The 72089-nt window shown below is 41.3% G+C and overlaps 2 protein-coding genes across 3 annotated transcripts; both read right to left on the bottom strand.

Moving 5' to 3' along the window:
- Positions 1–46624: 46624 nt before the first annotated feature.
- tbxtb (T-box transcription factor Tb) lies at positions 46625–53547 on the bottom strand. Its single transcript, XM_079635557.1, has 8 exons — positions 52813–53547; positions 52244–52508; positions 51964–52098; positions 51796–51857; positions 50989–51050; positions 50653–50829; positions 48497–48626; positions 46625–47405 (listed from the first exon to the last, which is right to left on the bottom strand). Exons 1-8 carry the CDS (start codon positions 53088–53090, stop codon positions 47135–47137), a joined length of 1380 nt encoding a protein of 459 aa, XP_079491683.1. The 5' UTR covers positions 53091–53547; the 3' UTR covers positions 46625–47134.
- A 26-nt stretch (positions 53548–53573) lies between these two features.
- On the bottom strand, positions 53574–70079 carry LOC307010676 (uncharacterized protein). 2 transcript variants are annotated; one of them, XM_079635558.1, is made up of 12 exons: positions 69846–70079; positions 68856–69011; positions 66445–66534; positions 66187–66322; positions 65775–65893; positions 63183–63284; positions 55821–55907; positions 55571–55671; positions 55420–55483; positions 54784–54917; positions 54576–54696; positions 53574–54183 (listed from the first exon to the last, which is right to left on the bottom strand). In XM_079635558.1, exons 1-12 carry the CDS (start codon positions 69912–69914, stop codon positions 54142–54144), a joined length of 1221 nt encoding a protein of 406 aa, XP_079491684.1. In that variant the 5' UTR covers positions 69915–70079; the 3' UTR covers positions 53574–54141. The 2 variants fall into 2 exon arrangements, with proteins under 2 accessions (XP_079491684.1, XP_079491685.1); XM_079635559.1 differs by lacking the exon at positions 69846–70079 and having other exon boundaries at positions 53574–54696; positions 54784–54920; positions 68856–68987.
- Positions 70080–72089: the final 2010 nt, after the last annotated feature.

Below are 72089 nucleotides of genomic sequence, written 5' to 3'. Positions count from 1 at the left end.
TTAATTGTCACAGTATTTATTCTCCCGAGTCTTTCTGGTAGAAATGTATGTTAGACCCTATACCGACTAAGCTATTGAAAGAGATGCTTCCAGAGGTCATAGATCCTCTTCTTAATATCATTAATTCATCTTTGTCACTAGGATATGTACCGAAAACTTTTAAGCTGGCTATGATTAAACTGCTTGTTAAAAAAACGCAACTTGATCCTAGAGAATTAGTCAAGTCCGATCTCGAATCTATTGTTTCTGTCAAAGATACTAGGAAAGGCAGTATCCTCACAACTATGTTCCTTTTTTAGAAATAAATGGAATCCGCAATTTAGACCATACCACTGAGGCAGCTCTTATTAGATTTCCTCTTATCGTGGTTATATCTCTCTATTAGTGTTACTGGATCTTAGTGCTGCATTTGATACTGTCAGAACACTGTCTAACACTTGATGGCTGGTCTGTCAAGTCTTTGTCGTCGGTTAGGAACCTGGGTGTGCTCTTTGATACCAATCTTTTATTTGAAAGCCACGTTTCTAGCATCTGTAAAACCGCATTCTTCCGTCTTAAAAATATACCTAAATTACGATATATGCTTTCAATTAAAAATGCGGAACAGTTACTACAGCTGGTCCAAAACGCAGCAGCTAGAGTTCTCACTAGGACCAGAAAATATGACCATATTATCCCTGTTCTGTCAACACTGCATTGGCTCCCTATTAAATAAATATCGTATACATTTTAAAATATTGCTGACTACTTACAAATCACACTTAATGGTTTAGCTCCCCAGTACTTGGGCGAGCTCTTAACGCATTATAGTCCTTCACGTCTATTGCGATCTCAAAATTCTGGCCAGTTGATAATACCTAGAATATCAAAATCAACTGCAGACGGTCGATCCTTTTCCTATTTAGCACCAAAACTTTGGAACAGTCTTCCTAACATTGTCCGGGAAGCAGTCACAATCTGTCAGTTTAAATCTAGACTAAAAATACATCTCTTTAACCTGCCATTTATATAGAACATTATACATTTCTGTTATTCAAATCAATTCAATGATTATTAGGCTGCATAGATTAGGTCAGCCGGAACCGGGGACACTTCCTATAACACCCGATGTACTCGTTACATCATAAGAAGAATGGCATCTACGCTAATGTTAGTCTTTCTGTTTATTCAGAGGTTTACTGAAGTAAGCCGGATCAGGGCTGTATCCAGATCAAATGGTGGACCTGCGCCTGGACACATCCACAACGCATCTCTGAAGTGCCAGCCTCATCAGCCCTGCGAAGGCCTCATCGAGACGACAGCCATCGGCACTGATCCTCAACAAACTCTTCTCCATACCGGTGTGATGACTCCGATTTCCAACCAGATGGAAATGGATAAATATTCTGAATGTTCTGATCCAATCTGACTTCTGACCTGTAATGCTGCCTGAATCATAATCAAACACTGTTCATTTGTTGGCCAGAGGAGAACTGGCCCCTGACTGAGCCTGGTATCTCCCAAGGTTTTTTTCTCCATTCTGTCACCTGATGGAGTTTTGGATCCTTGCCACTGTTGCCTTGGCTTTTGGCATGCTTAGTTGGGGACATTTAATATTCAACAATATTATTGATCTGCCTTACTTAAGGTGGACGATGATGCAATTCGCTTCTTAAAACACAGTTGCTCATCTGTTTAAAGCTAGGGTAGGTAATCCTGTTCAGAAACATTTTTTTTATACTGGGTGAAATGGTCCTTCCATTCTGATAGTAGTCAATACATTATGTGTTCAGAAAAAGGAATGGAAAAAATCTGACCTCTGTAGCAGCTGTAGGGCAGTAAAAACTCTGACCAATCACTGCCATTCGGTGCGAATGTAAAGAACCAATCAGATGCCTTCATGTCTCGTGCCCGAGCACCACTGCGTGCACAGCAGTGATGCGTGGGTCAATGTATAAACAACCCGCACCCGACCGACGTTTTCAACTAACCCGCCCGCAACTCGGACCGCAAAAAAAAGAAATAGAATATTGTACCCGACCCGCTTCCTGACCCGCGTTTTTTAAAGTAGCTATAGTAAATGCTCATCGCGTCATGGGCCATAGATGGAGGAACTAGGGGTGCGCATTTTTCAGAATGCTGTATGATATAGCCTAGTGTTTTGTAATAAAGGCTTGATTTATTCATTTATTTCGTTTCATTTTCTTAACAATTAAGATGCTGCATGTGTTTATCCAGTCTAATCGAAGTGTGCTCTCCCCTGACTTTCCCAACAAAAATCCCGCCCCCTCTCAAAAAAATCCCAATGCTAACAGTAGCTTCTCTGTCGGTGTAAGCCAGTTGCGTTACAGGTCGTAGGTACATGCAGCTGACTCCAAATGTGGATGCGCGTTCATGTTTGTGGGGGCGCGTAGCTTTGGACGGAGCACTGACAGGAGGGGGCGGAGCTTAGAAGAGGTGCCACTTTCAAATCTGGCTAGCTCTCCAACATTACCTACCCTAGCTTTAATACAACACATAATATATTAAAGCTTCTTTGGTGTTTCCATGGTTTCTAATAAAACCAGAAATCGAGGGTAAAGGCCATTGCACACTGAGTCCGAAATTTTCGTATGCGTTTTTTCGTGTTCGTGATTCGGTGGCTCTGAATTGTCAAGCACCATTCGAATACCATTCAAACAGCTTGTTACGGATGCGAAAAACGCAGAAAATCAAACCCGTTTAGATTTTTTTGATGACGGACGAAAGTTTCGGAGGCAGTGTGCAAGCGTGATTGACATAACGTGAGGTCTATTTTTTAACACGCGAAAATTTTGGATGCGAATTTCGGACTCAGTGTGCAATGGCCTTAATGCAGGTAACGAGGGTAACCTATCAATGTCATTGATAGGTTAAAATTGCTTATTTATCTGGATTTAAAATATGGTAGTCCATTTTGTGAATAGCACTTATTGAATAATATTCTATTATGCAAAAAATACTTTTTCATGCTATTTTGAACGTGGCAGTTTAGCACTTCGAAAATCTAAATATTAGGATCATGGTGAGTGAAACTTTATTTTATTCTGTCAGATTGCAGAGAAAATAAGTTCTCTTACGTAGAGTTATCTCGTACTGCGTCGAAAGAACGCTACGGGAAAGATATTTCTTTGTCGAGATTGAAGCCTAAAATTAATCCTTAATTTTGTAATATTGTAAAACGCTTTTCTGAAGCATACAACCTAGGCGGAGCAATACAGCTCACCCATTGGCTGCTCTGCCAGAAAAGCACAGCCTATGCGAGGCCAGAGACGCTGACCAATGAGGACGCTTCGCGCCCTTCTGCGTCACCTCCCGCCCAAACAGGCGTGGCCTAGGCCTATAAATACGAGCATAGCTGTCTAACACACTGATTTTCTTTACTTCACGAAGCTACACGCATCGTAGGACCGGATTCGAGCCACCACAGCCGTCTGATACAGCACCTCAGCAGGACGAGCCCTTACCTGAAGCCGCTGGTCATCGCCGCCTTCAGCCGCCGTTCCCTGCTGCGCTTCTCCGGCGTGGAATATCCTTTACATTATGTGTGTGTGTTTTGTGTGTGTGTTCGCCGTCGCGTCACACAGTTTTTCCACACTAAAAGAGCCGAGCGTCTTTTTCAAGATGTCTCGCACCTCCTGTGGCTCGTGTAGAGCCCCGCTCAGCGACGGGGACCACGTGCTTGTGTTTCCTGCCTGTGAGTATCACGCAGCTTCAGCTCTCGTCGATGGCGGCTGCCATCACTGTGATTTGATGCCTACGGTGACTCTGCGGACTCGCCTGGCGTTCATTTACTGAAGCTGCATCTTTTCCGCCCGCTGTAGTGCCGCGCCGTGAAAAGCGCCGTGCTTAGCAGAGCCCGGAACCTCCCTTCACCACGAGGTGCTCGCCGCTGCTGCCGCCAGCTTCTCCGCCCGCTTCGCTGGACTCTATGATCGACGGACAAGGGCCGCTGTGTGCCGCCGCGTCCGTCATGAACGAGGAAGGTGAAGCCGCGTCTGTGGAGGACGACTGCTTTTCTCTCCCGCTTCGGATGGGCGAGCTCCGAGGATCTCCCCTCCCCCGCCGCTCATGAGCGTCGACGGAGAAAGACCAGCATCGATGCGCTTACCGGCTGGATGGCTGTTTTTCTGCAGAGGAACGTACGTTACCGTCCTCACGACCCGCGCCCTTTTCTTCCTGAATTCACGAAGAAAGCGCGGAGTCCCGGAAAGCCCCGTCTTTAGCCAGGATGCGCACTTCTGCTTCGAGGGAAGCTACAGTGTTAAAATCCCGCCGCGGCCGGATTTCACTAAAATGTCTCGCTCGCACAGTCCCAACATACGCGACCGTGCCAGTGTATTTTGCAGTCACCAAATCAGCATCAATGCTCGTTTGCCTGCACACAAACGCCGTTTTCACGACGCCCCAGGTAAATCTGAAAATGTATTTTCTGGTGTCCCGGCCACGGCCGATGATGTGATGTGTGTATCCGTAATGCCCACGACCCAGTGCACATTCGTACACACAAGCACAGCCCTACACAATACAGGGCTTGCACACATAAAATCGACTCGTGTCGATTGTGCAATACATGTAAGTTAGTGAACGTGCCCGCTTTTCAGTGCCCACAATCACTACACACTGCATGTCCCGTGGTTTCTGTAAAAACGAAACGAATGCACGGTCAGTCGGTTCTGATAGACAGTACTCTCTGTGCTACACGGTGTCCCGGCCACAGCCGATGATGTAATGTGTGTAACTGTATGCCCACGACCCAGTGCCCATTCATACACACAAGCACAGCCCCACACAATACAGGGCTTGCACACATAAAATCGACTCAATGTCGATTGTGCATTATATGTAGTGAGCGTGCCCGCTTTCAAGTGCCCACAATCACTACAAGCTACATGTCAACATGGTTTCTACGGAGCTCGCACCGCGTGCTCTCTCTCTCTCAGCTGAGAGAGCTGAGCGCGCGCGCGGGCTGCCCGCTCGATAAGCGCGCCCCCGCATCACGCCATGTTACAGCACACGACTGCTCTCGTGTCGCCGCCATTTCGCGACCAGAGCCCGGTTTTTCAACCCGTGCAAGCACAGCCCCGTACAACACAGGGTCTGCACACATAAAATCGACTCAGGTCGATTGTACTTTACATGTAGTGAGCGTGCCCACTGTCCAGTGCCCACAACCACTACACACTGCACGTTCCGCGTTTTTTCTGTAAAAACGAAACCAACGGACGATCAGTCAGTTCACAAACACAGTATTCCCGGTGTTATAAATGTGCCCGCTACCACGCGCCCACATTTATTCACAAATATACGAGCCCTACGGGCAGCCCCGTTCAACACAGGGTTTGCACACTTAAAATCGACTCAGATCGATTGTGCTTTACATGTAGTAAGCGTGCCCACTGCCAAGTGCCCACAACCACTACACACTGCACGTTCCGCGGTTTCTGTAAAAACGAAACTAACGAACGGTCAGTCAGTACACAAACACAGTGTCCCCGGTGTTATAAATGTGCCCGCCACCAAGCGCCCACGTTTATTCACAAGCATAACGAGCCCTACGGGACTCGTCCCGCGCGCTCTCTCTCGACACAGAGAGCCGAGCGCGCGCGGGATGCATACTGTGTTAAACATGCCCCCCGCCTCACACGCCACGGCGTCCATGTCACAGCACACGGTTGCTCTCGTGTCGCCGCCATTTCGCGTGGTACCGAAAAAAGACGGGGGTCTCAGACCCATTTTAGATCTCAGGCATCTGAACAAAGCGCTGACAAAGCGAAAGTTCAGAATGCTCACGACCAGAAGAATCCTCGCGCAAATTCGCCGAGGAGACTGGTTTATGGCGATAGATCTGAAAGACGCGTATTTCACATACAAATTGCGTCACGTCACAGGCGATTTTTGAGATTCGCCTTCGAGGGCCGGGCATATCAGTACACAGTCCTGCCATTCGGCCTGTCTCTAGCACCTCGTACATTTACAGTGTGCATGGACGCGGCGCTGGCACCCCTGAGACTCCGAGGCGTTCGAATTCTGAACTATTTGGACGATTGGCTAATTCTGGCTCAATCGTCGTCAGAACTCGCTCACCACAAGACACTAATACTCGATCACGTCGAGTGCTTAGGTCTGAGAGTCAATTGGGAGAAAAGTTCACTGTTTCCCAGTCAAAGGATCTCCTTTTTAGGACTGGATCTGAACTCACTGTCTATGACAGCACAGCTGTCATCACAGCGCAGGCGAAATACCCTGCAAATGGCGAAATCCTTCCGCAGCGGCCACATAGTGCCACTCAGGAGATTTCAGAAAATGCTGGGCCTCATGGCCTCAGCCTCAACAGTGCTGCAGTTGGGCCTGCTGCGCATGCGCCCACTACAGTTCTGGTTGAGAGCGCGCGTACCGCGCCGAGCATGGTTACACGGTCGTTATCGCCTCAAGGTCACTCAGGAATGCATTTCAGCCCTGACACCATGGAGAGCGTCAGACTGGTACCGGTCAGGTGTAAGCCTGGGGACTTCCTCGAGCCTGAAGGTGGTGTCCACGGACGCGTCCACCTCAGGCTGGGGAGCACTGCTCGACGGCAGACCGCTCTTTGGCCAGTGGCCAGAACGAGCCAAACTACCGCACATAAACTGCCTGGAAATGATGGCGGTGGACTTTGCGCTGAGGCGCTTCTGTCCCAGGATAAAAGGACACCACGTCCTGGTCCGCTCGGACAACATGTCGGTAGTAGCCTACATAAACCGCCAGGGTGGCGTGAGATCCCGGAACCTATTCAGGTTAGCGGAACGCATACTGGTGTGGGCCCAGCACAACCTGCGCTCGTTAAGAGCAATGCACGTGCCAGGCCACTTGAACGTAGGCCCGGACAGACTCTCACGGAACAACGTTCCTACGGGAGAGTGGTCCCTACACACACAGACAGTGCGTCTGCTGTGGAAAACGTTCGGCAGAGCGGAAATAGACCTGTTTGCAAACCAGGAAAACGCTCACTGCCCAGAATTCTTTTCGAAGAGCACGAACGCGCTGGCCAGAGTCTGGCCCCGCCGTCCGCTCTATGCTTTTCCTCCTGTCTCACTCCTGCCTCAAGTGCTGGAGCGTATCAAGGAGAGCGGATGCTCAGTACTACTGGTTGCTCCATACTGGACGAATCAGACCTGGTTCCCAGCTTTGATGCGACTGAAAAGTACTGCCCCGTGGCTGATTCCAGTGAGGAGAGACCTCCTCTCACAGGCCAAGGGCTCGATTCTGCATCCTCACCCCGAGCTTTGGTCCCTACACGTATGGGCCATAAACGGGTACCCGCTAACCTCCCAAGAGGAGTGTTAGACACGATCGAACAAGCTAGGGCTCCGTCTACTAGACGACTCTACGCTTCCAAATGGTCGGTGTTCTCTGGATGGTGTTCAGATCAAGGTCTGTCACCACTTCAGTGTGGAGAACCGGAGATTCTCTCCTTCTTGCAAGAGCTATTGGATAAGGGAAGAACCCCATCCACGCTCAAAGTCTATGTGGCTGCCATATCAGCGTTCGTTAATCCAACGCTTGGCCATTCACTAGGCAGGAACGACCTGGTGGTCCGCTTCCTTAGAGGCGCCAGGAGGTTAAACCCTCCAAGGCCTCCTTCAGTCCCCGTTTGGGACCTTTCTACAGTGTTGAACGCTATGAAAGGGGCCCCTTTCGAGCCTATTCACTCAGTTGACATGAAACACCTGTCTTTCAAGACCGTGTTTCTTTTGGCTCTCGCTTCAGTGAAGCGTGTGGGAGACTTGCAAGCGCTCTCAGTGAGAGCTTCTTGTATGGAGTTCGGGCCAAACGACTCTGTAGTCGTATTGAAACCGAAGCATGGGTACGTGCCTAAGTCCCTCAACACACCGTTCAGGGCTCAGGTCATCTCCCTGTCGGCCCTGCCGGCCTCAGAGGACGGAAATAGCTCCCTTTGCCCGGTCAGGGCATTAAGAGCTTACGTGTCCCGCTCCGCTGTTTTTCGACAGACGGAGCAGCTCTTTGTTTCGTTCAGCGGGCGCTCCAAAGGGCGAGCCGCAACGAAACAGAGTCTGTCTCGATGGGTAGTGGACGCCATTGCGCTAGCCTACGCATCTAGAGGTTTGGAATGCCCTTTGGGCATCAGAGCACATTCCACGAGAGGCATGGCCTCTTCATGGGCTTGGTATAGCGGAATCTCGTTACAAGATATCTGTATGGCGGCAGGCTGGGCCTCCCCGTCTACATTTATTAGGTTCTATAACCTAGAGGTTCCTGCGTTGCAGGCTAAACTGCTCTCGGTCTAGAAGACTATGTATAAGTGTTCCTGCCCCGCGCTGCGGCCCAGGTCACTTCAATGTTTAATATGTATAAGTGTTCCTGCCCCGCGCTGCGGCCCAGGTCACTTCAATGTTTAATATGTATAAGTGTTCCTGCCCCGCGCTGCGGCCCAGGTCACTTCAATGTTTAAGCATCACTCACTGACAATGTGTCCCATGAGCATGCTATTACCCCTCATATATATCTATATTTACATATATATGCTATTATGCCTTAAGAGGCACTACTATAAAGGGATGATGCCATTTTAGCCGCTCTCCCTATACTTCTTGGGGTAGGCACTTGTATACCAGGGCGCGCGCGCCCTTAGGTGTCTGTGTCGGTCCAAGAGCACGCACGGCGGTTTACATAGGGTTCCCGTAGCGTTCTTTCGACGCAGTACGAGAGAACTCTACGTAAGAGAACGTACTCGGTTACTAACGTAACCTCGGTTCTCTCTAGGAGAGGGAACGAGTACTGCGTCTCATGGCCGTGCGTGCCCACGCTGCGTCGCTTCATTGACGAAAATCAGTGTGTTAGACAGCAATGCTCTATATTTATAGGCCTAGGCCACGCCTGTTTGGGCGGGAGGTGACGCAGAAGGGCGCGAAGCGTCCTCATTGGTCAGCGTCTCTGGCCTCGCATAGGCTGTGCTTTTCTGGCAGAGCAGCCAATGGGTGAGCTGTATTGCTCCGCCTAGGTTGTATGCTTCAGAAAAGCGTTTTACAATATTACAAAATTAAGGATTAATTTTAGGCTTCAATCTCGACAAAGAAATATCTTTCCCGTAGCGTTCGTTCGACGCAGTACTCGTTCCCTCTCCTAGAGAGAACCGAGGTTACGTTAGTAACCGAGTACGTTACTGCTTGCTTATAATCCGAATTCTAAGTAGAATATGAGAAAGTAGATTTATAATCCAAAGAAATTCAAAGAAACTGCTTTAGCTTCTATAATATAGTTTCTATAATAACCACCTGTAGTTTCTATAATATATATATAAAAAATCAGTAAGAATTGCATGTAAAAAAAAAACACAAACACGGTATTATTCAATATTTCAAAAACATTGTTTGAAATGCCACCTATTCTAACCTTAATGATGCGATGACAAAACATTTAAGGACTTAATGATAATTAAATGGATGAACAATACAACACTGTTTTTCCTTATCCTGTCATTTGAATTTAAATTCCAATTCAACATTCTGTTGACAATTTCATTCAAATGCACACTCGAAAGCCTTCTTTACAGATACACCCACATGCACATGTACTTAAAACCCACAAACACAACACATGATTTTGAACTCCTCCTCTATGTACTGCTGTGCAAGGTTACAGGCTTCTACTGCAATCTTTAAACACACACACACACACACACACACACACACACACACACACACACACACACACACACACACACACACACACACACACACACACACACACACACACACACACATTCTCTCTTTCTTTAAATGTCTGCTGTGACAATCCACAGGACAGCCGGGCCATTGACGTCAGAGACAGGCCTATGAAAGAAAATGAGTCCCTAGAGGCTTGAGGAAACTTATACTCATCTTCACAGCTAGTAACTATTTCAACAATGATAAGAGGCAAGCATTTAGCCGTTATTTAGACAGCGCCTGAAAAGAAAACCCCAGAATGCACCCAGACTATAATGACATGCATGACGGTGCTTTCATACACACACCATTTGTGGTTTTCATATTATTATGGTCTAGATCATGACTGTAATTTTTCCCTGGACAATTTTGTCTTTTTTAAATGAGCTGCACGTTGCTGCCTGTGTCGTTCAAGATATTGTTTGTGGGCAATACCAGATAATCAGCAAATACAGATAAAACACAGTTTATTTTAAAATGTGTATTGCCGGTACTGTATGTAATTCTGAAACCAGTCAATCTCAGATCATTGGTTAAATGAAATTCACTGACGTACCGCTGATGCATATTGAGATTAGAGTGACGTCAGGGCAGCGTTATAGTGTTGCCTGAGCAGTGCCGTAAAGAGAATATGAGCGGAAGGTGCCACAGTAGCAGAGCACGGGGGGAGACACCACATTCATCTCTGTCGGCCCACCGTCATTAAACTGATCTAGGACAGGACAAGCTCTAGCACGTGTACACTATGAAATCTTCCATTCCTGAACAAAATTCAGGAATGGAAGTTATTTGATTTTAAATATTGATCACAATCAATATGATTGGTTAATTTTTCTTATTTATCCTTGGGCTTGGGCTCTGCTGACTAGGCCAGTAAGCATCTGCCTAGCAACCACCAAGAATACCCTAGCAACTCCGATGAGCTTTGGAAATAGTGGCAGAGTGAAACTTTGCAACATTGACACTGTTACTGAACTAAACTAAATCAACATTGATCTAAATTGAGCTGTCTGACACAATTGTCTTCAGTATAAATAAATCAATAGAAATAAAAGTTTTTGACCACCATTAGTAGCGTGAAGTCATTTACAGCATATTTTGATGCTGAATGTGGAGGTCCTGGGCTGGTGTGGTTGCACGTCTAAACTTGCGACATCTGTGGCATTGTGCTGTGTGATACAACTGCACATTTTAGAGTGCTTTCTATTGTGTCCAGCCTAAGGCACACCTGTGCAATAAGGATGCTGTCTAATCACCCCCCCCCCCTCTGTTTTCAATAATACTGTAACATCGTGCACACAACATCGTTTTCAAAAAAGGTTGTCATTTACATCAACCCGCATAAATATGCTGTCGAGTGCCATCATAACTATGCCAAACCTAGGTGGCAGTGTAGGGAGAAGGATAAAGCCATGCAAGCCAATCAGAATTCTCAGAATCGACAACAACGAATAACACAAGCAACTTCCTGTTCCTTTCAAAACAACAAATATGGCGCGATATAGTAGAGAAGTTGTATTTGCAAATGCAAACAGGCCAAAAGTGTTTGCACAAAAGTAAAAATTAGTACAGCATCCATGATCAGTAGAAAAATAAACTGTAAACACGACGTTTCACATGACGTTAAGCATTTTCTGGCGCATAATGTGACGTTTGAGAACCTAAAACCCTGTTCCTCCCAGTTGACACGGAAACACACAACGGCGTTATCAGAAATCTCCACTTTGGCCGGAATTTTTTGAAATAATCGTTTTCTGTGATAAAAACGGGATTTTCGTGTAAATGAGAGGCCAAACCGCAGGGAAATATATGCGTCTTCCCTTCGTGTAAACGGGCAATAGACAGATTTGTGAACAATATTTGAGAGAAATGGGCCTTTTGTGTACATAGATCTTTGATCTATGTCTTAGATCTTTGAGTTCAGCTCATGAAAAATGGGGGCAAAAACAAAGGTGTTGCGTTTATAATTTTGTCAAGTTTAGATAGCAAACCTGCGCTTCTCATGGCTCTCTGGAGCAGAAGCAGAACACGTCTGGGCGATAGATCGCTTGTTTTAGGGGGCAGTATCATTTTATCTCTTCTTCTGCTTTAAAGGAACACTCCGACTTTTTGGGACTTTAGCCTATTCACCTTATCCCCCAGAGTTAGATAAGTCCATACATACCTTTTTCATCTCCGTGCGTGCTGTAGGCCTAAGTCTGTTTGACGCACCCACCGCTAGCCTAGCTTAGCACAAAGACTGGATGTAAATGGTCCCAATAAGTCCCAATCATACTGCTCCCAATAAGTGACCAAAATAACGCAAACATTTTCCTATTTACATGTTGTGATTTGTATAGTCACAGAGTGTACAAAAAACAAAGTCACATGAGACACAGACATATATTAACCGTATAAATACTGGAAACTATATTCTCTGAAGGCGAAGCACTGCTACTTGGGCGGAGTGATAACCGAAGCACCTGAGACGCGCTCTGAACGAACTCTCTGCTCCTCACCACGGCGCTTCTCAGGTGCTGCGGTTATCAATCCGCCCAAGTAGCAGTGCTTCGCCTTCAGATAGTATAGTTCCCAGTATTTATACGGTTAAAATATGTCTGTGTCTCATGTGACTTTGTTTTTTGTACACTCTGTGACTATACAAATCACAACATGTAAATAGGAAAATGTTTGCGTTATTTTGTCACTTATTTGGATTAGTATGCTAGCTGCAACCATTTACATCCAGTCTTTGTGCTAAGCTAGGCTAGCGGTGGGTGCGTCAAACAGACTTACAGCTCGCACGGAGATGAAAAAGGTATGTATGGACTTATCTAACTCTGGGGGATAAGGTGAATAGGCTAAAGTCCCAAAAAGTCGGAGTGTTCCTTTAATGGTGAATCTTTTCAAGCTTATTGTATAGCAACAGTATGTTTTCATGCTCACAGCAACATACACAGTTTGGTCGTAGGGTTCGTCATCTCGTTCCAGCTTTGTTGGGGTATTAATATATGGTATTTGTGCAGCAGCAGTATATCTTACATACTCACAGCAGCGTATCGGTGTATGTATTGGCAGTAGCAAGTCCCTGTACTTACTCTGCAGCAGCAGCAGCAATAAACAACAGCAGCAGCAGATCTATTCAGCCAAGACCAAATACATTAATATTGTCCATGCTAAAAATCTTCAGAGAGTTGTCATGATAGAAATATTGCGATCATATTTTTAACCATATCGCCCAGATGGAACTGCACTGCAGTTCTCGTCCTGTGGTTAGAAAAAAATCTTTATTTATAATGTATCTTTTTTTTTCCCCAAAGCACAAAGCCTAAGTGATATTTGCTTGCTAACTTAAAGCCAATGAAAATAAGAAAGGGATTTGTGGCACATTGACTTCATTAGACGAGTCGAGCCTGAGCATCACAGACAGAGGAGGGGCTCTTGCCTCTCCCATTTTATAGAGCTTCTGTGTTTTTCTACAGACTCTCCCAGAACATGGTATCAGTGGTCTGGAGGGCAAAAAGCAGAGGCTGATTTCTTGGATTTCATCTCAGTAACAAGAATTTTGTCACACCAATAAAGAGTTCAGTAGAGACCCGGACCCACACATGTCCGTGATGGCTAAAACGTCAGACGATTCTCAAAATCAATCAGCCCAGAACACCTGACACAGTTTTCCCTAAACATTCCCTTTCTACGTCACTGCGACTCTCTGAAGACAATATGGAGGACGACATACACACTTACTCTCTCGCATGTGACATCCATTGAGACCAGTGACCTGGAATTTCAGAGAGGCCGTCCTGAACCTGAATCATTGCCCTCATTAACTCCGAAAGCTGATTATGATGATAAATATGACCACGTCACTATCTCCTGGGCTCTCGTGAAGAGGGGAAAAAAACATATGAAAAAAAAAAAACAAGCACGGATTTAGGCACTATATATTCCACACTGTGATCTGCTGACGTCAGTGAGGGACGACTAAAAGGGCTCGCTGTGCTGTAACATCAAAGCTCGCACAATTACGGCTCCACACATTCTCTTTCTCTTCACACTTCTTCCTAAGCGTGTGTGACATTAAACCAAGCACACGTAACACACCCCTGTTCGCTGAAACACACAGTATGCACTTTTCATTTATTCCAATCCTCTTAAGAATTCATTAACTGCACATGTAGTTTTGGATCGTACGACAGGCACAGAACTGCACATTTAGATCATTTAATTTGAATAAACGGATATTTTTTACCATATTTATTGATATAATGAATATTACTGATAAATAAAAATATTGATATGAAAACATTATAAAGAGCAGTCTAAAAGTTTAAGACCAGAATTAAAATACTTGTATTAAGCATTTTAAAAAAAAATATATATATATTTATTTATTTAATTTTATTTATTTATATAATTGTACTTATTGGATATACACCCACACACTAAGGATGCACCCATGTATCGGCCAATAAACGGTATCAGATGAGAGGATTCCCTGTGTAGTTTACGGCAGTATATGGGATCATTTTTTTCTCCTTAAAGAAAATCAAACAAATCGGTATCGGCATCAGCAGACATAATTCTGAATCTGTGCTCTACTCTACTCTACACTAATAAACCTAATCTTAATTCATTTAAAATTACTTTTAAATCTTAGTCTCCTAATACAAGCTTTATTATTGTAAGTTTTTATAAGTAATACGTTCGGCAGAAAAAAAATGTCTCAGTGTGTTAGTATAAGCACATTTTTTGCTTCTTCTTTTTTTAATGAGCGAGAAATGTAAATGCATATTACATTACATATTTACAGTACATGTGGTTAATTTAATATAACTTGTTGCCTACTGAACCCGGAACATTCTTTAATTTTAAGTTACTGAAATCAGCTTGACATACAGGTTTACCCTTCACTACCATTACAAAAATTTCTTACATTTCTTACACATTTTCTTAGTCTCATACACTCGCAAGGCTGCATTTATTCAACAAAAGCACAGTCAAATAAAAATACTATGACATATTATTACAATTAAAAGAATTGGTTTTAATACATTATAATACATTTTTGTGATGGCAAAGCTGAATTGTCAGCATCATTTGTTTTTATTTTATTGTTATTGTTAAATGGTTTTTGCTGCTTAATATTTTTGTGGAAATCATGACAGTTTTTTTTCAGGATTCTTTGATGAATAAAAAGTTCACAAGCATTTATTTGAAATACATTTTTTTTGTAACAATGTAAGAGTCTTTACAGTTAATTTAATGCATAAATTATATTTAGTTAATTGTATTACTAAACAAGAGTATTCATTTCTTTCAAAAAAAAAAAATCTTACTGACCCCAAACTTTTGAAAAGGTATAATGTATATGAATGTGTCAGTTTGATTCTTATGAGTGTATCCATGCATCCTTCATGTGCTCAGTGATTTCATCATGTCAGAGGCTTCAAAGGGTGGATGCTAGCATAACCGCTATTCCCCTAATCATTCTCTATCAGCTCTCTTTTTTCCATTTGAAAAATGAAAAAACAAAAACAGTGTGCATGCTCAGATCTTCAAGAGTTTAAGAGTTTGAGGCTGTGAGCACTGTACGTCCTGCACAAAAGCATCCGTTTCAACCCCCACCTGACGTCTGCAGCACCGCTTACACACGAGTGATGTCATACTGCCGTCAGGGTTCCACTATGCCTGCTAGGATATTTTTGTGTATGCATAAGGGCTCTGAACAAAGAAGTAATACGGCCTCCTGTGTCTTTCTAACGCTGGCTCACAAAGCCCTGGAAAGTACATGGCATTCTCGTGGAAGTATGCCGTGCTCTGTGCTTAAAACAAACCTGGGTCTCTGAGCGATCTCAGAATAATGCATTTATTCTGCAGTGGTGAATAGTCTCCATCTAATTTGAATTCCTCATGAAATTACGGCAGCACAATAATTGCAAGGAAAATACACACCATAATGACTGTCCTGTTAATGCCATTAGGTGTTTCTTCAAATACGGGCACTTTTATGTTCCATGGGGTCATCTTGGAAACTTTTTACCATGCCTTCTGCATTTACTTTTAGCTACTTTTCAAATTTTATTTTTCAAATATAGATTATATTATTTTACCACAGACCCAGACATGTAATCTTAAAATATGAAATGAATCATTACATTGTGAAATATATTAATCTAAACAAAAGGTAGACTACTTGTAAAGGATTAACTTACATTTTTAAACAAACTGTCCCACAGTTGTGGCATCATTCATTTCCAGTAAACTGTAATTATGACAAATTATGTCAAACATGAGAAAATATTATTAAATTGTGTGCATTTGGGATGTTTTAAATGCGGGTTATGAAATTAGCCTTATAGCAAGACAAAGGCCATTTTATTCCAAAAACTTTTGAAATGTTATTTTCTTCATCAGTCATTTTCACCACTTGCTAAAGAGAATACACATAAAACACATACAGTAATTTGACATGGTGGAAAAGATATTGTTGTGGAAATGTTCATTAAAGAAACAAGTGAGTGTGTTTTTAAGGATCCACAGGCAAAAGGTGCAACACAGCATGTTACATGCCTTATTTATCATCAATAATAACCATAAAATGATGGTTCCTATGAACACATTGTGTTCTGTACTATCATGTTTTACTCTTGAACTTCAGTATTATGTCACTACTAAAAATTTACAAATGATACAAAATGTAGGCTATATGCAATTAGATATGAATAATTCAAATGTAGATAGGGTAAAATTAATAAATTCAAAAAATTAAATAATTTAATTGTAAACCAAAAACATTCAGACTAATAAATATCTAGGGGAAAATAACTTGTTGGATTTGAATGATCAGATATTTGTGTTTAAATTCAGTTATAATAAATAGATATTCAAAAATACCAGATGCAAGAAGCCTTAAATAATGGATCTGATTACAGTCGAGTGTATAGTAGGCGACGGCATATACAGTATATGGATATTGGTATCAGGGCAAAAGATGATTCTCTTCATTAAGAATATGGGATGGGTCAGATATTATTTTTAGGCTTGCCTCGATATATTGTCATATATTGTAATAATAAGATATACTAATTTTCAAATTGAGAAAAGAATGAGAGAAATGTATATTAATATGGGGAAAGCTGATTTAGACTAATGTTTTTGTCTTTTATACTCATACAAATCCATTAGTAATCAAAAACCCTTTCATTTACAAAAGATGTGGTCATTTTAACTGAGTTTTGTGTAACACATTTTGTTTGAGCTAGTTATATGAAAAATATTCAAGTAGAATATTAAACTTAAAACTGTAATATCACAACTAGTAGTATATGTATTGTGGTAATCAAATTTATCTGAGTAAAATAATTATTTGGCTACGCCTCATCATACCACACCATCTTTTCAATTTATACATTCAACTTCAACATAGTAACACGTAACAGCTGAATGACAAAAGGAAACAAATACAGAAATAAATGAGAAATATGTTTACAAATTAAAATATAATACAGACATAATATTTCAATTTCTTACCTCAATTATTATTTTTATTTTTTTTGCACATATTCTTACAATTACTGTCACCTCATAAAGGTGGTTGTGGAGACATTTTGTCTCGATTACATAGTTTATGAAGGTCACACACACACACACGCACGCACGCACGCACACGCACACGCACACGCACACACACACACACACACACACACACACACACACACACACACACACACACACACACACACACAAACACACACACACACATTTATAAAAATGTTTGCCTTACATTCTTTCTTTATATTATTTTTTTATTGTATATATATATATTCACAATCTACTAATAAAAGTAAGATAAAAAAATGTTTTTGATAAGTGTGATGATGATGAATGATAATCGTTGCTTCAGTGCCTGAGAAGTGACTCAAACCTTTAATGCCATCTAGTGGTTAACAGGTTTAGCTATGCCTTATTAATATCTTTTATTAATAATAACATTAACGAACATTATTGCATTATGCTATAAATTATTAGTTTCTCGGTTAACTAGCCTAACTTTCATCCTTTTCCACTTCCTTGGATTACTGCACCACTGTACTGCCTGACAGAGAGACTTACATGTGTTTCATGATGGTTATGCACTGTACTCAACAGATACTCAAAAATGTATATTTTAAATGTTTTTGTTTTGTTTTTTTAATCTTCCTATAAAGATTGTTGATTATTTTTTATAGAAATGTTATGTTTATCTGTTTACAGACAAGCCGTATCTTCATGGATTAATTTTTTTCAGATTATATATTGTATTGTGCTTGGTATATTATTATTACTATTGCACAAGCAACATACACACAATGCAGATCTTTTTTTTACAGTGTCAGAGATTTGCTGGGGTTTCGTTTAGTTGTAAGCACATTTTTTTACATTTATTTATTTATTTGATTTAGACTAATATATCAGCCATGTCAATTATTTTGGCCAGTATTTGAACAATTTGACATTACCTCCATTTGCCTTATTAAAGGTGGACATTCCACCTAGTGTCAGTTCACAAATCTACCAACAGCTTTTAGGACTATATTTGCATTCTTTTATCAGCCATATAAAACCCAAGCCCAACACTGAAACCATGGGCCAGATATACTAAACAGGACAAATTAGCATGAGAGCGCAATTACAAAAAAACGCAGATAGGAGTAGAAAGTTCTGCGCGTGATTTACTGACGACACGCAAATTAAAAAACACAGACGCAGCCGGATAATTTCCATAATGACCAACACAATCTACCAAGAGCAGCGCAATTTAGCGTCTGGTTTAAGATGCTTTTTTGGCTGTAAAATAATGACGCAAATACCATTAAATTGACTAGTGCAAATCTTAGTAAACCACCTTGCATGATTAATTTAAATACTCTCCTGTCATAAATTTTGCGTCTGAAAGGGAAACTCCTTTAAATGCCTATGCAATAAGGTCAGCCTAAAAAATAAGCCTGTCCACGCCTTTTCAATGCAAATTTTTCACTGTGTGCTTTAGTAAATCCTGACAGTAGTTTTGTAACACCTAAAGGGGGTTTACGCTGGTGCAAGCTGTCCTTATCAGTCAGTCACATTCAACGTAACCTCAAAACTGAATTGACGAACAGGGATCTCGCCTGAGAGCCCAATCACCTTCGAGTGGTAACAGAACAAGCATGGACATTGGCGAGTGAGATTTGCATCGCGATCCACTCCCCATGCAACAGGTATATAAGGAAGTGTGCAGCACTCAATCATTAAGATTTTGCTTCAGAGCTGGGCGTTTTTGACGAAGATTCTGCTCTGCATTAATCTCTCGTTTGGTAAATAGAACCAGGAAGAAGTTCAGCATGATTGTTGAACGATGGTACATCAGCGGTGGTCATCTTCCTGGGAGATCTTTGCACACAATGCAATTATCTAAGAAAGCATTTCTGCACACTGTGCAGTCGACCTTTCCCCTATGCACTTCAGTACTAAAGAGCTTCTTTCCCTAAAAGAAAAACCACTGGATGTTTCTGGATGTGGTCGTTACCGGAACCCAGCTGACAGTCAACAATCACTGTCTCATGTGTCTTGGCCGTTAACATGCTGAGACAGTGTTTGTCATGTACCCATTGCGGGAAAATGACCATTGCGATGCTGAGATTAAGACTTAAGTACCATGAAAGAGGTTGAGTCCCCTCTGCTATTCCACAATCTAGTTCTTCTGCCCAGCAGAGAGCTACTTTGGTCGATATACAGGGTGATCTGAGGGTTACAGTGGGGGCTCTCCAGCTGGGTCAATCACCACGGACCCCCCCTCCTCTATCGCATTGTAAGCTGTAGAGCTTTCGGGTGGTGGCGCTGGACCTTCTCATGAAGGACCCAGCATCTCCCTCCACTGGAGGATCAGATGCCGATCGCTGAATCTGAGTTTTGGCTAGACACCTCTGGAAATGAAGATTCGGCTGTGTTGCCTCCTTCGGGTAGAGTAACATTGTTTGACCCAGAGCTAATGGCCATGCTTTTCCAGGCCACCTTAAGTGTTGGGCTCGAGTGGAACCCTCCACGTGTCCCAAACGCACTCATGGCCTCAACCTGGCTAAGATGAGGGAATCCGAAAAAGTTAGCATTCTTGACTCCCCCGTCTCCAAAGCCAGGCTTTTCGGCAACGCTGTCGAGAACTTTGCCCAGCAGTTCTTCACAGTACAGAAGCAGATAGAGGTGATAAAACATATCCTGCCCTGGTGGACTGCTGTTGCTTCCATGAATTCGTCTGTGGCAGTCCCCCATGTGCATCCCCTGTGGCCTCAATCTCCACTCCTGTGCGGCACAGCACCACAGTTCACCCAGGCTGCAACGTGGAGCTGGCTGTAGGAAGCCGACACAGCCTGTCGCAATCCCAACCAGACCCTCTAATCATCAGGCAAAGCGGCGTTACTGAGACAGGCAACCTAGAGATGGAAGGGTGCGGTGGGTGCACCGCTCCTTCCCCCACAGGAGGGCCGGGTGGAGAATTCTTTGTTGAGTTTATTTTTTATTCCGCCACTGGCCTTATGGTCAGTGGTACCCACAATTTCAACAAAAGAGAAATTTCCTCAATCTCTGGGTCCCAAGAGGGCTCGTTTGACAGTGAGCAACGCTATGCTCTCTCATTCCCCTCCTCTATTGCAAGTAGGCAGAAGTCTGTGGTTTGAGGATGTGACACTCGTTTCCTTCCATTCCCTAAGCCAGGTAAGTGTTGCACTTCGCACTCAGACCCCACTCTGGGACGCTATGCCTTCCGGGTCGGGCCCTGTGCTCCATCTTACTGCCCCGCCGAGGGTACGTCTGTGGTCCTCCACTGGTCCTGCTGGCTTGGTGTCTGGGAGCCTGGCTAGCGCTCCCCAGCCCGCCATGCTGGCTTCCTCAGATGATCAGACTCGGCTATGCAATTCAGTTCACCTGGCAGTGCTGAACTGTTTGAATTTGTTCAAGGACAGGACAGTGGTTCCACAGAAACTGTTTCAGAGGCTCATGGGGCATATGGCATCTGCAGCCGCAGTCACGCCGCTGGGATTGCTTCATATGAGACCGTTTCAGCACTGGTTACATGGCCGACTCTCGGGTTGGGCATGGCACCGTGGGACACACTATGTGGCAATCACACTGGCCTGTCACAGAGCTTTCAGGCCGTGGTCAGACCATGCTTTTCTATGGGCATGAGTTCCCCTATAACAAGTGTCCAGGATTGTTGTTGTCTCAAAAGATGCCGCCACCACCAGCTGGGGTGCCATGTGCAATGGGAACACAGCCTCGACTGCAGCGCAAATATCAATTGCCTCGAGTTGCTAGCAGTATTCCTTGCCCTGTACCCTGTGCTGGTTCCGTCCGTGGTTGCAGGACAATCATGCACTGGTCCAGATGAACAACACATCGACCATTGATGGTTGTGCCTTACTGGCCCATCTGGACCTGGTTCCCAGAATTCATGCTCCTCACGAAAACCCCTCCCTAACGGATTCCCCTGAGGAAGGATCTGCTTTCTCAGGGACAGGGCCCCATATGGCACTTAGGTGGCCTACCCCAAGCAATAGTAGACACTATTACTTCAGCTATAGCCCCCTATACGAGGTGCGCTTAAGCTTTGAAGTGGAGTCTGTTCGTTGATTGGTGTTTTTCTCACCGAGAAGACCCCCAGGAATGCCAGAACAGAGTAGTCCTCTCTTTCCTACAGGAAGGGCTGGAGCAAAAGCTGTCTCCATCCACCCTGAAAGTGGATGTTGTCGCTATGCATATATACAATGTAGTAGATGGTAAGTCTGTGGGAAAGCACGACCTGGTCATCAGGTTCCTGAAGAACGCAAGGAGGTTGAATCCTCCTCGACCTCGCCTCATTCCTTCATGGGACCTCTCCCTGGTCTTAAATGCCCAACAGAGAGCTCCATTTGAGCCTCTGCAGTCAGTCGAGATTAAAATCCTCACCTCCATCAAGAGGGTCCTGCAGGAATTTTCTGTGAGCAAAACGTGCCTGGAATTCAGGCCAGCTAACTCTCACTTAATCCTGAGACCCCGGCATGGCTACGTGCTCAAAATCCCCACCACTCCTTTCCGGGACCAGGTGGTGAACTTGCAAGCACTTGCCAGCCCTTGCGTTCTTGTGTCCCGTTCGTTCTCTGTGATTGTACGTGGACCGCACACAGAGTTTCAGTATCTCAGAACAGCCCTTTGTCTGCTATTGAGGCCAGCAGAAGGGGAAGGCTGTCTCTAAGCAGAGGTTGGCCCACTGGATAGTGGATGCCATCGTCTTGGCCTACCAGTAACAAGGCGAGCTGTGCTCCCTTGATGTAAGAGCTCACTCCACTTTGAGTGTTGCCTCCCTTTGGTCGTTGCCTCCCTCGCTGTCAGACATCTGTAGAGCTTCGGGCTGGGTAACACCTAATATGTTTGTGAGATTCTACAATCTTTGAGTAGAGCCTATTTCTTCCCATGTGTTGGCAACAAAAAGGTAATATGTGGGAGGCTGGCTCTGTGTCTCGCTTGCAGCACCATTCCCCTCTGAGGATGGGATATGAGCACCCATTTTGCTCCCCAGGTGAGTTACCTGGCTGATGAATCCTGGAAGGAGCCTCCAGCACCCTTCGGCAGTCAGACACTGTGAAGGCATCTGATGCCAGGTCTAGCACTTGTGTGCATGCCCAGTTGGTCAGCACCTGTGCTAGACTAGGTACCTATATGTTGTGATTCCCCTCTGGGTGATCCCATGGGTGCATTCTCCACAGGGCTTCCCTGTCCACGAGCCTGTGTTTTTTCTTTGGAGCCATCTCTGTAATTTCTGTGTGGTATTGACTCAAGCCTAGCAAGGCAGGAGTTGCGAGCAGGACAAGGTTGAGGGACGTGAGAGAGCGGCGCGAGACCGGTGGCGTGATTAATGATGAACAACACCTGCGCGACACACCGGTCTCGTATCTCTCACGGAGGAGCGGAAGCATAAAAGGAGGAGCGACGACAATGAAGATCGAGAGAGGAACAGGCCTGATTTTATGTTATGTTTTGTTTCTGTTTTGTGTGGCCAGCAGTCGTCCACGAGGGGCTGCTGGCTTATACTTTCATTTTTTATTTTTTTATTAAAATGTGTTGGATGCTCGCCAGTTCCCGCCTCCTTCTTCCCATAACAACATACCTTTCTACAGCAGGATCTACAGCAGAGACCTTACATATGTAGCACTTATGGCCAGTCCATATGTGTAACTCCACAAGTTACCTCACTATGGGCAGGATGCGGTCTCTGTAGCATCCCTTTCCGCCTGGAATAGAATATAATAGAATGAGGCATTTATATAGCGTTTTCATATGTATTACTGTACACCCAAAGCGCTTAACAATGATGTTGGGGTCTCTCCTCAACCACCACCAGTGTGCAGCATCCACTTGGATGATGCAACGGTAGAAACAGTACAATGGCGCCAGTGCGCTCACCACACACCAGCTATAGGTGGAGAGAGGAGAGAGAGGAATAGAGCCAATTAGAGATGCACCGATTGATCGGCTGGTGACCGGAATTGACCGTTTTTCACGTGATCGGCCATGACCGGCGATCGGCCGGGCAGTCTGATATATGCCGATTTTATGCCAGTCAAATGCACTCGGGCGCCGCATGATTAACATCGCGCAACATCAGCATTACACGTGCACACAGAACGCACATGTAGGAAACCTTGTGAATTACGGCAGTTTCACATAGCAAGCGTGAGCAGCGACGTGTATGTTAATTTTCGACGTGCATGTTAATCAATGAGTGCCGGGAGCAAGAGCAGCGCAAGAGCGTCAAGCAGGAGCGTCAAGCAGGAGCGTCACAGTTCTGCGGTGCTCACGCTCAATTAAAGAGAAAGCACACTTTTGATGGACAAAATAAATATGATTTCACACAACCTGTCTACTGTGTTTGAAAAGACAAGATCAGAGCTGTTTTTGTTGTTTATCGTTTACATGCAATTGCTGTACACAGGTCTCCCCATCTTAACCAACTTCAGGACTATCAAGTTTATTAATGACCAACTTCTAAAAACAAATTTAAAGTTCTTTGTAAAGAAATACCCACTTATATGTAGATTTGGAGCCACTGCTGTGACGCTGTACAAACGCTTCCCGTGTGAATACTCCCGCGCAGCTGCAACTGCAGTGACGATGTAGTTACGTGACGCGCGGCTCACATGCAACTCACGTTTGCGGTGTGAAACGGTCATTAACCTGCAACATGTCAGCTGTTTGGAAATTCTTGTGAAGATGATAACAAGTTTGCAATATGCAACACCTGCAAGGAAAAAAGTAGGGCGTGGAGGGACGGCACCAAAAACCTTTGGCACAACGAATCAAATCAGACACTTGAGACAACATCACCCAGCTGAATTTGCGAAGTTTGACAAAACTAGCAAAGGCCAACACTCAGGGGCTAAAGGTAAACACCAAGCTCAAACTAGCACTGAGCCATCCACAAGTCAGCAACCTCTGTTAACTTTTTTAAGCAAGGAAAGGAGCAAATGCATAACCGGAAAGATAATGAAATTCATTGCGCTGGATGACCAGCCGTTTTCTGAGGTTGAAAATCTGGGTTTCAGAAATCTCATAAACTATCTGAGCCCAAAATATGTCAAACCAAGTCGACGGTATTTCTCAGATGTTTCACTGAAAGAAATGTTTGACAACGTGTCAAACACACTCGCAGCATCTTACATGCCAATCCCAATGCAGCGATTAGTTTTACAACTGACATTTGGACGTCAAATGTGAGCCTAATGTCCATGCTAAGCCTAACTGCACAGTGGGTGGATGATGACTTTCAACTACATCAAGTCATGTTACAATGTCAAGAGATGGTCAGGTCCCACACTGCTACAAATCTGGTCTTTATATTCGGGAGAATGTTACAACATTGGGTAATCGACAGGAGTAGGGTGCATGTGGTGTTGCGAGACAATACAAAAAAACATGGTCAAAGCACTGAATGATGCCAACTTGGCTAGTTTGCCCTGCATGGCACACACATTACAGTTGGCAGTGAACTAGGGTCTGCTGTCCCAACGAAGCATCATTGACATGGTAAAAACTGGGAGGAAAATCGTTGGACATTTTAAACACTCACCACAGGCCTAATCGCGATTTCATGATATCCAGGAACAGCTCGGCCAACCAAGGAAATGCCTGCAGCAAGATGTCATCACAAGATGGAACAATACTTTCTATATGCTAGAATCGCTGATTGAGCAGAGACGTGTGCTAGGGGCATTCGCTACGGAGCATGACCTACCGGCCACTCTCACTATTCACCATGGGGGTTAATTGAGAAGGTGCTCACTCGCCTCGATCCTTTCGAAGAACTTAAAAAAGAAATAAGCTCATCGATCATTAATGAATGAATGAATGAATGAATGAATGAATATACATAGGCCTATCATATAGCCTGTTCTGATTCTGAAACAATACTTTCTTAAATCCTTTTTTTGGTTTGTGCAAAAGGTACAAGAATCGCTACTTCTCCAATCAAGTGAAAGATCAAATGAAAAAGGAGCTTCAGACTGCACTGCAGAGGAAGACCAGATGCCCACCAGGGGAACCTGCTGCTTAAACATCCATGGCTCGTGGACCTGACCCAGAGGAAGCATCTCCAGCCAAAAAGCCACTCAGCTTACTGTTTTCAGTTCACAAAGAAAATCCTTAAGGAAAATACTGAGGTGGAGGAACAACTGGCCAGCCCCTTGTCTGTGCAGGTACAGAACTACCTGTCAGAGGCGCCCATTGGCAGAAGTGAAAATGCATTGACTTATTGGAGGATCAACAAAGATCGTTTCCCTGCACTTGCTCCACTTGCCCGAGCTTACCTCTCTGCACCATGTACAAGCATTGACAGTGAGCGCTTGTTTAGCCTGGCTGGACATGTGGCAGATTAGAGAAGAAACAGACTATCTGGTGACAAAGCAGAAATGCTTCTGTTTGCAAAGAAAAACTTGCCATTGATGTACAGGTGATTGCAATAGGCCTGTGTGTGTGTTTTGAGAAATATCTTTATACTGCAAGGCTATAGGCTATTTATTTTAGGCTATTTGTTATATAAATTGTATATATTATTGTATTGCCATTATCTGTTTCCCCTGTTTTCATACAGAAGTGTAATTTGCTAAATACATCACATTTTTTTAGTTGGATATTGGATGTGAAAAGAAGGAAATGTTTCTTCCATAACACTGCACTTTAGATGTGTGCATTTCCCACACCAGGAGTAATTTATATAGTTCTATTTTATAGTGATTATCTGTTCAAATGTTCTATGCAAAATGTTCTATTAAACAAAAGATAGAAAATAAACATTTGTGTGTGTTGTAAAGTGGTTAGAAAAAATGTTATCGGAATCGGCTAAAATCGGTATCGGCAGGTCAAACTCAATGAAAAATCGGAAATCGGAATTCACTGTTTTGTTAGTTATGTTTCTTTTCATTTCTTTATTAAGTTAATTTAGACAAATGTTCGGTTTCTTTTTGTTTTTTTTAATGGCGACCAAGCAGCCGACAGCGAGTTAAACATGTTTGATCCATTTAGCCTCTCAAATCAACACTTTACTTGGCTACAATAAAATCCATAAAACACCTTAAGCATATCACACATAGACAGTTATAGTTTAAACGTTTATTATCATTTTTTAAAAGCTGAGGCAAACTGCTCTGCTGCTCACAGTCGCAACAGCGCTCGCAAACGAAATGAGCTATAGCCTACAATCTAAACAAATCAAATAAATGGCATTAAATTAAAAACAAACATGCAGATTATCTTACCTCAAAAATCAAGTCTTCACTACAGAACATGGCCATTCTTATTTCCAATAGTTTCCAACAGACTGATGAAAATAAAGTCGTTTTCAAACGAAAACCAACAAGACAGCCCCCTAACATGGCTAAGAACAGTTTCTTACAGAGCATCGTGAAGAAAAATCACAGCATCCACAGTGGAAGGTTTTAATCCAGTCGTACTTTTTTCTTGAACTATTCCAGCTGCGCTGAAGTCTTGCTCGCTATACTTCTGCTGCTGGCGGGGACACTAAAAACAGCGAGCCGGTCGCGCAAATCTTGGGTCGTGCCGCCGGGAAACCTGTGTGCGTGCGTGTGTGCGCGAGCGCGAGCAGACTGTCATGTGTCAGTCATATGTCAGTGTGATAGGTTTAAAACGTCTTTCTATGTTTGTTTTTCCATCGTCAACTTCTCATATTTAATTTTAATACATGTCTGAAATAGGCTATAAAAAGAAGGATAAGCCTAAAACAGGCCCGAGGCCCGGCCCGCATGTGAACTATGACGTGAAAATTGGCCCGAAGCCCGGCCCTAGGGGCGTAAATAAGTCGGGGCCTGTCGGGCTCGGGCTGAAATGCAGGGCTCTACCTCTTCCAGGAGCAACCTGTTTTTTTCTCAGGAGGTCTCCCATCCAGGTACTGACCAGGCTCATCCCTGCTTAGCTTCAGTGGGCAACCAGTCTTGGGTGATATGGCTGCTGGCAATAGGCATTCTTTCCCAGTGTTATCCAATAGTCTCTCTGTATAGGTAAGAGGAACAGCAGTGATTGGTATTATCTATGTAAAGCCCTGTCATTCCAAACAGGTGCGGGGGGACTATATCGCTGAAAGTCGCAGCGATTGAGCCAGTTTTTTTAGGGATCCCAATTTGTCAGATGTAACATGTAACGTTGAAAGTGACTGACTGATGGGGAACATGTTACCAATTTAACCCCAGTTCCATGAAGGAGGGAACAGAGACATTACGTCCTGTCGTCACAATTAACAGAGCTAAACAGACCTTATTTCAGCCATTAACCAAAACCCCGTTCAAAAAAACCATTGACTTCGGGATGATGTACCCGGAAAGGCCAAAATGCTAACTCGCTTCCGCGTTTTGGCCTACAAAGTAATGTCATACCTGCACAACTCTATTACTGCTTATTAATAAGGTAACTACCTTACAAAGTTGTTATGTGTATGCATTGGGTAGGATTAAGATATGTAGAATAGGGCCATGCAGCATAAGGCATTAAAGGGATAGTTCACAAAAAAATTACAATTCTGTCATTACTTACTCACCCTTAAGTTGTTCCAAACCCATATACATTTATTTGTTCTGCTGAACACAAAAGAAGATATTTTGAAGAATGTTTGTAGCCAAACAGTTGTGGTTGACTGTTTTCTCATTGACTCCACAACAGCAGAGCATTAATACAGGTTTGGAACAACTTGAGTGAGTGAATAATGAGAGAATTTAAATATCTGGGTGAAATTATTCTTTAATAATATCCAAAAAGTTGAAAGTTTGTTTGTGAGATAACGATGGACATGGAGAACTGTGTACAAGCCTGCACAGTTACGCAGATGCCACACTCCACAGGCTAAAGGAAGTGCCCACTTCCCCATTTGCGCTTGCCAAGGGAAACTAGCATTCTGGCTCACGCTCACAAAATGCAGCCAACAAACTTGCTGCTGGGTCACACAATGTGTGTAGACAACATGACAGTGCTCCTCCAGTCACCCCGAGAGAGGCCTGACCTTCACATGGATTCACATAGCAACACAGAGCCATGCTAGCAGCAAAGCTGTGCTTGTGTGTTTGGTGAAATGCATGCAGAAAACAAACTTTTGACATGCTAAATGGATAATGAATATGGATCAAAAATGTATATGTAAATATGTAAAAAAAGAGGTTTATATTCTTGAAAGGCCCAAGTCAACAATACATGTTGTGCGGTGCATGGACTACTACGCTAATATGGTACATTATAAATGCAATGTGTTGTGATGTCATGATACTCTGAAATAATTCAGTGTTTATAATTCATGCAATCAATGGCAGACATTTAGTGCTTGACAGCATATTATTGAATTCACACTGTGGGAGCCGATGGAGGCTCCTATGCTATCTTGTATTCCACCTCCATTGTCTATCTTTCTTTCAAAGTTGAATATAGGCCATGAAATATAGCGGCTCACTCAAAAGTGTTAGTTTTCTTGACAGAATGTTGAAGCTGAAAGACACATTTCAGCACAAAATCAAAACAGTCCTAAACTTTCCATGAACAAACTTTCCAAAATTTGACTATTTTTTTTAATGGTGTGCTCAGTAATTTTTTTGCCAATTGTCCACATGAATTATTTTAATTGTAGTTTTTTACAATGTATTTTTCGGTTCCACATTATTTTAGGCCTACTGTGGGTGCACTTGCATGTACTAAGAAAGTACAATATTATAGAGTAACTACGTGGTTAGGCTAGGTTAAGGTTAGGCTTATGAATCGGTTCAGGTAGTACCTAGTTATTACTAATTATTGCAATTGCTAAAATGTAGGCTACATGAACAGGACTGTAAAATAAAGTGCTGCTTTTTCTGTCAACAATTATATAGCCTTGAGTTAAGAGCAAGTTTTTTTGAGAGTTGAAGAGTTTAGGTTTTCTGTTATGAGTGGAATAGTTGAGTGATTTTGAAAAAAATCAGAGTGGAGCTGTGATTACAGAAACACTCCTGTCCTGTTTGCTGCTCCGATCCGAGTTTTCAGTCTGTGCATTGCTCTGTGACACTATCCATCTATCTATCTATCTATCTATCTATCTATCTATCTATCTATCTATCTATCTATCTATCTATCTATCATTAGTGCGGTCACTTGTCCTTACCTACAACAGGGGGTTAAGTATCAATTATTTCTGCCAAGATTTAGACCAAGTTAGAAGAACATTTTCAGAGAATCTGAGGGAAAATAAGAGGTTAAATTAGAAAATACTATAATGTTTTTCTTCGTTCTTGGAGTCTCTGAGAGTAGTGACATTTAGTCAACCTTAACAGTGATAAACACGACAATTGTTTTTTTTTAAATACTACGTAAGCTGCATATTGATGCTGATGCCATCAACATTTTTCTGAAATGACCCCACCATGAGAGTTTAAGTATGGAGGAATTAGCTCATACCTTGCTGAAGGGAATCCTCAGTGCCCGCAAGCTCCCCACCGCCTCCACCACCGTCGTCTGGAGTTTTGCGTTTCTTCGACATTGGCGGTCTAATATGACGCGATCTCTGGTGTCTATTTGTTCTTGGCTCAAAACGGATATAGGAATGAGGACGATAAACACTCAATTGTCTGGGCAAGCACATACAATTGGCAGGATGCTGACAGTTGAAATCTTCACAAAGCACGATCCCCATTCATTCGGGCATCCACAGTGTCCAATTCTCTCCACTACGAAACAAGCGCAACGGGAGCAAAAGTTGGCATGGTGCGCGGGTGATGATGCTGGTAAAGTAGGCTAACGTGTGAATTAAACAAAGGATGAAGAAGAAGAAAGAAAGACGAAAAAACCTTCAAATATGTTAAGCTTCAGGCTTAAAGTATAAGAAACACGCACGGATTTCCCCTGACAAATGAGAGATGTTGCTACAAAGTGGTTTGCGCATCACGTGTGCCCGGGATTATACTGAAGCAGTAAAGTACGCATCCACAACATTTTGCAACTCAAATCGCACTCGTCTCTTCGCAGAAGCACGAACACCCACAATATTGACCATGTTATTGTACTACACAACAGTACTATCATTTTCAGGTATGTTAACTTAGATTTATCCAACTGTCCGTCAGCCGAGATCGCCTTACAGCCAGCGAACTTCTTAACGAGCTGCAAAGAGTCTATTTGAAAAGTCCCCGTTTTCTGTTACTCAAGTCAACGCAAGATAGGCTATGTTCTCTTTGTCTGGGTCCAGTTTAGCGCTTGTAGAGCTCCAATCGATACCATTAAATACTGGACGGACAGAACACAAAACTGTACCTTTGCTCTTAAATAGAAATCATCTGTCCAGCGATGCATTAATGACGTTCGCCTCTTCTCAAAACTTCTTAGTCCGCGTTGCTAGGAAACCACAACGGATTCATAATTTAGCGCTCTCTTGATTTTAAGTGACTTTAACTTTGCGCAGAGATAGGTCGTAGTTTTTTTATTTTTTTCTCTTTTTTTTTTTGTTGCATAAACGCTCTGTGTGTGCTTGGTGGCACGAAACAGTTTAAGAATTCTGTATCAATAAAGGCTCCATCAGCAGCAGCATCATCAGGGCTTTGGCGTTTCCAGAGACAGGATGACGTCAGTAGCCTCCCCCGCAAGTGCCAAGGCTACACAGCTTAGATTGAATCAAAAATTAATCTCACGTATTTTACGTAATAACATTCGAAGTGACCCGTTTGCCAGACCTCACGTGTGCTGGCTCCAAAAATCAGATGGATTTTTTTTTTTGTTTTTTTTTTTTGCCTATGTTTGATAGAAAAAGCCAAATAAAAGTAAAGCAAAGAAATTTCCATTCAGTCACTTATTGTTTTGTAATTATCACATTGGAGAGCACATTTAAACATTTTAAGTGATGTGCTCAAGTGAGGGATTGTACTGTATTGGTTGGTTAAAAAAAAAGTGACACTCTGGTCTATTGACTTAAACCAAAACCAGCAATCCAGCTTAGGCTAGTTTAAAAAGGTTTTTTTTTCAGCTTTTTTTCTTCCAGTAGTTACCCATATGTGTCTTTAACACATGTTTATTACACACACAAAAAAGACAAGAAAATGTTAACATGAATTTTTGAAACCAAAAACCCCACGCTATTAAAATCACACACTGAATATGCCGAAATCAGGGCAATCGGCAATGGGTAAAATTCTGTGTGCTGAAACAATAAGAGCATTAAATAACAGTTAATGCTTTTCCAGAACACATTCTAAATTGCATGTTCACGGGTAGGGCCTAAGGATAATGGGTAGGCCTATCTTGCATGTAAACACATGCACTCATTAATTGCTGCAGTCTATTTCTTCGTTTGTTCCTGCCATGTTTCTGCCATTACCTATTACCTATGTCAATAGGAAAATGTTGGCGTTATTTTGTCACTTATTGGGAGCAGTATGCTTGCTGGAACCGTTTACCTCCAGTCTTTGTGCTAAGCTAGGCTAGCAGTGGGTGCGTCAGACAGAGTTACGGCACGCACGGAGATGAAACGGGTATGGACTTATCTAACTCTGGGTGAATAAGCTAAAGTCCCAAAAAGTCAGTGTGTTCCTTTAAGTCAAAAACCATCTTGCTCTCTAAACAAATCGTCAATAATGCACTCTTCAGAATAAGAATTAAGACAGTTAACCACAAGTTCAGTAAGTGGAAACCTGTTAAGGCACAAAGCTTTAATGTTTGTAGATCATAAAACAAATTGTATTCATTACTTCAAGTAGCCTAGCTCATTGTTTCTGCCTTAAAAGTATTACATTGTTAAATTTTAGCTACCTATGATTCGTATATGTACATTTCTAAATGACATGACTTAGACAATTACCTCTGATAATAGATACCTCTAAATTGTAATGTGGACTCATGCATTTTCTGTAAAGCTGCTTTGAAACTATGTGTATTGTGAAAAGCACTATACAAATAAATGTGAATTGAATTGAATAAAGTATTTTCCGAAATAAATCGTAAACAAAATGGCATAGGGTACTTTTTAACAAGTGTGGCTAATGGTATGCAACAAATCCAATAATAAGCGACTGCTGAGTAATAACGTGGGTTCCTTCGTAATCCTGGACATAAATAATTCACATTCATAACTCTGTATTTTGAATTTAACCGGCTGCATTGTCACTTGCTGTGAGAGGACTATCTCAGATCACCCTAGCACTTCGAGTGACGTTCGCCTTCAGTGTTTTCTGTGGGCAAACAGGCTGCTAGCGCTCCTCCCCCCTCCCCCCATACACTGCAGCTCTATTGACGTCAGAGCTGCTTGCGTCAATGCTCTCTCTTTGACAGAAAGAGTTTTTTTTTCCTTGGATCCTAATAGGATTATTATAGAAAAATGCCCACAGGCCTATTCAATGCTGGTAAAATGCCACTTTCAGCCCCTCGTGTGATGGATTATATTAAAATGTGAAATAGAACTATAATGTATAATCTATAGGTGTGGCTACTCTCTACAGATCCACATGGGGTGTAGCTTTGTGTGCTCAATATATATTGTAGTATTTTATTAGGTCCATGATTTGAAATCTAGGCCTACTATTCACAACATGTAAAATTACAAATCAGGCATGTGTTTTTTTGCAATACAACACATATTAAATAAATAAAAAATGATCAATACCTTATATTTTTTGTAGGGGGGCAGACTCAGAGTATTACCCCCACCCCCTTCTGAGAACACATTAGAGAGCAGAATTAATCCTTTGCGTGTTAGCGCAATACGAAACTATGACGTCAATGTTTTTTTAGGCTTGACTACTCTCCCAGTGCAGCATTATAAATGCTTTGCTCTTGTGTGATATCGTGAGCAGTTCAGGAGTGATTTGAAAATTGTTGCATGCTCATTTTTTCATAGTCCTTTAGCAGAAATTAAAGCGCCCCTAATATAGTTTTTCGAATATTCCCTTTTCAGTGTGTAATATAGCTGTTTTTTCAATGTAAACATTCTACAAAGTTGTAAAGTCGAAAGTGCACAATAAATAAAGTTATTGTTCAAAAGAAAGAATCGACTCAGAACCACATTACGGAGTAGTTTGTCATTCGAATCTCACTGTGTGACAGGTCAATGGACATTTGCTTGATTTGCATCGCGCACCCCGCCCGTGAAGCGGGTATGTAAGGAAGTGCGCTTGCACTCACACATTGATGATGATGATGATGAGGCAAGACAGTTGCAGCAGCTTACCACCTGAACAACAGTGAGGCCAGACGGGAACTGGACATATTCGTTAATAACAAGCGTCTTGAGTTCCAGCAAGCCCCACGGTACCTTGGCGTACGCCTGGATAGATCCTTAACATTCAAACAACACCTTGAAGAAGTGAGGGGCAAAGTGTCATCAAGGGTCGCAATAATTCGACGTCTGGCTGGTACTAGCTGGAGTGCAACTGCCAAGGTGCTTCGAATATCAACAGTAGCTCTCGTCTTCTCCACAGCTGAATACTGTGCCCCAGCATGGTGCAGAAGCCCACACGCCAGGAAAGTCGACACTGCCATAAACACCGCCCTTCGGACTATAACTGGCTGCCTGAATTCTAGGCAAATGAAATTTTGTTTCATCTGACCATAGAACCCGTCCCGTTTGAAGTGCCAGTCGTGTCAGGTACTTTTCAAACGTTCTATGGACAGAGGAACCAAAAAAAATAGCTTTTTTGGCAGCAAACACTTAAGATGGGTTTGGTGCACACAGGGATAAAAAAGTACCCCATGTGTAAAATGAAATACTCTGCTGTATATTTAATGCTGTGGGCCTAATTTTCTGCCTGAGGTCCTGGACATCTTGTTCAGATACATGGCATCATGGATTGGATCAAATACCAACAGATAAAAAATCGAAACCTAACAGCCGGGGCTAGAAATCTTATAACGGGCCATGTTTGGATCTTCCAACATGACAGTGATCCAAAAACAAATATCAAAATCAAAACAAAAATGGGTCACTGAGCACAAAACCAAGATCTGCAATGGCCATCCCAGTCCCTGGCCTGAACCCTATAGAAAATGAGTGGGCTTAACTGAAGAGAAGAAGCACCAGCATGGATCTGGGAATCTGCAGGATCTGGAGAGATTCTGTATGGAGGAATGGTCTCTGATCTCTTGTCAGGTGTTCTCCAAACTCATCCGGCATTATAGGAGAAAACTCAGAGCTGTTATCTTGGCAAAAGGAGGTTGCAAAAAGTATTTAATAAAAGGGTGCCAATAATTGTGGCCAACGTGTTTTGGAGAAAAACATTTATTTCATAATGTGATTTAGCCCCACTTTCAATTCTCTTGCTTCAATGAAAGGTTAGAATTTTGGCAATTTTTTGAATGAAAGATCAAAAGGATAAACAATGCAGATTTATTTTTTACAGCCAGTTTTGATAATATTTACCAGGGGTGCCAACAATTTTGGCCATGACTGTATATATTTTATGTGAATGATTTGATTAGTTTGTATGTGTACCTGTCCCACTAAAGTGCGCTGAGGGGGAGGCTAGGCACCTGGGTGAAGCACATTGCTGTGAGTTTGGAGCACCAGGGTTTGAGCACCTCTTCCTATTGTTTGCTGTGCACACATATGTGAGCACAATTTTTGAATAAAACATTTGGGTGCAAATCCCAGGGTGGCGTAGTCAGTGCTATCTGGATTTAATTATATTGAACATACTGCTCTGGTCACAATCTGGCGTAGTCGGCAGGGATGGATGCATTGTAAAAGCAGAGACGTGGATTCTGTAATATTTACCAATCTTATATTTACCAACATTTTGTTTAAAGTGTTTTTTTTTGTTTTGTATTTTTGTTTTGTTTGAGTATTGAAAAACAGCAGCCGACTCTGACTCTGAGGTGAGGCCCTAGCCCTGGACTAATTGAGGTCCCCTCTGAACGAACGTCTTCCCTGGGTTCTCACTGTGTAGTTTTTGTTTTTTTCTTGGCGTCTTTTATTCTGTGTTTTACAGTCATGGAGGATGAACTGATACAACTTAGAGTCATTGTGCTACAACTGAGAGCCGAAAATGAACGTCTGCACCAGGAGCCGGTGGCAACTGTGTCAATAGATTCTATTCCGGCCCTCTGTGACAACACTGCAGCAAGGCCCTCTACAAGTGTGGCTGCAGAAGGTAGTATAACTGCTACTGAGAGACTCATTCTTATCCCACGGGATGTTCCGTGCCCTATGTTCCGAGGTAACTCTGGTATTAATATTGACGAGTGGGTCGAAGAGGCATGCGCATGTATGCGAGCACGTCATTTGGCCAAGCTTACTTTTTGGTTGATCACTTAGAAGGGGAGGCCAGTGATTAAATTAAATATCGTTCAGATGCAGAGCGGGGAGATCCAGAAACTATTATTAAGATCTTACAAGAACTGTATGGCTGTTGCCAATCATATGTTGCATTGCAGGAGGCTTTCTTTTCCAGGAAACAGCAAGAGGGGGAGAGTCTTCATGAGTTTTATTTGGCTCTGATGCGTCTTCTGGACCGGATAAAACGTTTTGCACCAGTGGGCATGTTGAACTTTGAAGTGTTATTACATGACCAATTTATTGAGCATGTTTCCGACTGTTCCCTCCGCCGAGAGTTAAAGCAGCTAGTGCGTAGTCAGCCTACAGTTACGCTGTTAGATGTACGACGGGAGGCCATTAGGTGGGAACGGGAGGGCATGCCGGGAGGGGCTCGAGGTCGTAGTCACTCCGTTCCATCGCCCTATGGCCTTCAGTATGTGGTTCAAGGGGGTTCTTCTACTATGCCAAATAATGGTTCATTGGGGGCGGAGCTGGGGTATATTAAGGCTATTTTGAAACAACAGCAGGATCAGCTTAATCAGTTAACCCAAAGTATTGCTTTACTTCAGAACAACCAAAGGCATACTAGACCGCCCTGTGATGGCCCTGTAATTTGTTGGAGATGTCAGGGTCCTGGACACTTTGAAAGGGAGTGTGATGGTGCAAGGGTATCCTTTCGCCCCCGGTCTAACTCTGTAGCTTCACTTTTACCTTCCCTGTCCATTGCTAGGCCGTCAGTTCTCCAACAGGGGTCGGAAAACTAATGCCCACCGAACTGCTGAGCCACAGTTCGGGTGGGGCTCCTACGGGCTCTTGTGTCATAAGTAGTCTGGACACCACAGCTAAATTAATGTCCTCCTCCCTCATATAGACATTCTAATGGGGGGAATTAAGGTGTCCTGTTTATTGGACACTAGTTCAATGGCTTCCACAGTCACTGAGAGTGTCCAGGGGTACAGTTTACATTCCTGTTGTAAATGTTGGTACTACTGATGTTTTGCTTTACGCTCGCACCCAGCTAGGTTATTTGCGCAGGGTTGATGTGGTCAGTTTGCCTAAGGGCGTAGCAGAGTTGAGGGCTATTGAAGTCGCTGGTTCATCTCCTAGCTTTGTTCTGAGTCAAATTGATGCCCTTGATTTATCCAATCTTAATAATGAGGATATCCAACAGGTTAGGACACTGCTGTTTGAGTACCAGTCGGTGTTTTCAGCCCATGAGGGAGATTTGGGCTGTACCAGCCTTATATCACATGAAATCCCGTTAGATGAAGTTCCTGTCCGTCAACGCTATAGGTGGTTGCCAGCATCCGAATATGAGGTTGTTAAGGCCCATATCAATCAGTTACTTGAGGCGCAGGTCATTAGGGAGAGCTGCAGTCCCTATGCTTCCCCTATTGTTTTGGTGCGGAAAAAAGATGGTACTCTTCGCCTATGCGTGGATTACCGCCAATTAAATCAAAAGACTCGTAAAGACGCTTTTCCGTTACCACGTATAGAGGAGTTATTGGACGCCCTCTCTGGGGCCCAATGGTTTTCTACCCTCGACCTAGCCAGTGGCTACAATCAAGTTCCAGTTGCCGAGAAGGATAAAGCCAAGACAGCTTTTTGTACTCCTTTTGGATTATTTGAGTTTAGCCGTATGCCTTTCGGTCTCTGCAATTCCCCAAATACCTTTCAGTGCCTCATGCAATGCCTGTTTGGTGGACAGCACTGTCATTCCCTGCTGCTTTACCTTGATGACATTGTGGTTTTCTCTTCTACCATTTCACAGCATCTGAAGTGATTAGAGGGGGTGTTTCAGCCGACTGAAACTGGAAGGACTCAAAGCCAAGTTGGAAAAATGACCTTTCTTTAGGCAGGAGGTTGGCTATTTGGGACATGTGATCTCCAGCACTGGCGTCTCCACTGACCTGGGGAAAATCGAGGCGGTGGCCAAGTGGCGTGAGAGATATGAGATTCCACAGCGGCGAGGGCTCTTTGACTGCGCGTTCCTCCTTCTTCCCCGGTTTCGGCACCAGTGTAACAAGGTTAGATGTTATGGGAAGTAGGAGGCGGGAACCGGCGAACATTCAACACTTTAATAAATAAAATAAACAAATACAAAATGAAAGTATACAGAAACAAAACACAACATAAACTCAGGCCTGTTCCTCTCTCGATCTTCACTGTCGTCGCTCCTCCTTTTATGCTTCCGCTCCTCCGTGAGAGATACGAGACCGGTGCGTCGCGCAGGTGTCGTTCATCATTAATCACGCCACCGGTCTCGCGCCGCTCTCTCACGTCTGCTCGCCTCACCTTCATTTTAGAAGTGGATGCCAGCCATAGTGGCTTGGGGGCAGTACTGTCACAGGAACAGGAAGGCAGGAGGTTGGCTATTTGGGACATGTGATCTCCAGCACTGGCGTCTCCACTGACCTGGGGAAAATCGAGGCGGTGGCCAAGTGGCGTGAGAGATATGAGACGGGTGCGTCGCACAGGTGTCATTCATCATTAATCACGCCACCGGTCTCGCGCCACTCTCTCACGTCCCTCGACCTCTTCCTGCTCGCCACATACCCCCATCGCCCCTCGCAGGCCGGGGGGTACCCACAAGACTGTGTCTACCCCCCCTCCCCCTCTCTGGGGGGACCGATCATGGTGGCCGTGGCACCTGGGAGAATGGATGGACGAGGCGAGAGAAAAGGAGACGGAAGCATGAGGAGCGACAGATACGAGAGAGGGGAGAGAGGAAAAAATTATAATCTTGGTCCGGTTCCCACAACGTGCTGCCATCTGGTCCTCCACCAGCTGGGCGATCTTCTCCGCGGTGCCTGGCGGTGGCGCTGGATAGCCCCCGGTGGACGGCTCGATACTCCTCCACCGCCTGGTGGATGGTGACGGCTCCTCCGCGTTCGGGCAGTCAGCAGGAGTCCCCCGTTCCCTGCTCCTCCCCAGCATGGCGGATGGCAGCAGGCTCCGGCCCACGGCGAAGACTCCACCGCTGCTCCCTCACGGACGGAAGCCGCCCCTCCAGCACCCAGGCGGCCGGCAGCGAGCTCGACCGTCCCCACGGCAACTCCAGCGTGCCGCCTCAAGCGTCCATGGTGACGGAATCTGCCCACCATGCTCGATGGCACCGCGGATTCCACAGCGGCGAGGGCTCTTTGACTGCGCGTTCCTCCTTCTTCCCCGGTTTCGGCACCAGTGTAACAAGGTTAGATGTTATGGGAAGTAGGAGGCGGGAACCGGCGAACATTCAACACTTTAATAAATAAAATAAACAAATACAAAATGAAAGTATACAGAAACAAAACACAACATAAACTCAGGCCTGTTCCTCTCTCGATCTTCACTGTCGTCGCTCCTCCTTTTATGCTTCCGCTCCTCCGTGAGAGATACGAGACCGGTGCGTCGCGCAGGTGTCGTTCATCATTAATCACGCCACCGGTCTCGCGCCGCTCTCTCACGTCTGCTCGCCTCACCTTCATTTTAGAAGTGGATGCCAGCCATAGTGGCTTGGGGGCAGTACTGTCACAGGAACAGGAAGGCAAAGTCCGTCCGTCAGGGAATAGCTGCGGAGGTGAAGCGCTGGTGTCAAGAGTGCAAGAGGTGTCAAGTGGCCAAGCATACTGATCCCGCTGTTCCTAGTTTCATGGGACATCTTTTGGCTTCAGGGCCCAATGAGTTTTTGGCCATGGACTTTACAATTCTGGAGCCTTCACACAATGGCCTGGAAAATATGCTTGTTGTCATTTTTAGTAATTTTACGGTAGCCATACCTACCCGGGACCAGAGGGCCTCCACTGTGGCCCAGGTTCTCGTGACGGAGTGGTTTTTTAAGTTCAGGGTGCCTAGTCGTCTCCATTCTGATCATGGTCGCAGTTTTGAGAGCAGCCTTATCCAACAACTTTGCTTCCTGTATGGAATTACACGGTCACATACCACACCCTACCATCCTGCTGGCAATGGACAATGTGAGCGTTTTAATAGGACGATGCATAATTTGCTGCCTTACCCGTTTCAAGAAAGCGAGACTGGGCCTCCTGTCTTCCTCAGTTAGTAATTTGTTACAACACTACTCCACATCAGTCGACTGGGGAGTCTCCATACTTTCTTATGTTTGGCCAAGATTCCCAGTTACCAGTAGACTTCTTGTTGGGCAGAGTGCGGGAGTCCGAGGCTGGTACGGTACATGACTGGGTTCGAGAGCATGAGGCCCGACTTCAGGTTGTGTTCGAGGGTGCCAGAGAGAGACTGGCCAGTGCTGCCGCACACTGCAAGGACTATCACGACTATCAAGAGGATGAAGGAGGATCCACTGTATGAGGGTCAGCGAGTTTACTTGCGTAATGTGGGAGTAAGGGGCCGCCACAAAATTCAAGACCTTTGGAGCTCTGCTGTTTACCAGGTACTGAAGGCACCTAAAGAGTGGAGTGGTGTACTCAATTGCACCTGTGAATGACCTTGGGGAGGTGTGACACGTACATCGGACTATGCTGAAGGCCCAATTGCAACCTGAGCAGGATGAGGTCGAGGGACGTGAGATGACGGCTCGAGACCGGTGGCGTAATTAATAATGAGCGACACCTGGGCGACGCACTGTCTCGTATCTCTTACGGAGGAGCGAAAGCATAGAGGAGCGACGACAGTGAAGATCGAGAGAGGACAGGCCTGATTTTATGTTATGTTTTGTTTCTGTTTTGTGTGGCCAGCAGTCGTCCGCGAGGGGCTGCTGGCTTATACTTTCATTTTTGTATTTGTTTATTTATTTATTAAAATGTGTTGGATGTTCGCCGGTTCCCGCCTGGGAACTGGATGAAATGTCAAGTCAAGTCACCTTAATTTATATAGTGCTTTTAACAATATAGATTGTTTTAAAGCAGCTTTACAGTGATAATAGGAAATCAAAGTAACAGAGATTGTTTTGGCTTTACAGCAGCTCTAGAATATTATTGTCCAGCTAAAGTTTTTGATTGATTCACTTCCGTTGCAAAGATCATTAGTTATTAACTTAGGGCCGCTTACATGACACTGTTCTAACTGAAAACACTTAACACGCTCTGTCCCGCTCATTCGCACAACAACAGTGCCTGGTGGCTCGAGAACACAAACCTTGAAATAGGTTCCAAGGAACAAGTGTTGATTTAAAAAAAAATGTTGTCATCTCCACATAAACTTCGAAAAACTTGAATCTGTAAAAACGCTGATGGCGTGCACATGCGTATTACGTGTTTAGTCTATAGATATGCACATTTGAATATATATGTGCGCAGGCGTGTAGTCTTTCTCAACAAATTGACCTTAAATTTCTTAACAAATTGACCCCTGAACTAATTACTTGTCGGCTCTTAAAAATTCATAATACAGAATTTTCTACAGAATGAAGAGAATTCCATAGTTTACAACGTTGAATGATCTGCCCCCATTAAAGGGATAGTTCACTTTAAAATGAAGATGATGTCATCATATACTCACCCTCAACTTGTTTCAAACCTGTATGAAATAATTTCTTCTGTTGAACACAAAGGAAGATATTTTAAAGAACGTCAGTAACCAAACAGTTAACTGGTCCCATTGACTTCCATAGGGAAAAAAAAAAAATACTATGGAAGTCAATGGGACCAGTTAACTGTTTGGTTACCTACATTCTTCAAAATATCTTCTTTTGTGTTCAACAGAAGAAAGAAATTCATACAGGTTTAAAACAACTTGAGGGTGAGTTAATGATGACAGAATTTTCATTTTAAAGGGGTCATGACATGAGAAACCAAATTCGCCTTGATCTTTTGGTATATAAGAGGTCTTTGTACCATTAAAACGTCCTGCAAGTTTCATAGCTTAAGACTTCCTCCCCATTATAAACGAATCATTTATTTAATCAAGCTCTAAATACAGCTCGTTCTGGATCCATGGTAAGAAGTGACGTCACGGTACGAAGTGACGTACCAGCGTTTGTTTGCATATAGACAAATCCGGCGAAACTACCGGAAGTAAGCGGGCGCCATAACTGAGCTGTTGCTGGGTAGCGTTGCGCCATTGCCTCCTATTGGTTTAGTTGCAACTTGCGTCCACTGGAATAAACAGCCCGCGATTTACGACTGTCACTAACGTGTAACTTTTATAATGTCGAATGGGAAAACATGTTCCGTTATCAATTGTTTCAATGGCGGCGGTAAAATTTCAATTTGGAAGAGTAAACGTTGTGAGTTACATAAAATATAATAAATATGTAATATAGTGCTCAGCAAAATCTCCTCTCTAGCTATTTTTTTCTATTCAATTAACATGCTATGGTCATTAAATGGCTTTCCTGAGCTAAATGTAACGTTATGTGACACTGTTCTGCTGTTATATTGACCTCTTTCCATGTTTAAAAACACTAATTTGTCGATATTATGTATACTTTCTAGCTGTACCTTACCCTTGCCTTTTGCAATGTGAAAATGAGATAAATAATGGTCACAAATGAAAAACAGGAATTCGTTTATTTGATGTCATTCATTTATTTATTATTGCCAAATGGACAGATCTTTTTATAGTTTCGTTAGCTAACGTTAGCCTAGATAACATAGTTATTGCCAAACTATTTTCATAAATAATCTGTAAGATCGTTTGTACCTTCATCTGTGACTGGAGGCCACTGTCTAACATCATCAACCCAACAAGTCATTCTGCCTGGCTGTAGCTGTCATCGAGGGTGCGTTATCACGGAGGTTTGTTTACATACCGGTAACAGCTCAGTAATGGCGTCGCCACAAGATGGCAGCCTACACAGAACGCTCGTCGGATTCGTCTATAGACCGCCTCCAGCCCAAGACAACTACGCTTTAAGCGCAAGACAACTACGCTCATTCCGTATCGTTGTCGCGCCCGCGCGCTGCGCGCCTCACAAGTGTTCAGTCGACGGACAGCGAGTGGGCAGAGAATGTCTAATAAGGGGAGAAGGTTCACTCTCGCTACACTTCCGGCTTCTGACTGGTTGCAGTTCCACTCTGATTCCATATGAGGGCGCTCACAGGACGAGTGCAGAATGAATGGAGGTCTATGGAGCTATACCCCTCAAAATCCACTTTTCTCAAGATATAATTTTTTGTCTAGTAATTTGAATGTTGTATTCGAAAGGAGATGCAAAGAAATTGCACATTGCTGGGTGTTAGATTTTTTAGAGTCACTTATTTGCTTTAAAAAGTCTTTCAAAATGTCAATGACGTCATACACATCGTACGACCAGAGATACTGCTTTACGGCAATCCTTCAGTCACTGTGGTGCTTTCGCGCTCTGCACTTTCTTTTCTCTCGAGGCATCGCCAGCACAGCTGACACAGGTAAACACACGTGCTAGAAGAGTTTCTGCTAGAATACATTCTGTTCCCGCTTCGGATGCCATGATGCCATCAAGCGGTATCTCTGGTCGTAACCAGTCCTTCACTGACCAATCAGTGTTCATTAGCAGAATGCTAGCGTGTTATGGGCAACAACAACTCAACCTGTAAGAAATCGAAAGGACACAAGTACTCGTTCATTCAATTTTCGACCTAAAACCCATGTTGAACTTGCCAAACCTACAATCAAATCTGAGATTTCTCAACGGCAATCGGCTGAAAGGGACAAATTTAGCCGTCTAGCCCCATAGACTCCCATTCATTTTGCACTCGGGGGTGATCGCCCCCAGTGGAACTCTGGTGGAACTACAACCAAAATTCGGTACAATAGGACTTAATAGGGAGTGAACAGGCTCTCCGTAGACGGGCTCTGGAGTGGGTCTGCAGGGAAATTACGATGCCACGCAGATGTGCTGTTCCTGGCTGTGGACAAACAACATCTTTGAATACGCTGCGAAAGATCCAGTCGTCACTTTATTTTTTGCGGACGTCTCAGTCACGGCTGTGTTAGTTTAAGCGTTTGTTCTATACATTTGAAGGATGACTGTTTTGAGAACAGACTGTTTTGAGCTTTGCCAGAAAACTGTTGCTCAAAGATAAGTCCGTGCCGACTATTCTGGGCTCAACATCGACGACGCAAACTGTAAGTAATGTATTTAAAACTTTAAACTACTTTTTAAATACGCTGAAAGATCCAGACGTCAGGGAAAAATGGATGCACTTTATTTTTTGCGGACGTCCCAGTCACGGCAGTGTTAGTTTAAGCGTTTGTTCTATACATTTGAAGGATGACTGTTTTGAGGAAAAAATCCCAATATGATGCTTGGCTTTGCCAGAAAACTGTTGCTCAAAGATAAATCCGTGCCGACTATTTTGGGATCAATAACGACGACGCAAACTTACTTTTTACCATGGCTAATATAAACACATTTGTATAAGAGAATCTTGAAAATATGTCGCCTTTCTAGTAGGCCTAGAAATTAAAAATGTTGCCTTTATCAATGCTGCATCTTCTAAGATGGCCCGTCTGTGCATGCATTTTTGTCCGTGGTACACCCTATCATTTCATTGGAATTAGTTAAATAATGTTAAACTGTTAGCAAATTAAGCTATAGGATAATTATGCAACAATAATCCGTTTTCAAGTGTCTCGGGTTAATTTTTTTTTATTAATTCAAAATAGTTTCACTTTCCATGTGGACACGGGCTGATCCAGATCGTTGTTGTGGTGATGGTTCATTTTCCTCTGATTCCTCATCTGATTCCAGCTCAAACATAATAAGGTTTTATCATTGCAAGAGCCATCGCTTCACATGCGTCACCCGCTATTAAACAGTTGCGCCGAATCCGCAAACGTTCTGGCTGGGGGCGTTAATAATTGATGCATAGGCACTGACGTTAGCCAATCATAACAGTGGGCGTTAACACTGAACTCTTAAAGGGGAAACACCCCCAAAACAGACTGTATGAATCAGAGGATGAGAAACAGGGTGGGAAAAGGTCATAAATCACTACATTTTAAAAGTTTTTTGTAAAAAAAACTATAGTAATACTATAATTGCACCTAAGGGAACATAATAATAAAAATAAAAAAAACATGTCATGACCCCTTTAAAGTGAACTATATACCTTTAAAGAGAGGTGATACTGGAAAACTGTAATCTGTAAATGGAGCTGGCAGGTACACCAATGAAAAGGGAATCAAGACAAGTAATCAAGACATGATGAGAAAAATGCATGGATGACATTTTCAGCATCTTTGACACTTATGAAGGGACGAAGCTGGGCAATGTGACTAGGTTGAAAAAAATGCAGATTTGGTGATAGAGTTCATATGAGCCTGAAAGGAGAGAAAGGACTCGAAAATAACACCTAGATTTTTAACAGTACTTGAGAGTATCTCAAATCTCAAATCTGAGATAATTTTTTATTGGAACTCCATCACTCGCCAGCAATATTCCCACTGATTTCGCCTTGCTGGTACTCACATCAGTACCAGCAAGGCGAAATCAGTAGGAATATTGGTGGCGAGTGATGGAGTTCCAATAAAAAATTATCTCAGATTTGTCCATGTTTAGTTTCACAACAAAAGTCAACTCTCTTTTGGGGGATTTTGCTAAACCATATAAGAGGGTTTGCAGTGTGATGGTCTTATAACCGTCATTAGATCAGCTTCACCAAAAAATCCATGAAAGCTTAGTTTTATTGGTGAACTGCAATCATTATTATTATTTTTTTTTTTACACAAAATTTTATTTAAAATGCAAGTTTTTTTTAAATTATTATTTGCAATATGATAACTATTTGAAATGTTTGTACATTTCTTTCTACATATATTCTGTAGACCATTTTGGCAAATTTGAGTCCAGCTTTGTGCTTTTTAAATATTTTTGCTTTCCTACCATCTTGTGGTCAGTGTGGATAATGAATAAAAAATGGTTACAAGCACACCAGTTCATCATTAACTGTAACAGAGCTTATATTGTGTTATTCACATTGATTTAGAAGTCATTACAATCATTATATTAAACTGAACAACACCATTAGTAGTTATTATTATTAATACAATTAGTATTAAGTGTGTCTGTCACATTTATGGTAGTTGGTTTAAATTTGCCAACAGTTGTACAAATAAATTAGATTTATATTATATTACATTAGAGAGGTTATTTTTTTTCTTAATACAATTCTGGTTATTCTATCATTTGTTTTGTCAGACAGACAGTTATGGAGAAATTATATGCATTTGAATGAAAAATGAAAATAAAGCGGCAGTGAGAGAACAACATTTCAGGATTTAATTATTCCATTCTCATTGATGTGTGAATTGAAATGAGTTGCAGCATTTTTCCTGTGTTGACACTGGAAAGTTTTAGCAATCACTCATGCTTCCCTCTGGCCACACTGTTAAACTGCTGAAGTGTCCAAAGATAGATGCAATTCCTCACCTAAGTGAGTGGAATTTTCACATGAGAGAGGACAACACAGCTTTGACCTACTGGGTGCAGAATCACATATAAAAGTCCTGGAAAAAAGGTGCAATGACGTCTGAGTATCCATGATGTGCAAGCGATGTCAGAAGAAATATCTAGATCCATTTAAAAGTTCGACACTTAGGCTGAAAAGGCTGAAAGTAAGCTTATGACAAGGGACAAGATAGCTGTAATATGTTTTAAATAATATTATCTATGAAGATAGATTTTATATTTTTTAATTGACACAATTGACTATTGATGTTATTAAAAAATTGGGCATTTATAAAAAGTTGTAACCATATTTTTCCAATATTTGTTCTATATTTGACATAAAATAGCTCCAGTAACAAAGATAAAAAAAAAAAAATATTGCCATATGTACAGTGGAAAATAGTGGTCTTAAAAAGTTTTTTTTAATAAATTTACATCAATTGTAACTTAAAAACTCTCTATATGGTTCCAATAGTAATGTTCATATCTCAATTTTCTTCAAACTCTGTTAGTCTAAGTTTATCTTTAAACCACATTCCCACGATCTCACAGACAAGCCGTAAACATATAGTCCCAGACTAAAATTGTTTTAACTGAAAGTAACTTGCAGTGCCGTATCTTAAAATCAGTCAGTGCCATTGTTTTGTCTTGTACACACCAGTAATGTTTTTTTTTCCCCAAGGCATGTTTATAAAAGCTTCTTAAATATCCTAATTGAACTAAAGCCTAATCCTGGCTTAATCTAAACCCTGTTTGTGAAACCAGGTATTTAACTCACTAAACATGCAGCAAGAAAAAAATCAGGTTGTTAAATAAATTGACAAAAATGTGTTTAATAAACCAATTTGAAGAGCATTTAAATGTTTTATCTATGCTGAATTCAAATCCAAAAATATAAACATTTATTCTTTTTACAAAAGGTTTTCTTCACAATTGTGCACATATATCCTTCATAAGAAGACAAAATAAATAAGCATTATGTACAATATGCTTTAAAATAATGACTTGCATATTTAAATCCCCCGCGTGATTTTAACTGGCTGAATAAGTAGGACTGTAAACATGTTTACAATTAAAGTTTTGAAAAAAGAAAGATAGATTTCGGTTAGGTCTTAATAAGGCTTTAGTTTTGAATGTAAAGCATACAAATCTCGAAATTAGTTTTGTATGTAATGCGTGCAAATAACGCTAACTTGAGTCAATTCCACTGAAAAAAAAAACAGAGAAACCAGTTGATTAATATATTTGCGTCAAAAGCTATTGCATAAAAGTGATGATAGTTCAGCTGTACACAGCTTTAATTTACTCGGTAGGGTCAACTTCCTATAAGGAGGATGGTGTTACTTGGGTCCAGGCGGTAGGAAGGCGTACATGGGCTGAACTGTCATATTGTGAGGCCTCGTGCACTTCAGTCACAGCCGTGGAGTCATACAACTGAGAGCCAGAAGAGGGCGCTGTGACTGGGTGAGCCAGGCTGCTGTAGTGACTGGCAGAGCCGCGGAGAAACTGGGAGCCCAGACTGCTGGCCATACTTCCAGCCTGAGACACTGGGGTCAAAGGTGAGTTCCCTACAGACCACAAGCTGGTGTACTGACTGCGAACAGGATACAAACAACAAAGAGGAAAACATTATTGGTCAGATTAGCAGTTTTAAAACTGGGAACACTCAGAGGTCTGTAAGGGAGTGCTTTTAAAGGGATAGTTCACCCAAAATGTTAAACTACCCCATGCTTTACTCACCCTCAAGCCATCCTAGGTGTATATGACATTCTTCTTTCAGACGAATACAATCTGAGTTTTATAAAAAAATGTCCTGGCTCTTCCATTCTTTATAATGGCAGTGAATGGCCGTTTTTGTTTTGAAGTCCATAAAAGTTCATCAATCCATCATAAAAGTGGCGGGGTGGGGGGGTTTAAAAAACGACAATTTTTAAAGAGAAATGTCGGAGGAGCATGAGTTTGTTGCCCAGCGCTGTTTGTTTTAACCGCGAGAGACGACAAAGCATACGCTACTCCTACATCCTCCGTCATCAAGTGTTTTGGCGCAAGTCAACTTGCGTAGGCTGTCTGCCGGAATCTGGTTATTTTAGTCGATAGTTTTAAATATGGATATTTTTCTTACACAAACACATTGCTTCGCTTCAGAAGGCCTTTATTAACCTCTCAGAGCTGTGTGGAGCACTTTTATGATGGATGGATGCACTTTTATGGACTTATGCATTCACTGCCATTATAAAGCTTGGAAGAGCAAGGACATTTTTTTTATAAAACTCAGATTGTATTCATCTGAAAGAATGTCACCTAGGATGACTTGAGGGTGAGTAAATCATGGGGTCATTTTCATTTTTGGGTGAAATATTCCTTTAAAAACTGTAAATGTGAATAAGTTTATACATGATGTAACATTATTCAAAAGATGTCTTGAAAGAATTTGGAAAATGTTTGAGTGCATATTGAGACATAGTTGAGATCTCTTATGAAACTTACATGTAAGATCATTGGAGGTTTTTTTTTTTCTCAACTCTTACTGCTGTTTAGAAGAAACAACTAAGACATTAAAGTAATTTTACTTTCCTATGATGATATTTAAGAGCTGTAGGAAGTAAAAACGACAATTATGTGGTGTGTTGTTGTTAATTATCTCATAAGTAGGCTAGTAGTGAAAAATGTGTGATTCATTCTCACCTAGAGTTTGAGTTTGGGGGAGAGCCGTGGCCCATTGGGAGCACACCGGAGTGGGAGGACATCTGCAGACTGGACCAGTTATCATGAGACGGCAACATGGAGAGACAGGTTGAGCTTTCAGAGTAACCAGCTGCAATATAAACAACACAGAGGATCTAGTCACATGATCAGTTTCAAACCTGCTCCTCGGTCGATAGCTTTAGAAATCTCTCTCCTACACCTGGAGGTGATGTGACTGAGCGTTCAAGCATTCCACCACCAAAGTTCCCCTGTTTATGAGCGTGAACTCAAACACAAAAGCTGCAGGAATGTCAGACACTCTGCGGTCAGTAGAACGTGTTTGAGTGGCTCATTAAAGGAACAGTTCAGGCTGAGAAGGAAATTCTCATTATAACCCTCATTAAACAAGATTAAAGGGATAATTCACCCAAAAATGAAAATTATCCCATAATTCACTCACCCTCAAGCCATCCTAGGTGTATATGACTTTCTTCTTTCAGCCAAACACAATCGGAGTTATATTAAAAAATATCCTGTCTCTTCCAAGCGTTGAGTGAATAGTTTAGGAGTAAATAGAAATTTTGAAGCCCAAAAAAGCATCTCCATCCATCATAAAAGTAATCCATACGGATCCAGAGGGGTAATAAAGCCCTTCTGAAGCGACATGATGCGTAGTTGTAAGAAAAATATCCATAATTATAATGTTATCAGCTAAATCACTGGCTTCTAGTAACGGCCGAGTCGAGTTCTAGCCGAAGAGTGACCTGACGCATGACGTATCGACGAACTCGGAAGCGCAGAGGATAGAGCATAACAAAACACCAGTCACGAATTAGAAGTCTAAAATGAGAATTTTTAAAGAGAAATGTGGGAGGAGCTTGAGTTTGTTGCCCAGCCCTGTTTGTTTGAATCGCGAGCGGCGTCTACTCTCACTCGACTCCCTCGTGAACGTGTGAACGGACGTTACCGGAAGCTAGTGATTACGCTTTATAAACTTATAATTATGGATATTTTTTTTACAAAAAACGCATCGCTTCGCGTCAGAAGGCCTTTATAACCCCCTGGAGCCGTATGGATTACTTTTATGGTGGATGGATGCGCTTTTTTGGGCTTCAAAATCTCAGTTACTATTCACTCCCATTATAAAGCTTGGAAGAGCCAGGATATTCTTTAATAACTCCGATTGTGTTTGGCAGAAAGAAGAAATTCATAGGATGGCTTGAAGGTGAGTAAATTATGTGATAATGTTCATTTTTGGGTGAACAAACCCTTTAAAGGCCATATCTTGTTTCCATTCAGTAAAGTAAATAGGGACTAAAGTAAATTGTCTAAAAAAATTTAATTGTGCAAAAGTGAAATTGCATTATACCTTAGTTAAATTATTACATTAAAGGTGCGATTTATTTAAAAAAGTACCATATATAGACTGTAGCGTTGCGTGTTTAAGAGTGAAGAGTGTTACCGTGTTTACAGTGTTTTCAGCATCTTAGAGCGCCTCAGTTCACAATATCTCACGAACTTCATCTCTGTATGAGCTGAGCAGTGAGTTTAACGTGCATTTTGGGAACGCAATGTGCGAGGTTAGCAGTATTTACATTACTACAAGACTACATTTTAATCTGGGAACCCCTTGTTATTACAGAGAGCAATGCCGTATTTTCAGTGTGGGGCGTAACATTAAAAGTAACGCAAGTTACTTTTTTTCAAGCAACTGTAAAGTAATGCAAAACTTTTTCATTTACAAAATATCTGAGTTACTTTTTCAAATAAGTAACGCAAGTTATTTTGTTTTCCCATTTATTCACTGACACCTCTCTTGTCCCCATGTTGAGAGGAATTGTGAGAAGGTGCAGAGGCGTTGCGTGCGCTGTGCAATGGTTATTTCATTTGCACAAAAACAGATTCATTATTACTCAAAATGATTAAAAGCATTGAAGTACAAACTCAGAATACTATGCAAACCTGCAATAATTAAATGCAAAATTACACAAATATACATTGACAATTGATGATCCAATTTAACCATATTTGAATATGCTGAAGCATGAATGAGATATGAGACACAATTTAGCCAGTTGTCTATTTCAGAAAGTATGTTTATGTTTTCAGAAAGTATGTTTTGCAGAAGCTGGACAATATGGAAGGGCGTAACTTACTGGGAGAGGCCGTCCGGTGGGCATATGGGCTGGGGTATGGCGTAGACCGGTGACTTCTCAGAGTCGAGTAACGTTCACAGCCATGGGGGGAGGATAGAGACAGCGGGCTGCCAAACTGTGCGTGAGGGTTTGCAGAAGGACAGAGAGACCCCGTGGCTGGCAGAAACCAGCTACTGACTAGACCAACAGGAAAATCAGTCTCGTTTAGCACTTAACTGAAGTTATTATAACTGCTGCACAACATAAACTGGACAGGATCAGTCCACATTTAATAAAGAATTGTGAAATAACTTCAATCCAAATGAATGACATTCATGATTATTGAGATACTCTTACATTGAGAATAGCCAGACTGTTGACTTTCACTGACATCCTCTATTATGTCCTTATGATCACTTCTGGGGGGAAAAAGAAGATACATTTATATATCATACAATTCAAGTCCTCAACAATATTCACATGGAGGGGGATTGAGGCTAATTGTTACATTAAACATTTGCCCATGGTGAAAGTTATGAGTTGAAAGACCAATTATTCAAACGCATGTTTTCTCATATAGTTGGATTTGTAAATTGGTTTAAAACACAGTTGCAAATCCTTGTAGATCAGGACATGTTTAATGGAATTTTATCCTCCAAAGTGAAATTCCAATAGATTTCCATAAATTTGTTACAATTATTTCAGGCCAAATATATATATTTGTATACAGTTTACCAAAACAGGTATGTGTCTGTCTACACATAAACATTACTTTCAAATATAAAAAAAAATCAACTGGAGTAAAAAGTGACAACCAGCACCACTGACATTTACAATACACATGTATTATTTTTTTATGGTAACACTTTATTTTGATGGTCCCTTTTGAAATTTCTACTGACTATAAGTAACTTTGCAACTACATGTCAACTTATTCTAACCCTAACACAACCAGTCTACTAATATTCTACTATTATATAACAGTAACTTTCTAATGAGAGTTACATATGCAATGGTACTTATAGACAACAGAATGTGTTAAAATGACCATCAAAATAAAGTGAACCCATATATATATATATATATATATATATATATATATATATATATATATATATATATATATATATATATATATATATATATATCATATAATAACCATACCTGTCCTTGGCATCCAGGAAAGCTTTGGCGAATGGATTGTATTTAATTTTGAGAGCAGTAACCTAAAAGAGCAAATTGCAGATGTCATCCAGTGTCATTGCACAATATCATTGTTCATTTATTGACATGTTTTATAAAATCACATTGTAGAAAAATAAAACGAAATACCTCTTCATTCTGGTAGGCAGTAACTGCTATGAATTGTGTCTCAGAGAAAGAATGAGTGGTGATCATTCTCTGTGGACCACCAACGCGCACTATGTGGATACGTGGCTCATATTTGTGTAGCGAGTTCAGCATGATCTATGAAAAAAGGGACATATTTTCAACTTCTTATTTTTTTCTATAGTAAAAGCAATTTACTGAACCTTTAAAGGTAATTCGATTTTATGCAGATTTAAGTTAAGCTTAACATATGAACTGGTTTCGCATGACAACGTCCACAAACCTGGCCACCTCCGTTCAATTTGTTGGTGAGTTTGACTTTACTGAAGGAGACTGAGGTTTTCATCCAGTGCGCACCGAAGTTTGGCGAGTCTGGGTGGATGTAGACGCAGCTCGGGGCTTGTGGCTCGGGTTTGCCACCCGGTACCCATTCACCGTTCACATACTTCCACCTGTGATTGTCTGCTGCCACGAAATCCAGTAAGACGGAGTACATGGCGTTTGGATCCAGACCGGACACATTCACCTTTAGCACTGGGAACATGCGCCTGATCACAACAATGAACAGAGATATTTCGACTTAGAGGTATCATCGAATTTGATTTATCTTTCAAATAAATTAAACAATTAAATTCCGCTAAAATTAATATATAGCTAATAGCGTAAAATAAGAATAAGGACTTTTTATATAGCTTAGCCTAGGGAAATACTGTACGTTTAGACTGACAAAAATAAATAAATAATATAAACCTAAACTATGTGGCATTACTCTTGACTTTTTAGAGTAATTCTATTGCTTATTAAAATACGATGATGATATGAAATAATGTTTCTTCTGGCTAAAAAAAATACCTGCCATTCTTGGTCACTATCATTTCATTCGTCAGTTCTTTGAACTTCTGCCAAAGTTCATTTTCATCCAAACTGACTTTAAGGTCCTTTTCTGTTGGATCTCCTTTCTCGCTGCCAGCTTGAAGTTCATTTTCTACTGCAGTTAATAAATGATCCACCCGATATTGGATGCTCTTTTCCGGACAGTCACTAGTCCCAGATGCCATTCTGCTATCCAATCGGCTCCAATACGATAAATAAATAAATAAATATCCTAACTGCGCGAGCTCTTCAGTCATACGCCCAAGACTAGAAGAGATGCATCCAATTAAATACTACCCAGGTAAAACGCTCTCCATGCTTTGCTCAGGAGAGCTCTGATTGGCTGGTCTCCCCTTTGATGTGTGCGTTCTGACCAGTCATTGGTTCAGAGATCTGGACTGGTGTAAAGAAATGCGTAAATATTTACACATCACCACGGCACATTTAAAACGGATCTATTGAAGATTTTCTCACAAAAACTTGATAAAAATAAATAAATAAAAAAATCAATGCAGGCCAAATGATAGGGTTAGCCTACATGGTTGGAAAATGTATTCACAAACTGACTTTTTTTTAAAAACATTTTTTTAAAGGCTAGCCTACATCTTCATAGCACTAGGCCTACTTAAAACTGGGAATAAATCGTTTGTTTTTAATTAAAACATTGAATGCCTGTAAGATGATATAGACTATTTTATCTGCTGAATGCCACTGGGGGAAATGCTAAAACAATATATGCTATGTTTATTTTATCGAGTAGCCTATTTTTAAAAAGTTCGGAAATTTTTATTTGTAAAAGATTAATAAAATAAGTATACACCCAATGACTATGGCCGTGCTGATGAAAGGTTATAAGATGTTTATGAGTTTAAAGCCCGTGGGAATCTTTCTCCAGAGGTGTCAAAAGCAGAGGAAATGCCATCCGACTCGACGCGTTCCAGGACAATGGGTGTTCATAAAATAGCGTGAAAGCGTCATCTAGGCGACAAAACTTCCGGTAAAAATGTTTGAGATTTCATAGGAACAACAAAAACGTTCTGGAATTATTTTTATTTAAAAAACATCTGAATACCAAAATATCTGTACAAATGCAGGCTTGAAATGTTAACATCCAGACATGATTTTAACAGCCTATAACATAACAGAAAGTAAAGCACATATGCTGTAACATCTAAATTATAATTGTGTTATTTATTAAGTAAATTCATATGAAATAATGCAATGAAAATGAAAATTACAATTAGGCCTACATAATTTGCAGGACACCTTTTCTCCATTCTCTTAACAGCATTAAAGTTACAGATCAAGCTATGTATAATTTGTCCACATTTTCAAGTCACAGTTTTCCACCTGAAACAAAGTAAAATGGCAGTTTACTTACATTTTGATTTAATATTGAAGTTGTGTTATGTAGTTGGTTTGCTTGTTTGAATTTCATTATAAAAACAACTTTATACTTAAGTTGTATGCTTAAATTCACACTTATGGTGTCTTTAACTATGATTATACATATACATATTGTGTTCATGTTGTATTGCAAAACAAATTTTCTGCTTTTGATGATATGGGTTAGGGACAGAGGTTTGGAGGTATGGTCCGGTTTAATTGTGGAAGTTATAGATCAACAGTGTAGTTATAGATACAATTAATTATATTTGCATACAGGTTATTTATTTTATTTTATAAACATAATGTAAAAATATGTACAAAATAAGTGCATTATATTAAAACACATACAGTACCTCAACAGCATGACCAGTGTAGATGTCAGATAAGCGTAGAGGCACATCTGTATGTGATAAAAGAGGATCTCCAGTACAACTAGACGGGGATTCCTCTGGGCTTTTCCCAGCTGGCTGGAGACTACGTGCATGAATGAAATATTACAAAGTTTGAAAGTGAAAATGACTGACACATTCCTAAACACTCTTCATTCATATATTTCCTGACCTTGGTGAGAAATGTGCATTTGAACGTTCTGGGTTCTCAGGTTTACTCAGATCAATCTGGTGTATTGTAGGGTCAGGCTCAGCAGGGCATCTGGTCTTTCGAATTTGAACGTTGTGAGAACATTCATGCTTCATCTCCTCAAAAAAAAAAAAAGTTTTGATGTTGAGCAATAAGTGAACTATAAAAACACATTATGAATAGGTGCCCCAAAATTAACATTTAGTCATCATTTACACATATAAAGGCACAATTTTTGAAGTGAACAAAAGTGTGAATTGGATTTGATAGAGGGTTGTGGAGGGCGAGATCATTGGTGACTATTAAGGGTCTAAACTCCTCGAAAAAGGTACTATTGAATTTCAGAAGACATGGAATATAGTGCATTAATCACTTTTACTTTCATGATACTTTTATGTTATTTTTCTATTCTTTTCTTTATCATTTGTAACATTTGTTAAGATAAATAAGCTTGGAGATTCTGTCTTAAAACTCCTTTTTGGGCTCATGAATAAATAAAACAAAATGTGTCCAAACAACAAGATGGTGAGTCAATTTCATTTAGTTTAAACTACTCCTTATAAAAAGTTCACTCATGTGAATGTGTAGTGCTGAGAAAGCTTGTGTCGTGTGACTAACCAATTCTTTGATGCTGAAACCATCTGTGCATTGTACGCTCCATTTTCCATTTTTTGCCATGATTCTGCTCACACATACAAAAGTTATAATAATATCAAATGTCTATAGGCCTACATTTAAATTAGATGATGAACATGTGTACATTTCTCACCTCTGGGTGTCAGCTATGTGAGAAAGCGAGAGATTGTGCATTAATCTCATTTTGTGGGTAATGTCAGTAGTCTTTGACTTGATCAGTGGCTCATGGGTTCTCTGTTATGATGAAAACAGAGAAACATGGACACATACAGTAAAACAAACATGTGCACCTAACTGACAGCCCTATAATTGTATTGATTTCCCCCTGGAGAGGGGTGTCTGCTAAATAAATAAATAAATAAATGTGAATGTACTGTAGGTACCCTAAAAAGCAAGTTGGAGCTGACTTTTTCCAGGAAGGTGGACTGCAGGGTGAAAAACTTTGGCACTTTGAGCTCCCGAGTGAAGACCTGTGGAGACAAAATGCTCTGCATACAGTATATATATATATATATATATATATATATATATATATATATATATATATATATATATATATAAATGAAGGTGACTTGACTTGACTTGACTGTACACAAAAGTCTTAGGCATGTTAGTAGTTTCACCCAAGAAAAATAGTTTTAAGCCAGTTATTTATATATTTTACTGTACTATGTCAGTAGGAAATATCAGTCTGTCATTAGGAAATATTAGTCTCATCGAGTCTGTCTGTGATTACAATTTGACCGTTTGCAAAGACCCGCCCCCCCTTAGTTACTGTCGCTATGTCCAACAAGCTATGCCGCTCTCAAGCCACACAATGATCTCAAGCAGTGAGAAATACATCGCGGATCAGAGATGACACAGACAACGCGCTGACAGACAGGACAGACCAGGTTACTTTTGATATTAAACATATTAAACAAAGTCTCACCTTTCAAATTTGGTCATTTTTTAAAAGAAATTTAAACAATAAATACCGTTTTGTGGCTCTTTAATGTGTCTGTCAGATCGCTGTAGAGCATCAGTTAAAGCTGCTCGTGAACCGATCATCTCTTCCTTTTAGTTCATTTATAGAATCAAATAAACATGAATGAACATCATGAGGAATGTTGTTTTAACCGCGGAAAGGCGTAAGTACACTCCGTTTCTTAAGTTCAAATCCTCCCATGTTAATCTACTAACTCTCCTGACTGCTTTGTCCGACAAAATGGCGGATGGCGAAGTATGATTGGTCAGATCACCTGTCAATCAAGCTCCCTGCGAAGGGTCAATTGAGACAGACTAAATCGAGAAGAACTGCGGCATCGTCTCCAAGACGCTTAAAGGGGTCATGACATGAGAAACCAAATTTGCCTTGATCTTTTGGTATATAAGAGGTCTTTGTACCATTAAAACGTCCTGCAAGTTTCATAGCTTAAGACGTCCTCCCCATTATAAACGAATCATTTATTTAATCAAGCTCGAAATACAGCTCGTTCTGGATCCATGGTAAGAAGTGACGTCACGGTACGAAGTGACGTACCAGCGTTTGCATAATGACCGCCTCCAGCAGAAGACAGTTACGCTTTAAGCGCAAGGCAACTACGCTCATTTCGTATCGTTGTCGCGCCCGCGCGCTGCGCGCCTCACAAGTGTTCAGTCGACGGACAGAGAGTGGGTCTGTGTACAGGGAAATTACGACGCCGCAGATGTGCTGTTCCTGGCTGTGGACAAACAACATCTTTGAATACGCTGCGAAAGATCCAGTCGTCAGGGAAAATGGATGCACTTTATTTTTTGCGGACGTCTCAGTCACGGCAGTGTTAGTTTAAGCGTTTGTTCTGTACATTTGAAGGATGACTGTTTTGAGCTTTGCCAGAAAACTGTTGCTCAAGGATAAGTCCGTGCCGACTATTCTGGGCTCAACATTGACGACGCAAACTGTAAGTAATGTATTTAAAACTTTAAACTACTTTTTAAATACGCTGAAAGATCCAGTCGTCAGGGAAAAATGGATGCACTTTATTTTTTTGCGGACGTCCCAGTCACGGCAGTGTTAGTTTAAGCGTATGTTCTATACATTTAAGGATGACTGTTTTGAGGAAAAAATCCCAATATGATGCTTGGCTTTGCCAGAAAACTGTTGCTCAAAGATAAGTCCGTGCCGACTATTCTGGGCTCAACAACGACGACGCAAACTTACTTTTTACCATGGCTAATATAAACAGATTTGTATAAGAGAATCTTGAAAATATGTCGCCTTTCTAGTAGGCCTACATGTGATTAGTTAAACAATGTTAAACTGTTAGCAAATTAAGCTATAGGATATGCAACAATAATCCATTTTCAAGTGTCTCGGGTTAATTTTTCTTTATTAATTCAAAATAGTTTCACTTTCCATGTGGACACGAGCTGATCCAGTCTTCGTTGTTGTGGTGATGGTTCATTTTCCTCTGATTCCGGCTCAAACATAATAAGGTTTTATCATTGCAAGAGCCATCGCTTCGCATGCATCACCCGCTAATAAACAGTTGCGCCGAATCCGCAAATGTTCTGGCTGGGGGCGTTAATAATTGATGCATAGGCACTGACGTTAGCCAATCATAACAGTGGGCGTTAACACTGAACTCTTAAAGGGGAAACACCCCCAAAACAGACTGTTTGAATCAGAGGATGAGAAACAGGGTGGGAAAATGTCATAAATCACTACATTTTAAAAGTTTTTTGTAAAAAAAACTATAGTAATACTATAATTGCACCTAAGGGAACATAATAATAAAATAAAATAAACCATGTCATGACCCCTTTAAAGAAACTTACCTGCAAAGCTACAGTAGGGCCTACTATGTGAAAAGTTTTAGGCACTTGTGTAAAAATGGTGTAAAGTCAGGATGCTTTCAATTATAATGTCATAAATAGATTTTTAATTATCAATATTTGGTGTGACCACCCTTTGCGTTTAAAACAGTATTTGTCCTCGGTACACTTGCACATTTTTCAGGAAGCTTTGCAGGTAAGTATCTTCAAGCGTCTTGGAGATGTTGCAGCAGTTCTTCTTGATTTAGTGTGTCTCAGTTTCTTCCTGTAATGTTCATTCAACATAAATAGGAACTGTTTTTTGTGTATTCCTTCACTGGTGATTATTCATCACTTCCATGGGTTATATGATGTCAGTGGGATGAATCAGTCAGAGCTGACAGCAAAAGTGTCATCTCTCTCAGTTGCTGTGCCACTCCGTGCACCTCACAATCTTTCAAGCCACACAGTGTGTCGTCTCACACCCTGAGGTGACAGGGTTTGAGCGAGGGAGCCATCTGGGACAGCTGAACTGTTGATTTAGGTGCTTATTCGCACACGCCACAAAATGGATGTTAGGTGGCCCTCACGTCTACAGCTTCTACACAACAGCAACAATAGCAGTGGTAAAGCCTTGACTGTTAGTCATGCATATGCAAGCACATTGTAATGTAAGTGGAGAACAGGTGTAAAATCCCTGTAAACCAAAGTGAGAGTGACATTAGATCACGTTCAACTGTTTACATGAGAAGTAATGACTTGTATTATAAAGGATTTTACCTAACTACAAGAAGTCCAAAATTAGATATCCCCCATATGGGTTTTTTTTTTTTTTTTTTTTTTAAAGAAGAAGAGTGAAATGGCACCAGTTTAGACCATGCGTATCACCGTCACTCGTGGTCGTTTAGACGAGCGATTCCATAAGGGTCATAAACATTGCCCTCTGGTGAGCCTGTATTTCTCCCGGACATGCACACTGAGGTCTTAGGCTAGTGGAGAAATCCTTATTCCGCTCGTGTATTTAACTCAGCACGGGTAGAAGAGACATTCCCCTGGGTTGGGATTATCAATGAAGGATCCTGTTTTGCCTTCTAAGCCATGTCAAACAACATGCTGGTGGGCGTATGCGGCGGCAGGTTAGGCTGGTGGAGCCCTACCAAGCCGACTTATTGTCGAGCATAAGGAATAAAAACAAAAATTATCTCCTCGATGCTCTGGTCACAACCCACTAGACTCTTCAAAACTGCCATTGCGACAGTAGTGAAGAAGTTCAGAAAGACGAGGACTCAGCCCTCTGCCTTCAGGAAACGTATTCCTTGCTGGCTATAGGGTCTTTCTGGCCCTCCTGACCCTTTGCCATGCAGGAACATGGGCGCTGTGCCAGGAGGAAGCCGAAATCCGACCTGTTGGGGCGTAACAGATTATATTGCTGCTACAAATGGTCATTTGTGGGGTATAGGTTTTTATTTTATTTTGTAAAATGTGTGTGTGAGTGGGATGAGCGGTAGAGATTGGTGAGTTGACTGACGGATCACCTTAAAAAAATACAAAAGGTGACTCGTGAAATGAGTCGACCCGTCGCTTTTCTCAGAAAAAAAGAAAATAATATGAGATATACAGTAGTTGGCAGATGGGTCTACGCACTCATAAGAGAGTAATTGGCTCAAGAGTTTATCCTGCTGGGTGCAGGAGTCTAACTCGAAGCAGATTGGTGACGGCCACAGTTAAACCCTTATGAAAGATGTGCTTAAGGTTGATTTTTTTATTTAAAAAAATGCTAGTTGTGGTGAAATGATGCAACTTTGTTTTGTGTCAATTGCTCTACATCCAGTACTGCTAGAGGTGACATTGCCAAGACAATGTTAACACCCCCCAAACCACCTTAAGGGAGAGCTTGACAGATGAGAGTGTTGCAAGAAGCTCCCCACTCTCTCTCATCTGAAGTCACGTCACATTTATTTATATAACACTTTATACAATAGATTGCTTTAAAGAAAGCAGGTTATGTTTATTAAAAGTGAAAAACTTTAACACCTTTAACTGGAAGTAGCCTACAACTAAAGAACAATTTCTACTATAAAGCAGCTTTTCATTGTGTTTATATTTTTACACGCATCTGATCTTGACCGACTGAACAAAAGAAATTAACCAGAGAAGAAGGCAATCTGTTTCGAACTCCTGAAATGTACCGAAAACAAACTTAGCTTTAGTCTGATTTTGACGCCACACCAGTTCATTCTTCGATTTGGCTTTAAGTTGGGCCTTCAGAGACACAAATTAGAGTCTTGAAATAAGTAATTTCTTGTGTCTCCCCATTATTAATCCATAAAAAAAAGTTTTGCTTAAAATATGAAATACTGATTCTCTAATACAATAAAGTATTCAGCTCAAAGGCAGACATAAGCCGCGTTTATGGAACTTTCCCCAGGAACTAGGAACTTTGGGCTGGTACTCTGTGTGTTTACACCGCAGGAACCAGGGTCTAAATGAAGTTCCGGGTAAATATTTCCCCCTCCGAAAGTCCCTGCCGGCGAAGTAGTACTTTTTCAAAGTTCAGGAACTTTCGGCGGTGGGACTTGTGCGCTGAACATGCTGATTGGTTGTGGTCACGCCGCATTTTGATTGGATGACTCCACGCAGCATTCTATTTTAACCGCCATTTAAAAACTCTATTGCGGTTCGTGGCTTCATGCAGTAAGAGTTGTCTGTCTGCAAATATGGAATTTAATAAAAAATAAAAACACACAGCTGGACCGACGACGAGGTTCAGGCTTTATTAAGCGTATTTGTGGAAGAGGAAATTTTCTGCGCGCTCGTCCCAGCTATCTCACGGTCAATGTCCGCATCGTCTAAATTTATATCTAGCATTACGAGATTTCTGAACACGCTTTAGTATCAGTGCTCGTCTCTCTTCGTCGCCATTTTGTTAATTACCTCGTAGTAAACCAATACATCACAAACAACTGCAGCACAGTTTGAATCTCCTCCATACTTATTATAAATGTGGCGGTCAAAACTGATTACTGTCCGTCGCAGACTGGGAGGAGTTGCGCGCAGTTTACATAATCTTCCTGGTACACTCTAAAAAATGCTGGGTTGTTTCAACCCAATTTTGGGTAAAATATGGACAAACCCAAACGTTGGGTTAAAAATTTACGGCCGGGTTTGTCCATATTTTACCCAAAATTGGGTTGAAACAACCCAGCATTTTTTAGAGTGTACTTTAGACCGCGGTGTAAACGCAGAAAGCAACCGGTCTGGGGCAAAAAAAGTTCCCCGGAAAAAAGTTCCTGGGACAAATTGTTCCGGGTAATTTCGGTGGAAACGCGGCTATAGTAAAACAGACATTTTCTCATGCAAGTGTAAGTGAGAGATGCTTGGATGTCTTCTAAAGGGCTATATTCTCTCACACATGCACACAGTGTCTGTCCATGTGATGGATGTCTGGTACCTTTCTTCCATGTGATTCTGACTGTGTTTTCTTATGTGATGAAATGGGCCGCAGGGCCGATTAATACCCCTGGCTACTGGTCCTTCCCAACTCTGTTTGCCATCCCCTATCCCTCTTCCAGACCCATGCTCTGTTTGCACACATCCACTATGACAGGGAGGTGTGAGAAAAATTAACCTTTCGTGTGTTTCTGCAGGTTCCACTCCTCCTACTCTTCAACCTCTTTACCTCGCCTCTATGCGGTCTGAACTCTGGCAACTACTGGTGTCTTGCAGTCAACTTTAGTCTACCTAAATGCTAGTTTTTACATAGCAGGCAACTAAAAAAAAATCTGATATACCCTAGATTTTCAGTAAAAATGTTTTACTGCAAGAACTCCTAGAGCTTTCAGTTAAGCTTGTTCTTAGTTTTAGACTTTTTGTTTACTTCCAATATCCCAAAGAGTTCTACTAAGGCAATATCCAATTGACTTGAGAGATCTATTAAAGTATTCTAAGTAAATAAGTCTTCTACAAACTTAAGCTTTATTTATTTTTTTACATTAGACTTTCAGACAAACCTTTTTTAGTAACTTTAATATTTTAAAAGTATGGATGATGTGCTGGATTACTTTCTAGACTTCACAGACCAACAATATTAAACATATTGTCAGCGTGGGGGTGCTAAAAGGTATAAATAAAAAGTGTTGGATCTATTTGCAAGCAGTTTTCTTTAATCAAAATAAACCCAGGATTGCAATTCTTAGCTTTTTGGAAACAAAACATGATATGCAGAGCAACCACCAAAAAATTACAGTGAGATCTGACAAAGACTAGAAACTGAAAAAGATAATATCAACAGATGAGCGCATCAGATCACATGGGGCAACAAGCGCACGTTAACACAGGCGCGCGCACATTATGCACGTGTTTCGTTGTCACAGCTAACCAAATTTCCGCACGCAGGAAGACGGATGTTAGGGTAACATCATTTCGAAATATCTGTCTGAACCCGGCCCGTCGGGTACCGTCAGTCTTGGGTCGGGTATCCATCCTCTAGTTCTGGCAAATTATTTATTTTCCTGATAAGAGCGAAAATAACTTAAAATACTCTGTTATTATTGTTCAGATAACAGTAAGACATCATTCGTAAGATATCATTCGAAACTGTAAAGTGTCTATTTTTAGTTGTGCATGTTAAAAAAGATTTTAAACAAACCCTGCAACCAGAATGTTTGAGGAATATCAAATCAGCGTGTTGTGCAAACACTGTTTTTTGAGGAGCTTAAAAAGATGACAGTCGGCTTTTTGGTTCCTATTTGGAATCTTTTTAAAAAAAAGAAATTAAATATCTAGAATTCTACTTTTTTAATTCTTATTTTAAAAGTTCAATATAAAAGTATCTAGTTATAAGTGTAGATGATTGTGAGGGTTATGCATGTTTGTGTGAGATAGAATGACAGAGCGCACAACTGCTGCAGGTGTGTTTGCCTCCATGTTCCTGCTTACTGCGATCAGAGACGCTGTGGTTTGACACTTACTTCAGGAAACATGAGCTCAGTTTCGTCGTGTCCCCAGGTCTGTTTGCCCTGCAGTTGGAAAGCATTCACCCCTCCTCCACCCCCTTTTAGTGAGACTGGCATCTGTGAAGAGACCAGACATTACAAACAGACCATATGTATAACTCAGATTTCACTTCAACACCACTTTGAGAGGTATTTTTCAGTTTCATTAATCATCCTTTTAAATTTGCATTATTGAGGATGAACATAATGAACACAATGCCTGGTTGACATGATTGTGCTTTTCTACTTCTCTCTGAGACAGATCTCCACCTTTTTTCCACTTTGCAAGATGGCCAGATACATGCGAGCAATCCATGGAGAGAGCATAGAGTTATATGTTCCTAATTATGTGCTACTTCTCAAGAAGATCCTCGGACACAGCCCAGCTCACACCCGACAACACTGCACACCCGGGTGAGGACACACTTTGTCTGCTGGGTGCAAACTGGCCCTACAGAGTGATACAGTGCAGGAAAGTGTTTCCTCAAAGCACTGTATAGCATCTAAAGACCTGTAACAAGCATGTACACTAAACACCGACAGGGAGAATGAGAGTAGTGTAGTGTAGGCAGAATTTGTGTAAGAAAGGAAGATTGTGTTGATGAATGATTTTAGCTTTAAGAAGAGTCCATGAACATTGGATTCAAAATAAATGTTCTGGGGGGAAAACATGGGTGTGTAAGTGGACAAATATAGAGGGAACACTTTGTTCCGTGTTTTTCTCCTTTCAACTCAGTGATGATGGAGCAATGTTCCTCAGACAAATTTGACTGTCCATCCTGAAAATAAAAAAGTGTGAAATTCAACATAGCAGATAGATGTTGTGACTCAGTATCTCTCATAGAAACCAAACAATCTAAGGTAAATATAAAACGAAATAGACTCAAATGTATAATTTATAGATCTCAAAGCTGTGATTATTGTGGTTGTAAAGTTTGACAAGCTGTACAGAACTGAGTGACCCAGGGGAAAATCCAATTGCTCAGTGGTTGCTATTTCATAGCTCACAAGATGTTACACATTTCTCAGTTAAAATGCTTTAGGGGAAATAAAAATAAAAACAAAAACAAACAAGACCATTATTGGTGATAAAATCAGTGTGGATTAGCATACCACAAATACTTAGGCCTTGTGATTTCATATTTAAATTGTTCATAGAAAACTCTGAATAACAGACGTGATTTCACCAAACACGTTCCTGGATCAAAATCTTTGTTGATCATTAAACAACATTCAAATTAACTAATCACATTTAAGGGACAAGTTTACAGTTTATGTCAAGTTTAGGTTTACAAACAGGGTTATGTGCTTCTACATCCGTGTTATTCACCTATCATTTCTCTCTGATTTTAGAGATATGTTAGTTAGGTTTAGGTAGGAATAGGGTTAGAAATTAAAGCTTTAGCGAAAGTTCTGCCGGGAAGACTCGATTGTCAAGTCACTTATTACCTTCTCATGTATCCAATCGGGTTCTAACTCTTTTAGTATAAAAGATTGGTACTTACACATGTCCCAGTTCGCAGATGCTGACGCCTACATTCACCTTCATCCTCCCGACCACCACCAGGATGGGCCCTTCCCCTCCATCCTCCCCACCCCCACCAGGATGGTCCCTTCCCAGACCTCCCAGGGGGTCGGCTGCACCCCTGCCTTCGTCTTCAGGCAGGAAATGCAGATTCCGTACCCTCGGATTGCGAGCTACGGACGGGGCCTACACCAAATAACTTTATATCACAATACTTGCTTGCTGGGCAGTTAACAAATGTGCGCTTGTTACGTTATTTTGCCTCCCGAGTCTTTCTGGTTGAACAACATTTTTGGACACGAATGTTTTTCCAGGATCAACAACATATGTTGATTCAGGAACATGTCTTCCTTGGCAAAATCACGGTAACCCTTTGGAAACCTGAGCATTGTTTTGGGATATTGTTGAAATCTATTCTGAAAATCTACAGGAGATACATATGAGGTAATGAGCTAAGGTAATTTCTTAAGGACAAAAATCTAAATCTTTAAACGCATTGCTGTGTATGGGAAACCTGAGTTCTATCTATATAGAGAGAGACCTTTTCTTTCTTGCAAAGGTTGTTTAAGGTCCAGGAGATCTTTTCCAAACAGTTTAACTCCTTCCCTGACCTCCAGCATGATGTGACATCCCAGGCCAAATTGGTCAGTCTCTTTTGTGTGTGAAATGAATTAGACATTCTCCCCTGGGTGATGTTTGTCCATGATGTGCTGACTGAAGGAGATCCTCCTCCACTACTGAGGGTCATCTCACTGCTATGTAAACAATCAATTCTCTTTTCCCATAGAGTTGAGGTTAAAATGGCTTCCAGCAGAATGCAAGTTTGTGTAAGGCCAGCAGTGCAAACAGCATGTGGAGAGAAGAGAGTTGCTGGCCTTTTCAATCCCAGCAATATTTTAAATAGTCTAAACAGAGGCTAATTTCAACGTTTCATAAAATGAACTGAAACCGTTTTTGTAAAAATGAGTAGCTAAGAAATGAAAAGCAAAGAAAGAAGGTAGAAAGGCAAAGGTCAGTGATTTATTGAATGAGCAGAAACTTACATGTTCATGTTGTGCTGTGGAGTCATCAGGGGTGATCTGTAGTTTCGGTAGAGATCCAGACTTCTGTTTTAGAAGGTCCTTAAGAGTCACATCTGGGCTGGTATTACTGCTGTTCAATGCTAGCATGAAATGTCAATGAAGTTTACAATTGAAGTATAGCAACAACAACAAAAAATCATTAGAGTTGGTAAGTTTGATTTATTTCCCTTTTCAGTACAAGTTTTTCCTATTTCATTACAAGTAGAAGAGACTTCTTTTAAAAACATAAAAATCTTACCGATCCAATACTTTTGACTGTAGTGTAATTTTTTTTACATTATCTCTCAATAATGTAATACATATTTATATATTAGTTATATTACCCATCACAAGGCATTACTACGGTACCTTGTCTAGAAAAACATTGTAATACCATTGCCAATTGCCTGTAGTTGCTTCTCTAGTTGACTTGTGCTTCTGTGTTGTTCTGCCCAGACCTTGAACACCTCCTGCTCCCTGCGGCTCTGAAGATACCCGAGTCGGGTCAGCTGTTTCTGCAGTTCCAGAACCTCATGAAGGCCAGATTAGAGAAGACATTAGATGAGTAATCATGCACGTTCATTCTTAAGTCCAAACAATATCTCATAGTCAATATCCATGGAGAGAGAATGCAGAGTAATGCTGGTCTCACCAGGTAGTGGTATGTTTTAGGTAAACACCTCAAGTATGCGTCCTTGTGTGTGAGGGTTGATCTGGTGACCCTCTGAATGGTGACAGACTTCTGTGACAGAAAGAGTAAATTGAGGATGGAAAGAGAATGAACTTTGAAAAAGGAATCTCTAACTTGATCGCAGACACTGATAACAAATCTGGGAACACCTTTGAAATCTCCTTTGAAACTGAAAAGACACATGAGGTCTTTTTCTCTGGAGAAAAATCAGAAATTTAAGCTCAATTTGCTCTCCATTTAAGAGTCAAGGAGAAACAATTGAGATTTCATTTAAAAAAAATTCCTATGTGTTGGTATTCCCATTCCGAGGTTCCAGAGATAGAGCTGGGAACCCCCAGCATACAAAACCAATGAGAAGTAAACATGCAACCACAGGAAGCCATTAACTGCAACAGAGACCAATTAGTCCCCAGCAGGTGTCCATGCCTCGGCCTGCATCATCATGAAGTCTGGACAAAGTTTTTCGGCCTGAGCTGAGGAAACAACAGGGCAGTTTCATTTGCTCAGCAATTTGTACCAAAGGTTTCCTACTGGCAGCCCATAAAGTCCTTTATAGCTCTCCCTTTGTCCTCCCATCCAGTGCTGGTCATTAGAGGACACAATTACAGCCCACTGAAGAAGGCTTGCTTTTATAGGAGGAGATTGATAAGCCAAAGACCCCTCCTCCACATCCTTACCCCCCAGTTTCTACGTCTTATTGTCCTCAACCCAGACGGCCAAAATCAAAGTCAATCACAAGTCCACACCAACTACTTCCCCCATATTACAATGATGGGCTTCCTCAATCCTCTGGACTTCAGTAACACTTCAAAGTGGCAATGGGAGACACGCATCTACTCTTCTACAATGGGTTGCACTACAGCGCAACATCAAATGGACATCTAGATAAATGTTTGCTCATGCTGTTTTGTACATGTTTTAGCCTAACTTAACTTGAGTAAAGCCAGAGGAATGTGTGTGTGTGTGTGTGTTGTGTTGTGTGTGCGTGTGTGTGTGTGTTTGTGTGTGTGTGTGTGTGTGTGTGTGTGTGTGTGTATCTTTGGCTCTAAATATCCTTTTAGGAGGAATAAAATACACACAAGAGACAATTAAGACAATTGTTGACATTCAGTTGGAGTGTAGACTTATAAAATCTATGTGGACAGTATAACTAACATTTATTGACTGGTCTTGGGAGAATTTGATGAAAGTCATTTTGAGGGTAATATCTCTAACTTTTGAAGACTTTGGTGTCTTGGCAAATAAGCACAGTCTGAGACATTGTTGATATTTCTTCTGAACTCTTCAGGAGACAATTGTGAGATTAGTAGGGTGCAAAAGTCTCAATTTGATCTCAATTTAATCGCTGTCTAAGAAACCTAATTTTCTCTCAGTTGTTTTTTCTTTTCTATGGGAGTTTAGCAAGGTTAGGGTCACAACTTTTCAGGGTCACGCAGCCACAGTAACGAAATGAATACCGTATGACCGTCCACACAATTGCAGTAAGGTTTCAGTGGAGCACTGGCATGAATATTTCAGCACAGAGACTTCTTCTCCTGCTCTGATGGAGATACACAGGACACGGGTAACTTTATTTGAAATGTTAATGGCTGATGAAGATGTGGTGCTTGTTCCTCAAACGTATGGAGATGTGTGTACGTGTCGGGTGGGTGTGATTGGCTGTGGCCTGAATGTCTACGAGCTCTTTTCAGATGGTAGAGGAATTTTGAGGCAGATATGTGAGTTTGGTTTACAACAACACCAGTAACAACATTCACAATGATAAACCCTGTGCAAAGAATGATGTGTAAGAATTATACTAGACCTATCCCTTGAAGAAGGTCATTGGGCTATATCCACTTGCATAAAAGTTTTTTTCACCCTTGCGGTGAAAAAAACACAAAACAAAAACCAAGCATTGATTCACAAACTAGTTCTAAATAACCGTTCACACATAATTATAAATGAGAACAATACATTTTTAGTTCTGTCCACCATTTAAATACCATTATACTTAGCTACAATTACTATTGGCCAAAACATTAGATTGATATTTTATTAACTTTCCAGTTTAGCTGTTAACTAAATCTCGTTAAAACTATATATTTAATAATAATAATAATAATAATGCATTACATGTACGATTTTCTGTGCACACAAAGCGCAAGGAAGGGGGGATCTTTTCAACAACGACCAATGTGCTTCCTTAAATATTAAGAAATACAACAGAAAACACAGGAAAACAATGCAACCTTTTCTATCCAAGTCTTCTTTTCTCAGCACTGCCTTCTACTGGCGAAATGTAGTAAACGCTACTCTTTCTTTGTGCTCTCTATAATGAAAACAATTTAGTAATAATAATTAGTCATTGATTCCAGGAGGGTGTAGCCTACCTTCTCTTTATGCCCTTCCCCGAGTCTGGAATTATCTGAATCAAGGGGCTTCATCTCTTGCCTTTGTCTTTGAACTTTTTCCCTCAGTAATGTAGCATACTGATATGAAAGCATGTCTTTCAAGTGGTGTATTCTGTAGTATGTCTCTAGATGGCGCTAGAATGTAAGAAAAAGAGAAGGAAAGCATCAGCGTGTGACAGAACATAAGAGAGCAAAAGAGAACAATTCATTTGTGAAACTGTCGTTAACAACTCTTTTATCCATACAGGATTAATTCATGGAGAAAAATAAGATAATATGACTTCCAATAATTAATGAGATCATTGTTGATTAGACTACTGAAAATTATATAGGCTTACTGGTAGCCTATAGCCTACACGAGGTAGGCTATCAGCTCTCAGAATATTTCCAGTTTACAAATTGTAATTACGAGCTACGATTAGGTGAACGCTTTTGTTGTTGAGGTAAAATCTCATTATTACGGTAATTACGACATTGCGTGAACGCACCTTAGGCTATAGGCCTAACGCTCATTTTAATGGCACATTTCTGGCAACCACGCCAGTGTGAGTAATTCAATTGTAAAAGATAATCAAATAAATTATTTTGTACAGGGCAGCAGTGAAGAGTATATTGTTACTAAATAAAGCGAGAAAAAAAATAGTAGCCTACATTGTGTTTTTTTCCACACAGGTGAGGTTTCTACTGTAAATGGACTTCACTTTGTGTTTATGGTAATCCGCAGAAACAGTTGACAGTGTTTGCACCTGGGCCTTTGTTGGCATGCAGTTAGTCTGTCAATCCATCAAGGCATTCAGATAAGCCTACTAATTGGGTTTATTATGTGCAGCTGCAATTTAATGCCAATTTAAGCAGGGCTACCTTAAATATTCTGGACGTTGAGAGTGATTTGACATGATGTTAACTCTACGGTTCCAGGAAGCACATTCTGATTGTCATTTGATTACAGAATAGGTCTTCTGAAAGTACCTGATCTAGAAGAGCTTTTCGTTTTCTTTCAAGGACTTGATCAGAATCCACAGCATAAGCAGAAGTCATCGCCACAGAAGCAGTTCTGCTGGGGTTTTGCGGTCTCCTCTTCTGACGGTCAGATAGACTGGCTGCCTTTTGGAGAGAGAAATCACACTTGGTTGACAAGACACAACAGCAGCTGTGCTCTTGTCTTCTCTCGTCACAGAGATCACAACACACCAGTGAGTAATTGCATGGGTTTTCCTGAATTGGCCAGTAATCAATATCAAATGGCAAAGAAACTAAGCTTGTGCGATTGCAAAAGAGCGCAAATTACAGTAATAAGCCACAAGATGCCATTTGTAATAGTGATTTTCCCATGGCTAAAAAAATGTGGGTTTTAAATAATGTCACTATTTAGGTTTCAATGGATGGTGCCATTTTTGTCCTGCACTGAAAACTGCGAAAATTAAAATTTGATGATTTAGAGCGCAAATAGTGATTTATTAAAAAATATTTCAGGTGTTTCTCCTTTTCTATTTCCCCCTTAAATCAAAATGCTAATGTTGTTGGGTTGGTCGATACTGATGCATTTGGTAATAGATTATGTCTTTAATGTCAGCCTTATTTTGTAATATCCCTTTTACCAAATCAAAGTCCTTAATGACATTCTCCAGAAATTGACATAATTTTTGGATGCAAACAACAAAACATTGGCAGGTGTTAGCAATGAATTTGATTAACTCTGTCATTTAGTGTATATGATAAGACTACTTTTTGATAAGACTACAGAAACATGTTGACAAATACTATATTATAAACCATGTTATCTGTTTGCAGAAAAGCTAGTTCATGCATTTAGAACCTCTAGACTAGATTACTGTACCTCATGTGTCTCTTCAGTTTCAAAAGAGATTTCAAAAATGCTGGGTGTTCCCAGATTTATTATCAGTGTCTGCGATCCAAAGTTAATTCTCTTTCCATCCTCAATTTACTCTTTCCATCCTCAATTTACTCTTTCCACCCTCAATAAACAAGCTACAATTAGTCAAATGCAGCTTGAGTTCTTACCAGGTCAAGAATACAGTATATGATCATATAACACCAATTTCTACACTGGTTATCTATAAAATTCGTATCGACTACTAAGTATTGCTACTGACCTATAATCTCAATCTCATTTTCTTTATAAAGCACAATTAAAAACAACCACAGTTGACCAATGTGCTGTACAGTGTTCTAAAGCCAAAAACAATGAATCCAAATAAAACAAAACAACAAGGGACATCACAAGTTATAGGCTACAGAGAAGATATATATTTTTTTAATTTAAAATTTTAATTTAAAAAATTTAATGTTGGTGCAGTTCTAATATGAATCGGTAGCCTAACCCGTTCCAAAGTTTAGGTGCGGCTATGGAAAAGCTCAGTCACCCCTAGATTAATCTTTGACTTTGGAACAATTAACAAACTCTGGTTGGCAGACTTAAAAGTGATGGTGTATACACAACAAGACCCGAAAGGTAATGGAGCCTTAACGTGCTATGGAAGTTATGGTAAATACCAAAAGCCGACGTGGAAAATGCACATGAACACCCCCTCATGTGGTATTTTCCACTGGGCAGCTCGTAGAATATTTTGATGCACGAGTTGCCGAGATGAGATAACCTTTTCAAAATGGCGGAGAGCAACGCAAGAGTCGTGAATAAGCATTGTAAACAACTAAACGTTTTTTTTTTTTGCTACTGTAAGCGGATAGTTTTTTGTAGCCTATACAATGTTGTGTCATTAACAATTGTAATATAATGCGTTAACACTCAAGTGTCAGTTTTAAAAATAAGGGTAAAATGAGGTCAAATTTTATGCATATGATTTACTGTTTGAGTTTTGATAAATCATCTTCTTGCTGTAGCAGATGACTTAAGCAATCTAAAATTGGTTTAGCCAAATAACAGGTCTGGATCTGTGAGTCCATCTTTTCCCTACATTACGACAACAAAAGCACTTGAACACAACACACTGGTAAATACCAGTTCACAAGTGGAACATATCATTTTTTCCATAGCACGTGAAGGCTCCATAAGAGGAGGTGAGGCTTATAAACATTTTAAAACAAGCAGAAGCACTTTAAAGTCAATTCTAGAGCAGACTGGGTGTCAAATTGCCAATGTATAGACATTAAAACAGGAGTAATATGTTCACGTTTGCGAACGTTTTGGACCATGTTGTAATCTAGGTAAGGAGGAAGAATTGTTTATTCCCA

Source organism: Phoxinus phoxinus (assembly GCF_949152265.1).
Source record: "Phoxinus phoxinus genome assembly, chromosome: 14".
In the NCBI taxonomy this organism is placed as follows: domain Eukaryota; kingdom Metazoa; phylum Chordata; class Actinopteri; order Cypriniformes; family Leuciscidae; genus Phoxinus; species Phoxinus phoxinus.
The sequence above is the reverse complement of the archived record's forward strand: the minus strand, read 5'-3'. Positions and strand labels throughout refer to the sequence as shown.

Excerpts from the sequence above, each read along its gene's own strand:
- tbxtb (XM_079635557.1), bottom strand. The coding sequence starts at position 53,090 with ATGACTGAAGAGCTCGCGCAGTTAGGATATTTATTTATTTATTTATCG. Across the intron at positions 50,830-50,988 it reads ACAGTCTGGCTATTCTCAAT|TCAGTAGCTGGTTTCTGCCA; the intron begins GTAAGAGTATCT and ends CTGTTGGTCTAG. Across the intron at positions 47,406-48,496 it reads CCCCCAAACTCAAACTCTAG|TCAGTACACCAGCTTGTGGT; the intron begins GTGAGAATGAAT and ends TCCTGTTCGCAG.
- LOC307010676 (XM_079635558.1), bottom strand. The coding sequence starts at position 69,914 with ATGACTTCTGCTTATGCTGTGGATTCTGATCAAGTCCTTGAAAGAAAA. Across the intron at positions 66,323-66,444 it reads CTAAAACATACCACTACCTG|GTTCTGGAACTGCAGAAACA; the intron begins GTGAGACCAGCA and ends GGCCTTCATGAG. Across the intron at positions 55,908-63,182 it reads CTGAGCTCATGTTTCCTGAA|GTCTTCACTCGGGAGCTCAA; the intron begins GTAAGTGTCAAA and ends TTGTCTCCACAG.